This window comes from Amblyraja radiata, chromosome 14 (assembly GCF_010909765.2).
Source record: "Amblyraja radiata isolate CabotCenter1 chromosome 14, sAmbRad1.1.pri, whole genome shotgun sequence".
NCBI classification, from domain to species: domain Eukaryota; kingdom Metazoa; phylum Chordata; class Chondrichthyes; order Rajiformes; family Rajidae; genus Amblyraja; species Amblyraja radiata.
In genome coordinates, this window is record NC_045969.1 from 36,336,321 (window position 1) to 36,395,006 (window position 58,686).

The 58,686-nt window shown below is 43.9% G+C and overlaps 3 protein-coding genes across 3 annotated transcripts; 1 reads left to right on the forward strand and 2 right to left on the reverse strand.

Annotated features, from left to right (window-relative positions):
* Positions 1 to 12,878: 12,878 nt before the first annotated feature.
* On the reverse strand, positions 12,879 to 20,050 carry LOC116980683. Its single transcript, XM_033033138.1, has 2 exons — positions 18,821 to 20,050; positions 12,879 to 14,015 (listed from the first exon to the last, which is right to left on the reverse strand). The coding sequence occupies exon 1, from the start codon at positions 19,644 to 19,646 to the stop codon at positions 18,981 to 18,983; it is 666 nt and encodes a 221-aa protein (XP_032889029.1). The 5' UTR covers positions 19,647 to 20,050; the 3' UTR covers positions 12,879 to 14,015; positions 18,821 to 18,980.
* A 2,415-nt stretch (positions 20,051 to 22,465) lies between these two features.
* arl13b (ADP ribosylation factor like GTPase 13B) lies at positions 22,466 to 49,863 on the reverse strand. Its single transcript, XM_033033139.1, has 11 exons — positions 49,601 to 49,863; positions 45,995 to 46,097; positions 41,553 to 41,623; positions 39,557 to 39,806; positions 34,243 to 34,348; positions 31,913 to 32,115; positions 30,221 to 30,323; positions 28,116 to 28,341; positions 26,642 to 27,958; positions 24,902 to 24,967; positions 22,466 to 23,863 (listed from the first exon to the last, which is right to left on the reverse strand). Exons 2-9 carry the CDS (start codon positions 46,051 to 46,053, stop codon positions 27,849 to 27,851), a joined length of 1,128 nt encoding a protein of 375 aa, XP_032889030.1. The 5' UTR covers positions 46,054 to 46,097; positions 49,601 to 49,863; the 3' UTR covers positions 22,466 to 23,863; positions 24,902 to 24,967; positions 26,642 to 27,848.
* On the forward strand, positions 36,061 to 38,363 carry stx19 (syntaxin 19). Its single transcript, XM_033033140.1, has 2 exons — positions 36,061 to 36,173; positions 37,158 to 38,363. Exon 2 carries the CDS (start codon positions 37,252 to 37,254, stop codon positions 38,134 to 38,136), a length of 885 nt encoding a protein of 294 aa, XP_032889031.1. The 5' UTR covers positions 36,061 to 36,173; positions 37,158 to 37,251; the 3' UTR covers positions 38,137 to 38,363.
* Positions 49,864 to 58,686: the final 8,823 nt, after the last annotated feature.

Here is a 58,686-nt window from a genome sequence, read left to right on the forward strand (position 1 = left end):
ATCATATACCTGTTGCTATGACAATAAATCTTGAACATCTACCTGTGGTATCCATAGATAGAAATAGCTTTAACAGCAAAACTGGACTGGTCTCACAAAGGAAGACCTCCTAGCCTATTATGTCCATACAGATACATCCTTAAGCAATATTCATCTACCTAAGGATGCAATAATGTGTAGTAATGTTAATTGTAAGGATATGAAGCATAGGAGAGATATCTGCTCCATGTATAGTAAGTGCTCTATATGTAGGCAGTAAGCCCTACTGCAAGCATAAAAATAAGACACATAACATCAGGCCTGGCTGGAATCAGTATGTAACTGAGTATCATGCTGAAGCCCGTGAAGCCACTAAATCATGGGCTATGGCAGATAGACCCAGACAGGGGCCTGAATTGAGTACAATAAGCTCACTAATGCAAGGTATAAGTATGCTATTCACTTCATCTGTAAAAATGAGCAAGCTATGAGGGCTGATTCCATGGCTAAGAAGCTGCTAAGTAACAATGCTACTGATTTTTGGAAAGAAGTGAGAGCTCTTAACAGTTGCAAAACATCTCTACCATGCACTGTAGATGGAATCTCCGGAACAGCTTACATCGCGGAGTTATGGCGACAACATTATAGTACTTTATTCAACTGTCCAAGGTGTATAGGTGTATAGGGTGGACAATATTGAGAGTAATTACTCAATGGTGATTATGTCATATGAGGTGTATCATGCCATGAACAAGTTGTCCAACAACAAAGCAAGTGGCTTGGATCATATTTCTGCTGAACATCTTAAGTATGCGAGTACGAGGATAGCTCTTCTCCTTGCTATTTGTTTTACTGGCTTTATGATTCATGGCTTGTTACCAGACTCAATGTTGTCTGTTCTGTTAGTGCCAGTCATTAAGGACAAAGCTGGTAAAGTAGGCAGCCTAAATAATTACAGGCCCATAGCTTTAGCCAGCATATTGTCAAAAGCCTTAGAAAGAGTTTTGCTGGATAGAGTAAATGATTTTGTTAACTCCACAGATAACCAGTTTGGTTTTAAAGCTAAACATGGCACTGACATGCATATATGCCCTAAAGGAGATTGTAAACAAATATAGAGGTAAAACTCTTCAATCCTTATGTACTTTATTGATGTTTCCAAAGCCTTTGACTGTATTAATCATAGAAAGCTGTTTGTTAAAATGAGTCAAAGAGGGGTGCCTAAATACATTGTGAGAATTCTGGCTTACTGGCCACCTGACTATGCAAATAAAATGGGGCAATAGGGTCTCAGCACCATTTGGGGTTAGCAATGGTGTTAGACAAGGGGGGATTTTGTCCCCAGTCCTTTTTAATCTTTATTATGATGATCTGTCCAAGCAATTGAAAGCCTGTAATACTGGGTGCATAATTGGTAATATTTTAGTGAACCATATTATGTATGCAGATGATCTTGTGGTCTTTAGTCCATCTAGTGCTGGTCTACAGCAGCTCCTTATGGTGTTATGTGTATGGTGTGGAACATGATATTGAATATAATGCTGGCAAGAGTGCTGTTATGATCTGTAGAACCAAAGAGGATAAATGTCCAAAATGTCCTGATTTTAAATTGTCTGACAATAATCTTAGTGTTTGTAATAAGGTAAAATATCTAGGGCATTTTATTACAGAACAAATGTCAGATGATGAGGATATTTACAGGCAACGACATATGCGGTATGTACAGGCAAATATTCTCTTGCGTAAGTTTGGTGCGTGTACAGATGTGGTGAAGATGTCGCTGTTTAGAGCATATTGCACACCACTCTATACTGTGCACCTGTGGTCGAACTATGGAAAGACAAGTTTGCAGAGACTAAAGGTGTCATATAATGATGCCATGAGAACATTGCTAAGGAAACCTACATGGTGTAGTGCTAGTAACATGTTTGCAGCTACAGGAGTCAGTACTTTAGAAGCTATCCTGAGAAATCATATGTATAAATTCATCTGCAGGATAAATGACTAAAAATGTAATTATCGTGGCATTGTCAAGCATAAGGTTTAGCACTACACGCTGCAAATCCCAGTTGTGGAGTCACTGGTATCGTTGTCTCGTTGTAGGACATTAATCTTTGTTTTATTCAGGTATTGTTTTTTTTTTTAATATATAATTTATGATGCTTTTATAAGTGATATACGAGGATTTTATATGTACTTTATAATGTTTTTAATATGCAATGTATTTTTATGTAATGTTGTCCCTTGTCTGGACCGTGAGCGAAATAAAGTTTATTATTATTATTATTAATGAACATAATTATGCACAGACTGCTGGAGTAACTTCAGCGGGGCAGGGAGCATCTGTGGACTAATTGCACTGCAGGTGGGGGGAGAGAAACCTGGAAGCGAGGTGTGGGTGGGACAAAACCTGGCAAGTGATAGGTGGAGAAAGAAGGATCTGCAGATTGTAGTTGGCAACAAAAGACACAAAGCGCTCAGTGGGTCAGGTGGCATCTCTGGAAGAAATGGATGAGGCAGAGACAGAGAGATTGAGGGTAGGGCATAGAATTTTTGCAAGAGACAGGATGGGACGAGTAGTCCAGAAAACTGTTCACATCTTTTCTACCCATATCTCACCCTTTTTGTCTTTTCATCAGCTAGAGGGGGCAGCACAGGTGGTATAGCCAGTGGAGCTGCTGCCTCACAGCGCGAGAGACCTGGGGTTGATCCTGACCGTGACTGGGCTGCTATTTACATGGAGTTTGCACATTCTCCCTGTGACCACCTGGGTTTCCTCTGGGTGCTGTTTCCTTCCAAGGTGTGCGGGATTGTAGGTTATTAGGGCTCTGTAAAATTGCCGCCAAGATGCCCCAGCTAAGCTACTCCCACCTGCTTGCATTTAGTCCACATCCCTCCAAACCTTTGCTATGCAAATACATGTCCAAATGTGCTATAAATATTGTTATAGTACCTGCCTCGACTACCTCCTCTGGCTGCTCTGAGAGAAAAAATTGCCCTTCTGGTTCCTATTAAATCATTCATTCACCTTAAACCTATGTCCACTGGTTCTCAATTCCTTTCCTGTGCATTCACCCTGTAAATTCCCCTCAACTATCATATTCCTGTTTTTGTGGGTTTACTGTGCAGTTGCACTTCAAAGGTACTTTCTTGGTCCAATCATGCTTTGGTACATTCTGAGGTCATGAATATCAGGGTTGCCAACATTGGATGAGAGTTAGGAGTGAGAAATTTCAAAAGACCAAGCCCGAGGAAGCGTAGCGACCGAAGGGGGGTACAGAGCTTTTGCATTTTTCAGCTTGAAATTGTGCAATCTGATGCATACTGTAGCGAGTCTTTTAATGTACACTCGAATGCAATGTATATGCTTTAAATTGGATTAGCTATAAGGTTAGGCTAAATTACATTCCTAATTACATTCCACAGTAGAGCCAGGCTCTGATCAACAGGTGCAGTACATGAATGATCTTAGTGTATTCATGTATGGAAATCAGATTATAATCAAGCACTTGCCCATGTTGACCAACCTGGGTCTCACTGCACACCTGGTACTACTCCTGACCCTGACTACATTCTCTCATTCCTGACCCTGAATCCAGCCTTGCACCTGGCCCCTTTTTCTACCCTGATCATAGCTGCTTGCCAGCTTAGGTTGAACACTCCCATTGTCCCAGCTTTGACTGCACAGGTTTAAAAATTGCTCATGCACAGATCGAACTACTCTGCCAGTTAGAGCCGCGTGGATTAGTCTTTTCTCCTGTCACTCCGCGGGACGATCTGCCCCTTCCTGCGCCATCGCCTCTTTAATGGAGCTGAGGGAGGCTCTGGATGGCCTGCAGATGCTTCCATTCGGTCTTTACTGGAGGTGAGGGAGGCTCTGGATGTCCGGCGGAGGTCTCCAACCAGACACAATTTTCGGAGGGACCGGAAGCGGCTCAACCCGGCCCAGCGCGGAGTCAGAGATGTTGCCAAACAGAAAACAGAGACTCCGATCCCGGCGGAAAGTCCAGCGACCGGCACCCGCTGCGAGTCCTCCAGCCCCTTCCCCTCTGGTCCCCCTCGCTGGCTCCTGCCCCCCCTCCCTCGTGATACACCCCTCTTACCCACAACCCCGTCTTTTCTCCGAGCTCTCTCCCTACACTCCCCCCCCCCCCACCCACGGGAAATGAGCCGTGCCTGCACAGTTAGGGGCTATTGGTGCGTGATGGAATTTTGCGTTGGGGAACTGGTTGCATTGGGGGAACTGGTTAGTGGTGGAATATTGCGTTGGGGAATGGGTGGCATTGGGGGACCAGGCCTCCCATGTGACTGGGACCCAACGTGTCCCATTTAGTCTAGTACATAACTAAAACTGATCTTGTGCTCTTCCGGTTTGTGCAGTTTCTCTATTTGCCCCAAAACTGTATGCGATAGCGCTACGATTTTTTGACAGGTTACTCACCGTTCTCCTGTGCTGCGGGTGCAACAAGTTTTGTTCCGATCGGTGGTATATTGTAAAAGTTATCGAGGTTTAAAAATCTTAAAAAACGCACATGCAGATTCCTTCAGTCTGCGCCACACAGATAGGTGTTTTTCGTTTCAGTCAATGCCACGGCCGGGATGGTGACGCCCCTTCCTGCCCCACCGTTGGCGGCCTGTCCCGCCTCACTCATAAACTCCTCTCTCCCTTCCTCACAGTAACTTGTCTATCATCTCCCCCATCACAGGCGGAGGGTGGGGTTTCAGTGGAGGCCCTGGTCCAGTCTCTCCCTCATCACTCACCCCTCTCTCCTGCCTGCCCTCCGAGTTAATGGCGGTCCCGTCTATCCGTCCCCCTGGGCCCGTCTCCTCTGCCGCCGCCGTTGCGGTAATTCACCCTCACGGCATTCTTGGAGATCTTCTCCACCAGCTCATCGAAACTCGTGGTTCCCCTGCCACGGCCCGGCGGCAACAGCGAACAGGCAGTTAGGTGGGTGGGCAGGGTGGGGATGAGCAGGGTTGGGACGGGCATAGCGGTAGCAGCAGGCGGTCGGACAGGACGGGGCCGGGCTGAGCCGGTGTGGGCAGAGGGAGGGAGGGAGAGTCAGGTTGCAGGGTGGCTGAGCAGTTTACGCAGAATTTTAGTAACTCACACATACACACAATGCAAACTGGTCCAGTCGTCAAGTCAACGGGATCGAAACCACAGCTAACATTGAATGACCTGTGGAGGAAGGAACTGCAGATGCTGCTTTTTTATGGATGGAGGGAGGGAGTGACTGAGGGTAGGGGAAAGGAGAGGGAGGGAGAGGTGAGGGAGGGATTGGTGGAGGGGGGGAGGAGAGGGGAAAGAAGAGGGAGGGTGAAGAGCGGTAGGGAGTGCTGGGGAATGAGGGGAAGTGAGCCGTGCCTGCGCAGTAGGGGGCTATGCGTGTGTGGTGGAATATTGTGTTGGGGAGACGGGTTGTATTGGGGGAACAGGTGAGTGGTGGAATTTTGCTTTGGGGAACAGGTTGCATTGGGGGACCCGACGGGTCCACCTTAGTCCAGTATATATATTTATATTGTGAATAACAATCTGATGAAGAATTAACCCCCACAGGAACAACATTTTCCTTGGAAGAATTTTGCAGGATAAATCTCAACAGTTTGCATTCACATCAGAAGGAAAACTCCCTTAAAACAAATTTGAAGTGATGCATCACTATGATTCATGTCAATCAGGAGGCAGGAAATATAACAGGAATTACAAGATCTTGAATGAAGATAGCTGCAACGATTTTTTAAGGCTCTATGTCTAATGAACAGAATGATTCACACCATTAACTGCTGCTACAAGCAATGATGAGCCTTGCAGAGCTAAAGCTGACACTCTAGTTATCAGCAAAATTGATCGCCCCATGTGTTATAGCATGAAACAGGCCTAGAATTTGGAATGGGTTTACAGTGGCTTGCAAAAGTATTCATACCCCTTGAACTTTTCCACATTTTGTCATGTTACAACCACAAACGTAAATGTATTTTATTGGGATTTTATGTGATAGACCAACACAAAGTGGCGCATAATTGTTAAGTGGAAGGAAAATGATACATGGTTTTCAAATTTTTTTACAAATAAAAAACTGAAAAGTGTGGCGTGCAAAAGTATTCAGCCCCCTTTACTCTGATACCCCTAAATAAAATCCAGTGCAACCAATTGCCTTCAGAAGTCACCTAATTAGTAAATAGAGTCCACTTGTGTGTAAACTAATCTCAGTATAAATACAGCTGTTCTGTGAAGGCCTCAGAGGTTTGTTAGAGAACATTAGTGAACAAACAGCATCATGAAGCCCAAGGAACACACCAGACAGGTCAGGAATAAAGTTGTGGAGAAGTTTAAAGCAGGGTTAGGTTATAAAAAAATATCCCAAGCTTTGAACATCTCACGGAGCACTGTTCAATCCATCATTCGAAAATGGAAAGAGTATGGCACAACTGCAAACCTACCAAGACATGGCCGTCCACCTAAACTGACAGGCCGGGCAAGGAGAACATTGATCAGAGAAGCAGCCAAGAAGCCCATGGTAACTCTGGAGGAGCTGCAGAGATCCACAGCTCAGGTGGGAGAATCTGTCCACAGGACAACTATTAGTTGTGCACTCCACAAATCGGGCCTTTATGGAAGAGTGGCAAGAAGAAAGCCATTGTTGAAAAAAAGCCATAAGAAGTCCCGTTTGCAGTTTGCCACAAGCCATGTGGGGGACACAGCAAACATGTGGAGGAAGGTGCTCTGGTCAGATGAGACCAAAATTGAATTTTTTGGCCTAAATGCAAAACGCTATGTGTGGCGGAAAACTAACACTGCACATCACCCTGAACACACCATCCCCACTGTGAAACATGGTGGTGGCAGCATCATGCTGTGGGGATGCTTTTCTTCAGCAGGACAGGGAAGCTGGTCAGAGTTGATGGGAAGATGGATGGAGCCAAATACAGGGCAATCTTGGAAGAAAACCTGTTAGAGTCTGCAAAAGACTTGAGACTGGGGCGGAGGTTCACCTTCCAGCAGGACAACGACCCTAAACATACAGCCAGAGCTACAATGGAATGGTTTAGATCAAAGCATATTCATGTGTTAGAATGGCCCAGTCAAAGTCCAGACCTAAATCCAATTGAGAATCTCTGGCAAGACTTGAAAATTGCTGTTCACAGACGCTCTCCATCCAATCTGACTGAGCTTGAGCTATTTTGCAAAGAAGAATGGGCAAAAATTTCAGTCTCTAGATGTGCAAAGCTGGTAGAGACATACCCCAAACGACTTGCAGCTGTAATTGCAGCGAAAGGTGGTTCTACAAAGTATTGACTCAGGGGGGCTGAATACTTTTGCACGCCACTTTTCAGTTTTTTATTTGTAAAAAAATTTGAAAACCATGTATCATTTTCCTTCCACTTCACAATTATGCGCCATTTTGTGTTGGTCTATCACATAAAATCCCAATAAAATACATTTACGTTTGTGGTTGTAACGTGACAAAATGTGGAAAAGTTCAAGGGGTATGAAAACTTTTGCAAGCCACTGTAATTCACCTGATAGAAATGCTCAATCTGGGTTCTCTAAATCATGCTCAATTTTAAATTTATCACCAAACTTATTACTCGAGAGAAGAAGGGGCCAGATCCAGTCTTCCAGTGCAGACGAGGGCCTTGACCTAAAATTGTTCACTGTCCCCATTTCCTTCCCGTTCCGCAAAAAATAGCAGCTCTCTTTTGCTAATTACAGAGAAAACACTATCCCATATTTTTAAGAGTAATTCTTTTAATGCAAACAAAAAAAATCAAAATATTTTGTTATCAAATCCTGAAGTTTAATAATGTTTAAAAATATAAGGCATCAGTTTCTGGGTAAACATATCTTGCAGCATATGAAATATTGCTACAGAATTGACTTTGGGGAAGCTAATAAACTTGTTAGCAAGTTAGTATATACTTAGTCATACAGCAGCAAAACAGGATTGTCAGTCCAACTCGTCCATGCCGACCAAATGCCCCATCTAAGCTCGTTCCATTTGTCCTTATTTGGTCCACATCACTCTACCCCTTATCCACATATCTGTCCAATGTTGCTTTAAAAAAAAAATGCTGTTATTGTACCTGCCTCAACTACCTCATCTGAGCGTTCCATATACCCACCACTCACCAAGTTAAAAAGTTGCTCCTGTTTCCCATTAAATCCTTCTCATCTCACCTTAAACTCCTAGCTGCCTTGCCCGTCACTCTAACTGGAACATGTATGCTTTGAACTCTGTCACTTTTAAAACCATCCCACTTTCTGGACATCCTTATCCTACTCCAATCAACTTTAGCAAGTTCATTTCTCATCTATCACAGTTGGCCTTGCCCCAGATCAGAATTTTAACTGGTGCCACCCCTCCCCGTCCTCATCCATAACTATTTCAAAGCTGATAGTTTTATTGTGGTTAAAGGCTCGCCCACAAATTTCCTAAGAGTAGGTCAAGCTTTGCCCTCTCCCTTATATGGCCCTTTACATACTGCCTAAGGAAACTTTCCTTCAAGACATTTGATAAATTCCAGCTCATTCAGCCTTGTCCAGAAAGTGGGATGGCTTTGTCTGTCCCAGTCAACAATAGAAAAATTAACAACTCCTTCTATCTATAGCTGCCTACAATCTCCCAGCATATTTATTCTAAAGTGAGAATACCTGTCATTGAGGGAAATGGCTCCAATGATTCCTGCACTCCCTTTCCTGGTTGTAACCCAATCGACATTCTGCTCCTATCCCAAGATTGACCGCCTCATTGTAACTCCCATCTATGACCTATTCAGTCTCCTGGATGATCCAGAGGTCACCCGGGTGCTGCTGCAGTTCCATAACACAATCTGGACGTGGCTGCAGATGGAAGCACTTCTTACAGGTGTAGTCCTCAAGGACACTGGAAGTCTCGCTGACTTTCCACATCCTGTAGAAGAAACATACTGCTACTGCCCTAACTGCCATCTTCACTGCACCAGACCAGGGTAGATTTATGAAAGAAAAAAAGACTGTACCTTATCCTGCTGTGCCCATTTATGCCAAAGCCTGTTGAGGCAAAGCCTATCACTTACCATCCACATAGCTTCACCCCACACGGTCGCTCCACTAGTGTCTGCCTTCCTTTTTATACACTGTAAGTTATTGGGGCAAATCCTCCAAAATTATGGAAGAACTCGGATAAGGACATGGACATTTTAAAAAGACAGATTTGCTGGATGCAACGGAAAAACGCCCAATCCACAAAGAAAGAATCAGTTTCAAGTTTCAAATCTGCCTGGGCTGTGGACTTGGGCATCACACAACTATGCGAATGGTGTGGGCAGGAAAGGCTGAGACGGAGATAACGAGATTATTTTGGATACACAAAGGAAGGAACCGAGCCTCAGCAGACGGTGGTAAACAGGCCAGCAGCAAGCACAATCACCATCGTGGATGACCCATCCATCGGGACAATGGGAGCCCATCCAGGCGATGGGATAACGATCAGGCTGAGGGATCATGACATCAGCAAACCCCTTATCATCGGAAGCCTATTGTTCATGCCAGATCGAAACTGGGAATCATCAAAAGAACCCTTTTATCCAGAGGACCACCTGGGGGGTTTCAAAGGAAACTCAGGTATAAAAGCCGGAGTCAAGCCAGAACTCGCTCTCTTTCTGCTCTGCTGGACGGCTCATGAGCCTGCATCGACCTAGTTGTGAGTATCCCGGTGACCTGGTGAAGTTCCCGAAATAGGAGGTTGAGAGGAGAAAGGGAAAGGGGGAGTATACTTGCAAGTAAAATTGTGTAAAGTAAGTTTTACGACGTGCCCGATAGTTTTCCGTCCATAGTCTTAGTTTAAAGCATAAGTTCAGCCACGTATTGTGTAGTGTTGGTGAGATTCGATTTCTCATTGTTTAATAAAGCCTGTAAATTTTAGACTTGCTTTGAGTCCATCTTGGTTTCTGTTTTCTCTCATCAGCACACTCTGGTCAATTCAACCTTTTATCATATCCCACCATAATTCCGAGGTCTAGAACCTAGGGGAATACCTTTTGTTGTATTCTCTCTCTTGGAAACCGCTTGAGTGGAGTGGTGGCCGTTTGACCCTCCGACAAGGGAGATAATAACTCGGGCAGTTGGGCCCGAAGTGGAGTAAAGGGAAACAAAACCCCTACAACACCCATTTGGAGCCATCACTCCAGGATGCTAGCCACTTTCAGCAGCAGAGCTGAATCTGCCCTTATGTAGTTGCTGACATTGAGTCCTGTTATTCTGTTCCCGTTTTCAGTTGCTCACTGAATTGAATACTGATTAAATAACTAGATAAATATATAGCAATAAAAAAAAGTATTCAAAATATTTGAAACAATTATCTTTAATAAAGTTTGCAATTAAAGTACAGTACATGATAATAAATATTTAATTTGTAATAATTATTTTTTTGAACGATTGGACCATAAAGATTTCATTTTACAAGAACTGATGGAAACCAATGAGTGCACTTTTCTTTAAAATAAGTACATTATAAATAATTTGGCAGTCCCGTATCAAAATCATTGACAAAGATTATATTCTCATTGTTTGAGATAAGAAAAATTCAAATCTGTATTCATATAAATGCTACAATATAAATATCTAATGTTATAAATCTGACAATTATTAAAAATGAATAAATTAATTGCATTCTGCATCAGGAGGTCATAGATTTTGCCTGACATGAAGAGATTTGTCTAGTTCTGGGCTGTGACAAATATTTGGGTTTAGCAGGTGGTAAAAGCACAAGATGCAAGAGTGCAAGTTATCATTTGAAAACTATCCATGATATATGCATGTGCGAATATTGGAAAATTTGGTTTAAGCTGCAATTGTTCATTCTCGCCGATTTAGTTTTAAAAATGGCAAAAATGAATTGAGGTTTATAGATAAAGTTCCTAATTAGCACAACACTGGATAGTGGCTGGCATTCATACTCTAAATACAAAAAACAAAACTTCAGGTGAACCAAGATGGATTATTGGTGGAGGAAAATTCTTAATGATTTGGATACATTTACTTTACAGTTTAGGGAAACAATAACATCTAAAAAAAAGCCTTTCCATTTATGAGGTAGAAACACACTTACTGCATTTAATTAAAGATTTTACCTACTATTTATTAAGATTTTTTGGTCTGGAGATGTAAGACTGCAGATGGCGGAATTTTGAGCTGGAGGAACTATGGAGGAACTGGTCGCATTTTGAGTCGACACTAATCTGGAGAAGGTAAATGGCATAACTAAACCAAGACAGAGTGCATTGGAGATGGGACATGTAGATGTTCTGCCTTATACCACAGCAAAGAAGGTAGGATCTATAGGTAGAGCTCCGTAAATGGAAACAAAGGGAAAGGGAGAAATGTGTGCACACCCAAGTGGGCAAGTGTTACCCAAAAAGATCATATACCTAAGCGAAAGACAAGGTGCTGTCTCACCTTATTACGTGTGGCCCCCACTCCAGTATAGAAGTCAGCTTTGGACAGGAGGGCAAATGTGGGAATGAGGGGGGGGCTACAAAGGCCAGCAACCGGAAGACCCAACAAACCCTGACAAATCGAGCACAGGTGTTCAGCGAAACAGCCACCCAATCCACACTGGCTCTCACCGATGCAGCAGGCTATATTGGAAAACTGCATGTAGCAGACTAGGAAGGAGAAAGAGAATGCAACCCTGTCTCACTTAGAAAGACTGCTGGCATCGCTAGATGGGAGGCACAGGAGGAGGTAGGGAGACGGGTGCCACATCTCCTGCGTTTGCAAGGGAAAAGTACCTGGGAGGAGATTGTTTGAGTGGAGTTATCACCTCTTGAAATCTTACCTCTATGCTTCCAATTGTATAGTTCCCCAGCCCTGTACTGCCCATTTCTATTTCCTTTCCAAAATCCACAACAGGAGTGCCGGCAGTTCTAATTGCTTCTGTCCGTTCCCACCTCACAGAACACATCTCCAAATACCTCAATTGCATCTCTTTCTGCAACCACAGCCCTCGAGTCCTGGCAACACCTTCATAAATCTTCTGCACTCTTTCCAAATCAGTACTCTGTACTCCAAATGTACTCCTAAAGACATTTGATAAATTACAGCTCATTCAGCCTTGTCCAGAAAGTGGGATGGCTTTGTCTGTCCCAGTCAACACTAGAAAAATTAACAACCCCTCCTATCTATAGCTGCCTACAATCTTCCAGCATATTTATTCGAAAGGGAAAATACCTGTCATTGAGGGAAATGGCCCCAGGGATTCCTGCAATCCCTTTCCTGGTTGTCACCCATCGAGAACCTGCTGTAATTTTTGATAACTAGCTTCACTGCCTACAATACTACTTACTTCAGTGTCATTTGAAAGCTTACAATTCATGCCGTACATTCTCAACTATGTACAAAAGCATGATTACTAAGTTTGCAAATAATACATCTCCTGTGGTTAGAGGAAAGTATCTGGGGGAAGGGCTGGTTTGGGTGGGAAGCAAAGTGTGAACCAAGGAATTGTAGAGGGAGTGGTCTCTGCAGGAAGAGGAAAAGGGTTGGGATGAGAAGATGTGACTGGTAGAGGCATGGCGGAAGTTTCGGAAAATGATGTGCTGGATGTGGAGGGGTGATACGCAAGGACCATCTCTTGCGGTTGCAGGGGGAAATACCTGGGAGGGGATAGTTTGGGTGGGAAGGGATGAGGGGACCAAAGCGTTGTGGAGGGAGCAGTCGCTGTGAATAAGGATGGGAAGGGGCGACTGGTAGTGGTGATGTAGGTGGCTGAAATGACAGATGTGGAGGCAGGTAGTATGAAGGTAAGGAGCAGGGTAACTTTATCCTTGTTCATTTGGGGAGAGGGGGAGTGAGAGAAGAACTACTTAACACGGGAGATACAGGTGAAGGATCAATATGCAGGGGACAGCAGGGGAAAACCATGTTTGTTAAAGAAAGAGGATGTCCTCGAGTGGAAAGCCTCATCTTGAGAGCAGATGCTAGAGATGGTGAAATTGAGCATAGGGGATGGCGTCTTTGTTAGGGGCAGGGTGGGATGATGTAAAGTTGGTGGGAGTCAGTGTGTTTGTAGTTGATGTCTGTCGATTATCTGTCCCCTAATGGATACTGAGAGATCAAGAAAGGGGAGAGCGATGTCAGAAGTATTACAAATGAATTTGAGGACAGTGTGGAAGTTACTGATAAAGTTAATGAAATCAGCAAGTTATGTATGGTTGCAGGAGGCAGTCCTGATACAGTGGAGAAAGAGTGGAACCATTGTGCTAGTGTATGCTTGGAATAAGGTCTGTTTGATTATAACCAATAAAAATAAATGCATTGCTGGGGCCAAGGCGCTGCCCATGGTTACACCTTTAACTTGAAGAAAGTAAAAGTCGAGCCATCCCAACTATCAAACCCCTCGGCACGGGAATGGTCGAGTCCAGAAGCGGCCATTTGCTAGAGGGATAAAAGGCAAGGGTTTGGGTGACATCTTCCTCTTGCGGACTTCTCTGATGACAAGAAGAATACTATTAAATGTACCTCCCGAAGCACCTGGCTCCTCGCCTTCTTTTCAGGACTTTCGCCCCACATTGGTGAACCCTGACGCTCCATTATCATCATGATGGAGACAACCGCCCGTCCATCCACCTCAAAGGCTTATCCGGCCCTATCTCTCGACGCGGTCTCGGTGAAGTTACCCACCTTCTGGACCACCCGGCCGCACATCTGGTTTCAGCAGGCGGAGGCCCAATTCCAGCTGCGGGGCATTACAGCAGATGACACCCGCTACTACTACCTGGTGGGGGCCCTCGACCAGGACACGGCCGGAGAGGTCACACAGTTCCTGGCAGCCCCCCCAGCCACAGCGAAATACCTCAGCCTTAAGGAGCTCCTGCTCCAGATTTATGGGCTCAGCCGGATGGAGAGTGCTGCCAGGCTCCTTCATATGGAGAGCCTAGGCGACCGGCGGTTATCAAGCCTCCTGAACGAGGTGGCCACGCTCCTGGACGGGCACACGCCATGTTTGATGTTTGAATACTCCTACCTGCTGCCGGCCTACATCCGCTTACAACTCACCGAAGCCTCCTTCACCGACATAAGGGCCCTCGGTAGACGCTCCGACGCGCTGTGGATGGCTCGCCCGGATGACGTCAATGCGCTGGCCATCGGCAGGCGCGCACTGATGACGTCATTCCGGCAGCTCCCGATTTCCTCCGGTGGGGCGTGGGAGCTGTGGAAGGAGTGACAGCGGCATCCCAGAGGCCTGTAAGATCGCCCCCGCAGCCGTGGCGGGTACTGCACCTGCAGTCCAGCACCAGCAAGCACCAAGCGCCACCAGCAGGAGGCGCTGGTGCTATTACCACCAGCGCTGGGGTGCAGTAGCCGTGCACGTTCCCGAGAAACGCTGGGGCCGGCTGCCAATAGTCCCCGTGGCAGCTGGTCTGATTCAGCGCCTCTTCGCCTGGGATCGGCGCTCTGGGAGCCGCTTCCTCGTCGATACCGGGGCAGAGCTGAGCGTCCTGCCCCCTTCGCTGGCAGACAGTCGTTCCGGCAAGCGGGGGCCCGTCCTCACCGCGTCGAATGGCAGCCCCATCCGCACGTATGGGGTTCGCATGGTACCGATCGTGTTCGGCTCCTGCCATTTCTCGTGGCAGTTCACTATCGCTGATGTCTCCCAGCCGTTGCTCGGTGCCGACTTTCTCCGCATTTCCCTCCTGGTGGACGTCAGGCATCAGCGCTTGGTCCACGCCGCCACGATGGAGCCGATCATGCTGCAATTGGATGAGCCGGTGGGACGCCCCCTGTCGTCCGTGGATTCCCGATTTGCCCGGGTCTTGGCCGTGTTCCCGGACATCCTGACCCCACAGATTCGGTCATCGACCCCCAGTCACGGGGTCGTTCAATTCATACAGACTAGCGGACCAACTCTCCACACACGAGTACACCGACTGCCGCCGGATAAGCTACGTCTGGCACGGCATGAGTTCTTGGGGATCGTCCGCCCTTCAAACAGCCCATGGGCGTCCCCATTCCACATGGTCCCTAAGGCAAGTGGGGGCTGGCGACCTTGCAGGGATTGTCGGAGGCTGAATGCCGCAACAACCGCAGACCGATACCCCGTACCCCACATCCAGGACTTCAACGCCCATTTGGCCAGGGTTACTTATTCTCCAAAGTGGATCTGGTACGAGGTTATTACCAGATCCCGGTCCACCCGGAGGATGTACCCCAGACGGCAATCATCACGCCGTTCGGGCTGTACGAGTTCGTGCGGATGCCGTTCGGCCTTAAGAACGCAGGCATTCCAACGGTTGATGGACGGGGTGTGTCACAGCCTCGAGTTTGTTTTTGTCTACCTCAACCAACGACATCCTGGTGGCCAGCCGCTCGCGGCAGGAGCACTGTGCCCACCTCCGGCAGCTCTGTCAGCAGCTCAGTGGGCATGGCTTGGCGGTCAACCTCGGCAAGTGCCGTTTTGGGGTAATCGACATCTTTGGCCACCGCGTGACTTCGCAAGGCATTTGTGTGGCAAATGGTGGCATTTTTTCATCGTTTTGTGCCATCCGCGGCCCACATCATGCGGCCGCTGTATCAACTCTGGCGGGTTGGCGTAAGGACGCCGAGTGGACCAACGAGGCGGTGGCAGCATTTGACGGTGCGAAGGAGGCTCTTGCTCGGGCCGTACTGCTGGTGCACCCACGGGAAGATGCCCCGACTGGCCTTACGGTGGACGCCTCGGAGTCCGCGGTTGGTGCCATGCTGGAACAACTGACGGCGTGGGTTGGCGGCCCCCGGCCATCTTCAGCCGGCACCTCAACCGCGCCCCGACGAAGAACAGCGCTTTCGATCGCGAGCTCCTGGCTCTGTACCTGGCAGTGCGCCACTTCCGTTACTTCCTGGAGGGCCGCCCGTTCACTGCCTACACAGACCACAAGCCGCTCACATTCGCCCTGGCGGAGGTTTCCGACCCCTGGTATGCACGAAAGCAGTGGCAGTTGGCGTACATCTCAGAATACACCACCTCCATCCGCTATATCGAGGGGAAAGACAACCGGGTGGCCGACGCATTGTCCCTCCCCGCCATCTACGCCGTGTTTGAGGTGGCGCCCGGGATTGACTATTCTGCCCTGGCGGAGGCGCAGCTCACGGAACGTGAGATGCCCGCCTACCGGACTGCCATCTCCGGCCTTTGCCTCGACGATGTCCCTCTCGGTCCTGGAGGGGCAACGATCCTGTGCGATGTGTCGTCCGGTCAGCCACGTCCCATCGTCCCTGCTGCCTGCGCCGGACGGTTTTCAACGTTATCCACGGGCTGGCTCACCCATTCATCCGGGCGACGACGGCACTACTGGCCCCTCAGTTCATGTGGCACTGTCTGCGCAAGCAGATTGGCCACTGGGCTCGCATCTGCATTCCGTGCCAGACGGCGAAGATCAAGCTCCATGTCCGGGCGCCCCTCCAGGAGTCGGCCTACCTCACCGGCGTTTCGACCATCTCCACGTGGACATTGTGGGGTCTCTCCCGCCGTCCCGGAGCATTACCCACCTCCTCACGATGGTGGACCACTTCACGCGGTGGCCGGAGGCCATACCACTGACCGACACGTCAACGGCTAAGTTCGCTTGTGCATTGTCCGTGCACTGGATTGCTCGCTTAGGGGTGCCGGTGCACATCTCTTCGGACCGGAGGCCACAGTTCACCTCCGAGCTGTGGTCGGCCATGGCTCACTTGTTGGGTGTGCTGCTGCACCACACCACGACCCATCACCCGCAAGCTAATGGCCTGGTGGAGAGGTTCCACCGGCAGCTCAAAAGGCCCGACTCTCCGGACCGGATGGACGAGCTGCCGTGGGTCTTGCTGGGCATCCAGACTGCTCCTAAGGAGGACTTGGCCTCATGCTCAGCGGAGCTCGTTTACGGGTCGCCACTCACGGTGCCCGGGGAGTTTGTGCCGTCGGCGCCAGGGCAGCAGGGAACGCCCTCATCCACTCTGAAGCGCCTTCGCGAGCGAGTTGGCAGGCTCGCGCCCGTCCCGACATCCAACCTTGGGACATTTCGCCCGCACGTGCCACCAGCCCTCCGGGACTGCCCCTACATTTTCCTGCGCTGTGATGCCCAACGGACGCCACTCCAGAGGCTGTATGAGGGCCCGTTCCGGGTGCTGGAGCATGGACAGACGACCTTTGTGTTGGACATGGGGGGCCGGCCGGAGGCCATGTCGATTGACCGGTTGAAGCCGGCACATCTGGACATTGACCAGCCGGTGCTGGTTGCCCAACCTCAGAAGCGAGGGCCCCCCTTCACGGCTTCCTCCGCCTGTCCCTCCACCAGTCCCTCGGTCGGCTGACTTCCGTACGCGGTCTGGCCGGGTTGTATGCCCGCCGGTAGGTTTCGTGCCTCCGGTTCTGGGGGGGGGGGGGGGGTCCTGTGGCGGCTCCCAAGGGTCGGGTCATCCCAACTATCAAACCCCTCGGCACGGGAATGGTTGAGACCAGAGGCGGCCCTTAGCTAGAGGGATAAAAGGCAAAGGTTTGGGTGCCATCTTCCTCTTGCGGACTTCTCTGATGACAAGAAGAATACTATTAAAGGCGCCTCTCGAAGCACCTGGCTCCTTGCCTTCATTTCGGGACTTTCGTCCCACATTGGTGAACCCCGACGCTCCATTATCGTCATGATGGAGACAACCGCCCGTCCTTCCACCCCAAAGGCCGACCCGGCCCCGTCTCTCGACGCGTTCTCGGTGAAATTACCCACCTTCTGGACCGCCCGGCCACACATCTGGTTTCAGCAGGCGGAGGCCCAATTCCAGCTGCGGGGCATTACAGCAGATGACACGCGCTACTACTACTAGGGTGGGGGCCCTCGACCAGGACACGGCCAGAGAGGTCACACAGTTCCTCACAGACCCCCCCGGCCACCAAGAAATACCTCAGCCTTAAGGAGCTCCTGCTCCTGATTTATGGGCTCAGCCGGATGGAGCGTGCTGCCAGGCTCCTTCATATGGAGGGCCTAGGCGACCGGCAGCCATCAAGCCTCATGAACGAGGTGGCCGCGCTCCTGGACGGGCACACGCCGTGTCTGATGTTTGAATACTCCTACCTGCATCTGCTGCCAGCCTACATCCGCTTACAACTCACAGACCCTCCTTCGCCGACAACAGGGCCCTCGTTAGGTGCTCTGACGTGCTGTCGAAGGCGCACCCGGATGACGTCAATGCGCTGGCCATCGGCAGACGCGTACTGATGACGTCACTCCGGCAGCTCCCGATTTCCTCCGGTGGGGCGTGGAAGGAGTGACAGCGACATCCCGGAGGCCTGTAAGATCGCCCCCCATGGCCGTGGCGGGTACTGCACCTGCAGTCCAGCACCAGCAATCTCCAAGTGCCATCAGCAGGAGGCGCTGGTGCTTTTACCACCAGCGCTGGGGTGCTGCAGCACGGCAATGCCGTCAGCCGTGCACGTTCCCGGGAAATGCCGGGGCCGGCTGCCAATAGTCCCCGCGGCGGTCGGCCAGATTCACCGCCTCTTCACCTGGGATCGGCGCTCTGGGAGCCGCTTCCTCGTCGATATCGGGGCAGAGCTGAGCGTCCTGCCCCCTTCGCTGACAGACATTCGTTCCGGTATGCGGGGGCCTGTCCTCACCGCGGCGAATGGCAGCCCCATCCGCACGTATGGGGTTCACATGGTACCAATCGTGTTCGGCTCCTGCCATTTCTCGTGGCGGTTCCCTATCACCGACGTCTCCCAGCCGTTGCTCCGTGCCGACTTCCTCCACGATGGAGCCGATCACGCTGCGATTGGATGAGTCGGTGGGATGCCCCGTCGTCCGTGGATTCCTGCTTTGCTCGGGTCTTGGCCTTGTTCCTGGACATCCTGACCCCACAGTTTCTGTCATCGACCCTCAGTCATGGGGTCGTTCATTTCATACAATCTACCGGACCACCTCTCCACGCACGAGCACGCCGACTGCCGCCGGATAAGCTATGTCTGGCACGGCAGGAGTTCCGCACGATGGAGTCCTTGGGGATCGTCCGCCCTTCAAACAGCCCATGGGCGTCTCCTCTCCACATGGTCCCAAAGGGAAGCGGGGGCTGGCGACCTTGCGGGGATTATCGGCAGCTGAATGCTGCAACAACCGCAGACAGATACCCCGTACCCCACATCCAGGACTTCAACGCCCATTTGGCCGGGGCTACTATATGCTCCAAAGCGGATCTGGTACGAGGTTATAACCAGATCCCGGTCCACCTGGAGGATGTACCCAAGACGGCAATCATCTCGCCGTTCGGGCTGTACGAGTTCGTGCGGATGCCATTCGGCCTTAAGAACGCTGCGCAGGCATTCCAACGGTTGATGGACAGGGTGTGACACGGCCTCGAGTTTGTTTCTGTGTACCTCAACGACATCCTGGTGGCCAGCCGCTCGCGGCAGGAGCATTGTGCCCACCTCCGGCAGCTCTGTCAGCGGCTCAGTGAGCATGGCTTGGCTGTCAACCTCGGCAAGTACCGTTTTGGGGTAACCGACATCGACTTCCTCGGCCACCGCGTGACTTCGCAAGGCACGGTTCCCCTGCCGGACAGGGTCGACGCCATCTTTAGGTTTCCCCGTCCATACATTGTGCGCGGCCTGCAGGAGTTTGTCGGGATGGTGGAATTTTATCATCGTTTTGTGCCATCCACGGCCCACATCATGCGGCCGCTGCATCAACAACTTCTGGCGGGTTGGCGTATGGTCGTCGAGTGGACTAACATTTGACGGCGTGAAGGAGGCCCTTGCTCGGGCCGTACTGCTGGTGCACCCGCAGGAAGATGTCCCGACTGCCCTTACGGTGGACGCCTCGGAGTCAGCGGTTGGTGCTGTGCTGGAACAACTGACGGACAGTGGTTGGCGGCCCCTGGCCTTCTTCAGCCGGCACCTCAACCGCACCCCGACGAAGCACAGCACTTTCAATCACGAGCTCCTGGCTCTGTACCTGGCAGTGCGCCACTTCCGTTACTTCCTGGAAGTTACTTCCTGGTTTACCGCCTACACAGACCACAAACCGCTCACATTCGCCCTGGCGGTTTCCAACCCCTGGTCCACACGACAGCAGCGGCAGTTGGCGTACATCTCAGAATACACCACCTCCATCTGCTACATCGAGGGGAAAGATAACCAGGTGGCCGACGCATTGTCCCGCCCCGCCATCTACGCCGTGTTTGAGGTGGCGCCCGGGATTGACTATTCAGCCCTGGCGGAGGCGCAGCTCACGGAATGCGAGATGCCCGCCTGCCATCTCCGGCCTTTGCTTCAACGATGTCCCTCTCGTTCCTGGAGGGGCAACGATCCTGTGCAATGGGTGTCCGGTCAGCCACGCCCCATCGTCCCTGCCGCCTGACGGTTTTTGACGTTATCCACGGGCTGGCTCACCCATCCATCCGGGCGACGACAGCACTACTGGCCACTTAGTGCATGTGGCACGGTCTGCGCAAGCAGGTTGGCCACTGGGCTTGCACCTGCATTCCGTGCCAGACGGCGAAGATCCAGCGCCATGTCCGGGCGCCCCTCCAGGAGTCGGCCTACCTCACCGGCGTTTCAACCATCTACACGTTGACATTGTGGGGCCACCCCCGCCGTCCCGGGGCATTACCCACCTCCTCACGATGGTGGACCGCTTCACGCGGTGGCGGGAAGCCATACCACTGGCCGACACGTCAACGGCTACGTGCGCTCGTACGTTATCCATGCACTGGATTGCTCGCTTTGGGGTGCCGGTGCACATCTCCTCGGACCGGAGGCCACAGTTCACCTCCGAGCTGTGGTCAGCCATGGCTCACTTGTTGGGTGTGCGGCTGCACCACATCATGACCTATCACCCGCAAGCTAAAGGCCTGGTGGAGAGGTTCCACCGGCAGCTCAAGGCAGCGCTGAAGGCACGACTCTCCGGCCCGGACTGGATGGACGAGCTGCCGTGGGTCTTGCTGGGCATCCAGACTGCTCCTAAGGAGGACTTGGCCTCATGCTCAGCGGAGCTCTTTTACGGGTCGCCACTCACGGTGCCCGGGGAGTTCATGCTGTCGGCGCCGGGGCAGCAGGGAACGCCCTCATCCACTCTGAAGCGCCTTCACGAGCGAGTTGGCAGGCACGCTCCCGTCCCGACGTCCCGCAATGGGACATTTTGCCCGCATGTGCTATCAGCCCTCCGGGACTGCCCCTACGTTTTCCTGTGCTGTGATGCCCAAAGGACGCCACTCCAGAGGCCGTATGAGGGCCCGTTCCGGGTGTTGGAGCATCGACAGACGACCTTTGTGTTGGACATGGGTGCCGGCCGGAGGCGAAGTCGATTGACCGGTTGAAGCCGGCACATCTGGACATTGACCAGCCGGTGCTGGTTGCCCAACCTCCGCCGCGAGCGACCCCCTTCACGGCTCACTCCGCCTGTCACTCCACCTGTCCTTCCGCCTATCCTTCCGCCTATCCCTCCGCCAGCCCCTCGGTCGGGTGACTTGCGTACGCGGTCTGAGAGGGTCGTACGCCCGCCGGTGCATTTCGTGCCTCCGGTTCGGGGGGGGAGGGTTCATGTGGTGGCTCTCAAGGGTCGGGCCTCACAAAGGAGTCAAAAGGAAAGATGTTGAGAGTGAGGACAAGTTCCACCAGGTGGAAGAGAGTGCTAACAGAGGGGAACTGAATGGGTCTCTGGAGGAGGAAGCAGAGTGCTCCAAGACCTTCCTGGTGGGAAATAGAATTGTAAAGGAACTGAAGGTCCATGGTAAAGATGAGGGAATGGGGGCCTAGGAATTGAAAGTTATTGATGTGTTGAAGAGTGTGAGACGTATTTCAGATGTTGGCGAGAAGGGAGGGGGCAGGGAAGAGGGGGGATTATGGGAAGGAGATAGAAAGGAGCAGTATAGGGCAGAGGAACTACAAGGTTGGAATATGTGCAGGGGATATTGTCTGAGGCGATGACACCCAAATCACCTGGTGCAACACCCCTCCGTATACCCCTCACTCACATCCATCCAAGGACCCCAGGATGCCCTTCCAGTTGAGGAAGGGCCTCACTCACACGTCCTCCTACCCCATCCACCACAGCCAGCCTAATATCAGCAAGAACAAGCGCAGATCAGGCGATTGATCAGGCCGTGGAGGCCAGTTCTCTGGACACTTTCTAGAGAGAGCTAGATAGCAGAGTCAGGGGATATGGGGCGAAGGCAGGAACGGGGTACTGATTCGGATGATCAGCCATGATCACATTGCGGCTCGAAGAGCCTACTCCTGCACCTATTTATCTGCCAAACATTTGCACTCAGTCGACCAAGGCCTGTCAGAAGTCTCGGCTGCTACTCCCCCTCTTCCTTTATTGACCCTCAAATCTTAGGCCAGCTTCATCAACCATAGAGAGTGAGGCCACACTCAAAACTGGAAGAACACCTTATGTTCCACTTGGGTGTTTTACAATCCAACAGCATGAACAGCATTTAGCTAAATATGGATGCACACATTTCCGAATGAAAGGGACAAAGTTTAAGATGCTTGGGCCAATTTTTTTTTACAAATGTTGTTTGGGACAGAGACTGTTCCTCCAGCACATCATTTTGACAAATGTGTAATGATTTTTTCAAACAAGAAAATAAAATAACAATGGAATATTATGGACAGTTTAATTATGAAAATAAACCCTGAATATGACATACCATTAATGACTACTGACATACCCAAATTATAAAGGTGTCCACTGCAAAAACAGATTAATCATATCTGAAAGTCGGTGTTACATCCATATTAATTCTTACTTCAACTTAATCAATATAGCTGATTGAAGGGGTTGATAATCTTTAAAGACAAGTGTTACCACAATAAATAAAAAAATGAGACAAATTTTGCAGTTACAGTAATCCAAAACTGGGATAACTGTGGCAGTGTTATCAAAAATCAAAAACTGGGGTAAATGCTGCAATGTTACCGCGGTCATAAACTGTGATAACTTTTGCAGCAGTTGAGAGGTTTTTCGGAGGCAGTTCAAGTTTAAGGGACTGAATAGATTATACAAATGATTTAACCAAATGTTGTTTAAAACAATACTTTAGGAGTCCGCCTGAAAAATAGGTTTATCATCTCAGAAAGTCAAAGCTGCATGCTTATTAATTATTTTAACTTTAATCAACATTACTGTGATACATTTTCAAATTGACGGGGAAGAGTCTTTGAAGACAAGGGTTACAGCAATCAACAACTGAGATTAGTTGCGTGTTATAGGGGCAGTTCAACAGTTTAAGGGAATTATGCAAATTATTTATATTTTATTTTTTAAACTTTGTGCTTTAGGTAGTAAATAATTGTTGCTTTTTTTTTAAATTTAAAGTAGCCAGTAGAGATAAATTTAAGACTACTTGAGCATCTTGCCTAACCAAATCGACACAGTTATAGTTCAAAACAAAATTAATCTGACTACATTGTATTTTCTGTAAAGATTTGTCAAAAGGCATTTTGCTCAAATGACTTCAAAACGCTTTGTTCTATATAAAAAAATTAATGTTACTAATGTTTCAGTGGGTGTCCTTAAACTCAAATGATATAAAGTGTTCTAGGCACATGTAGAAGGTATCATCACGTCTGTGTATCCATAGTGTATCATCACATCTGTTCCATTCACCAAGATTGTAAAATATGCCAGATACCTAATATATCTGTACACAATGCTGTTTCGATACAATGACGTCCAATGCAGAATACAGAAGTTTGTATTTTGGGGCACTAGTCAATTCTTGTCCAAATTGATGGTAGATCTAAAAAGTCTTATCCAATTTGATTTTTTCTTATCAATTCTATGTGCATTTATCTAAAATTATTCTTATCACATCCATACAGTTAGATGGTAACCCAGGTATCAGAGGTTAATTTCGAGCTTGATTGCAACGGTGGCAATGGCGGATTGCAATGTTCTGCAAAATAGGATAAATGAGAAATATACCAAGTTAAAAGTAGAATAATAACATTGTCTGATCAGCACCAAAAGTACGAACTAATTGTACAAATCTAAATTCTTCTGAAGACAAGCCATTGAGTTTTTCCAATCAACTTACATCTTAGTGCAGGGTATAACTATTTTGCAAAATATCTTTTGTATATTTAGCTCTAATGGCATTTACCATATTGTATTATTCTAGGCATTATTTGGACTCTAATTCCATTTCTTAATATGATATTAATTTAATTAACATTAGATAATAATATATATTTTTTTACAGTTCAGACAATGAATGGCTTTCCATTAAAAAAAACATAACTGCCCCATGAGAACAGTCACACTGTTTCACCCTTGGGATACCAAGTGTAACAGCTCTGCAAACCGGTTGCCTAATCTGTGATTGGGTTTCCATGCAGAGAAGGGAGGCACAGTGGCAAAGATAGTAAAGTTGCTGCCCAACAACGCCAGGGACCCAGGTTCGATCCTTGACTCCGCTCAGTATAATGAAACCTACCCGATCTCCCAATTGCTAAACACTCTCCCCCTCCCATTCCCATACTGACCTTTCTGTCCTGGGCCTCCTCCACTGTCAGAGTGAGGCCCAGCACAAATTGGAGGAACAGCACCACATATTTCGCTTGGGCAGCTTACTCCCCAGCGGTATATTGACTTCAAATAACCCTTGCTTTCCCTCTCTCTCTCTCCACCCCTCCCCCATACAAATTATCTGACCAGTCTGACTATCCCCCTATTTAATTTTATCTCTGCATACTTCATTGTCACCTTCTCCTAGCTAACAATGATCTATTCTCCATTTTCCGTGATGTCTTGTTTTCACACCTTACCCTTCCTTTTCTCTGTGTCTCACTCTCCCCGGACTCTCAGTCTGAAGAATAATTGCTTTAAGATATTTATGCTGTAAGCTTTACGTGAAAGCTGAAGCTACAAAAATTAAATAGCATTCAAACAAAGGACACACAAACAACACCAATCAGTGGGAATTTATTTTTACCAAGTTCAGATTCATAGCAAACTTCAAGTCTTGGAGCTCTGAGAATTTTGGAAGTAACTCGTCTACCTAAATGAAGACAGACAAAATAACCATTAAACATGCAAGTCTGGCTTAAGAGATCATTGCTACAATTTTGATGGTAAACCTCAATAAAGTGAGATTTTAAAAAAAAAATGCTATGTCCATGAACAAAAATAATCCATGCAATCACTCCATGTATTTTAAATTGAGAAACTAATGTTTAGTTTAAATGGCTATGTGCAGTATTTCAAAGCAAAAGAGCGAAGTGATCCAGAATCTTTTATAGTTTCATTTAGGAAAAGACTGAAGTTGCAAGATCACTTTAACAGATAAATTGTCCATTTGGTAGTGGTTTCCTAGCAATGACTGAAACTGGATTCAAGAAATCTTCGACAGAAGATCACCCCTTATAGAAATACTGATCCTTAATTTCTAACTGGAATTCTCAATGTAACGGTAATCTATACACCAAGCATCAACACATATATCCCTACTCATTTTACTATTCTTGTATTAAACATTTCCAGCCACATAGGATCAAAACTTGTACATACTTCCAAATAAATAATTTTAACAGATAGAATATGAGCCAATTTTGTTTTTAATGTGGAAGCTAATGTGGAAGCAGTTGAATTACAAGGAGATAACGTATAACGGTTATAAAAAAGGGGAAGTGCAGATCTTAACTTAGAACCTTTTAAATAGTGGTACACCATTTATTTTACTGAAATATCTATTTTATCTTTAGCAACTGCAGAACTCAATCTGAAGATTCATTATAATTTATTATATTAAAAGAATGGATAGGAAAGATTTATAGGGTTATGGGCCAACACAGGCATGCAGTTATTCCATTTATCATGTATCTGTACACCACAGGCAGTTTTTGCTTGTAATCATGTATTTCTGCTCACTGGATAGCATGCAACAAAAAGGCTTTTCACTGTACCTTGTACACATGACAATAAAGTAAACCAAGGACTAGTGTAGATATGGGGCATCTTGGGTCAAAAGCCTGTTTCCCTGCTGTATGACCCTAATATTATATTGTATATTTTATCTTCAGTAGCTGGAAAACTCAAACTGAAGATTAACTATAATTATATTAAAATACAACCTTTATCGTAAATCTATTATACATGTTGCACTTAAATATTAATATTATACCCTGCACTTTCAGCAAATTAACAGATTAAGACTCTTTTTTTCAAGTTTTACATTTATCAAAGAAATGTTTATCCATGGTTCAAGCGTATAGGGATAATTCATTTATTGTTTGTTATTACTGAGTTACAGGAACTAGGCACCTAGAAGGTTAGAATCGAAGCTTGGTATAGAACTTAAACACTTAGTTCCATGAATAGATGCCATTGATAAGGCTGCTTCTTTGATTTTCCAGCTGACTTCAAAGGCACAAATATTTTAATTAATTTAATTCAATTAAAGTTCAGACTGTCCCTTTGCTGTAGCTCATGGAATTCCTTGCATATCTATTTCAAAATATACTGAGCAACTATTATCCACCTCCAATAAATTTAGCATGCATTGATAATTGTATAATAAGAGGGTATAGAGAAAGAAAGGTGAATATGAAGGGATAATATAAATAAATGATACTGGTGCCCATTCTAATCTAAATAATTTTCACCATTTTACAAAAAGCAAGTGAAAATACAATTTAAAATCCCAACAGTGCCGGTGATCCAGCTGGGGTCTTACCTCCCGTGCACTTGGAGGCGCTCCGGGTGTTCCAAGGTCAGCTGCCTGGGAGGCGCCATTGGGCATGGAGGCTGAGATGTGGTGGTCGTGTGAGGCGAGGGATGGCGTGTTCGCGGGTCGACGTGTTCCGGATCGATGTGTCGGCAAGAGTGGGCCGCTGGAGGCCTGGGCTCAATTAGATCAGGTGCCGCTCCAAATGGCCATGCGTGTGGATCAGATGCAGCCTGCATTGGCACGGAGCGGCGGAGCAACGGTGGAGGGCATCGACACATCGCTTGGTCAGGCTGACCCCTGCAACTCCAACCCACTGCCACCGCCTGGACAATGAGCCTTTATGGCCAAGTTAAGACTCTCACATGTTTAATAACTCCGAACTTGAAGGGCACAAGATGTCGCTGGAAACATGGCAACTCTCTGTAATGCCTCACTGTGATCTACTAACCTCACACTATTGTACTTAAGTATGATTGTGCCCCACTTACAACAAGATTGTTACTGAACTGTATGCAAAAAATCAATCTCACTCTACCTAGGTACATGAGACAATAAATTACCATTGAATCATTAAATGTGAGAAACATAGAAAAGTGGCTTTCAAAATGATGCTTCTCAATATTAAAGCTCTCGAGCTTTCATTTGGACAGTAGAATGCTACATTCCTTCTTTACCCCTACCCCAGCACAAATTTGCTTCTTAAAATAAAAAGCTCCGCTAAGCTACAGTTATATATAAATCTTTGCAAACACATAAATCACTCGTATTCAAATTCTTCCTATTGTATCGGTAGAGAATGTATTCATGACGTACACTTTCCAGTATAGATCATTAAATAGGATTTTGAAATCGGAATGAATTTTCCCCCTCCCTATCTTATCACCCTTATTAATTGGTCCAAAGACACAAAGCAACTGCAGTTCTTCATGGTCTGCATAAATTTGAACCACCCAACATTACTCGATAGATACAAACAGAAGTCAGGTTAATGTTGTTTTTTTTTTTTTGTTTGTTTTTTTAAAAAGAGGGGGGTTGGGAAAGGAAGAGGTAAAGCTGGATTGACCAGTCTTATTAATACATAAAACTATAATTTTATTCACCAATTGCAAGGTATTATCTCATTTACTCTGAGCACACTATTCAAATCCATTTGTTCTTTTTGATGACTACTTAATTGCTGTTTCCTTATGGATATGTCGGAGCAAAAGGATTTTTAATTACCATGCACAACGCGTGAAATTGATTCGTCAGGTTCATCATTTACTTTGACTGGTTCTACCTTATTCCTTCTCCTCAAGTGCTTCTTCTTGAATTTTTTGAGCCCTGTTATTGTTGAAAATACAGACTTTTAAATGTACAACAAAATATGAACATTTTGAATTAACATTTTTTAAACATTGCATGACCCACATTTCAACTGTCACTGCAAAGGGATTCTATACAGTATTCATACTTTAAGCAATTCACTTTGTTTACTTACCACGTAATTTTAATTTCTGTTGATTCTTATCTCCTCGTAACACATCAGTTAATTGTTCTTCATCTTCTGACACATCTGATTTCATCTGCTGAAGGTTTTGTAAGCCATCCCCAGTATGTATTTCAATGGCCTTGGGCAATTCCTTTTCTGCTTCATTGTCTGATACATAATCTTCAGCAGACTTTACTTTTTGCTTCCTTTTTTGCTTCGCTATCTTCCCTTCATTCTGACATCAAGAACAATAAAGACAATTATTTTAATGCCCAAAAACCCAACAAAAATAAGTGAATGGCTGGCATGAGGAATTAAAGGGAGTGTTAAAAAGCTCATAAGTTGTCAGAAATAGTTTTTGACCTGAAGAATGGGAGCATTTAGGAGAACCAAGAAATTGATAAAGAATTGCCATTTGGAATACAAGACAAGTTGTGCAAAATCATGAGGGGAATAGAGTGGATGAATACAGTCTTTTACCCAGAGTAGGAGAAATCATAAATTTAAGGTGAGAGAGGCAATATTCGAGGAACCAGAGGGTCAACTTTTTCCACACACAGGGTGGTGCGTGTATAGGAGCTGCCAGAGGAGATAGTTAAAACAGGTACTATAGCAGCATTTAAAAACACACTTGGACAGGCACATGTGGATAGGAAAGATTTGAAGAGATATGGGCTAAATGTGAGCAAATGGGACAAGAATAAATCTCGGATGGCATGGATAAGGTGGGCAAAAGGCCCGTTTCCATACTACTGCATGCCTCGAATGGTGTGAACATAAAATGGGCTGTAGGAGGAAAATGCTAAAAAAAAATGGCAGGTGTGGGCCCCTAACAGGCAGAGACCGGAGAATTAAAGATGGAGAATGGCAGATAACTTAATTAATTCCTTTAAGTTTGTCTTAATGAAATAATACAGGTATACAAGAGAACAAAAAGCCAGTGAGAATGAGAAATGGAAGGAACGGAGTACTAATCAATAAAAATGAAAAAGAGTAGTCGGCAGACTCCAGAACCAGGGGCCACAGTCTTAGAATAAAGGGGAGGTCATTTAAGACTGAGGTGAGAAAAAACGTTTTCACCCAGAGAGTTGTGAATTTATGGAATTCCATGCCACAGAGGGCAGTGGAGGCTAAGTCACTGGATGGATTTAAGAGAGAGTTAGATAGATCTCTAGAGGCTAGTGGAGTCAAGGGATATGGGGAGAAGGCAGGCACGGGTTATTGATAGGGGATGATCAGCCATGATCACAATGAATGGCGGTGCTGGCTCGAAGGGCTGAATGGCCTTCTCCTGCACCTATTTTCTATGTTTACTATAATCCTTTACTCAAGAGATATAATGCTGAGGCTCTATAAGGAGATGCAATGCTGGGGTTCTATAAGGCGCTGGTCAACCCACATTTGGAGTAGTGTGAGCAAATATGGGCCCCATATCTGAGAAAGGATGTACTGGCTCTGAAGAGGGTCCAGAGGAGGTTTACAGGAATAAATCAGGAATGAGTGGGTAAGCACAGGATAAGCATTTGACAGCACTGGGCCTCTACCCGCTGGAGTTTAGATGGTTGAGGGGGGATTACATTGAAATTTACAGAATAATGAAAGGCATAGATAGAATGAATGTAGAAAGGATGTTTCCCCTGCTGGGAGAGTCTAGGACCAGAGGTAATAGCCTCAGAATTAAAGGGCGCTCTTTTAGAAAGACGAGGTAGAAGTGAGGAGGAACTTCTTTAGTCTTTTATTTAAAGACTAAATGGTATTTAATCTGTGGAACTCATTGCCAGAGAGGGTTGTGGAGGCCAAGTCAGTTGATATTTTTAAGGCAGAGATAAACAAATTCTTGATTTGAACGGGTGTCAAGGATTATGGGGAGATGGCAGGAAAGTGGGATTAGGAGGCGGAGATCATCCATGTTTGAATGGTAGTGGACTCGATGGGCCGAATGGTCCAATTCTACTCCTATAACTTGTGAACTTTACCTGCGTTATATTATAGAAATCATTAGTTCAGAATTCATTACATTTACATTAACTGAAAGCTTCACCTTAGAAATTGATATGAATGTTATTCCAATGGCATGATGTTAAAACAGTTTGTGCATATATATCACTACCCACCAAGTTAATGACTTTGGATATGGGTTGAAAGGGGTTTTTGCTTTGATCGGGTTCATCACTATCTTCCTGATTTGCAGGTTGTCCCAGATATTCTTCCTTTTCTCTACAAAGACAAAAATATACATATTTTTAATACTTTTTTAAAAAACATTTTAAATAATTAATTCCTAGTCAATATTTATGCTGGCAATACTTATGCTAGCATACTTGTAACAACCCAAACTCTTGCTCCAGGATTATTGGTGCAATGGTACCAAGTACTAGTGCTCACACACGGTCAAAATGGTGCCTTATATAATGACAACGTCATGTATGAGAAGAATGAGGATTGACTAAAAAAAAAATCTGAAGGGATGTGTAAATGTGACCCTGATTTGTTTTTGAACAATTCAATGCTTACACTAATAAATGTTGTTAGTTTATCTTTAAATATTACTCAAGGCATACATATAATTTCCGCATACTACTGGAACCTATCTGTATTTTTTTTTTAAACACATGTAAAGGTTAAATTTTAACTTCTTAACACTCTTGGAGCAAAGGAGGGTACTGTCAGTGACACCTAAAATATGCTACAGAGTGATTAGCAGAGTGGCTTTTAAGGCAACCACAACAAAACAATTTCCCCTCCCCAATCTTCTGTCAAATCAGATTGAATGGGTATAGTGACAACACGCACAGCTCAGTTTCAACTCCAATATCAAAAGCCTATTGCACACTTGATATTGGAGGGATTCTACATTAGACTACACAAAACAATAGAGGCAGAATGTGGACTACAGATGAAACAAGACTGGTCCAGGATTTGCTGACCTCTCATCGGATGACATCCTAGGTACTCTAAAGGCCTTTAGGGATATCACGTTCTTTACTGGTGTGAGAAAGCTTAGTCATGACATAAAGCATCATTCAAACGGATGAATCATGCATAACATAAAACCAAGGACTCGTGGAGCAGTTGGGAATGGTAGCGGGAAGACAGCAGAGGACCCAGGAAACTATAGCAATCCTCATCCAGGCAAATTAAAATTTTCATCCTGATTTGTGGTTTGCAGTGGCACCAAGTTCTGAAATTCTGACCATAATTTCTCTTGCATCCGCCTTAATTAGTCTTTGTGATGAAGAATCTAATTTTCTTTGATAATTCTACCGTGCAACAGCTTAGAATGTTTTACAATGTTAATGGCACTATACAAATACAATCTATTAGATTTGAAAGCATGTGAATATTACATTATTTTATCTTTACAATCCAGGTTGCATCCAGATAAGGAATTATTTCAAAATATTTTTCCTCAAAAACCGGGGGAGATGGTCGAAATTAAAATCTAGGGGCAGGGGAACAATTTCTTCAAAGCCATAATGTTGAAGGGAAGGGAAGCACAGTGATGCAGCTGGTGAAGCTGCTGTCTCACAGCGCCCGAGACACTAGTTCGACCCTGACCTCGGGTTCTGTCTTCTGTCTGGTTGATCGCCACCACGTCCCAAAGTGTGAGTTTGTAGGTTAATTGGCCCCTACAAATTGTCCCTGGTGTGTAAGGAGTGGATGCGAAGGTGGAATAACATTGAAATGCACAAAAAGCTGTTTGATAGTCGGCATGCCAATGGGGCCCATCTGTATACAATCAATTAATTAGAAATTATTATTATTATTTTTTTTTTTTAAACAGGCGTGTGACTTATGTCTTTTACCTCTCATCGCGTATTTTTTGTACTCTCACTGCACGTTCTCGTCTCTCGGCTTCTTCCGATACAGTCCGCTCACTTACGTCTTTTGTAACCCGTTCTACTAGGCTATCATAGTTCTTTACTATGTTGTTCAAAAGCCAAGAAAGACCTCTCCTAACACCTTCGTCCATACGTATTTGGTCTCCCACAATGGCACAACATTGTTCCTATTGGTATAAAATAAGGGAAGAAAAAGATGCTCTTTGGGGAAATTGCTACTTCACTTCAAAGACAATGCATATAACGGCCGGACCTCTTGTTTGCATTAAAAACAGACAAAATCAGAAATGGTAGCAAATTAATTGAAGAACTTGATCTTTCAGCACCAGAATAGCTCAGTTGGGAGAGCGTTAGACTGAAGATCTAAAAGGTGCCTGGTTCACTCAAAGGGTTACGCAGTTCCCGCGGCAGCGTCGATCCTCCCTATGGGTGCTGTCTGTATGTATGTTTGTATGTTCTCCCCGTGACCTGCATGGGTTTGCTCTGGGTGCTCCGGTTTCCTCCCACACTCCAAAGGCATATAGGTTTGTGGGCTAATTGGCATGATAAAATTGTAAATTGTGCCTAGTGTGTGTAGGATAGTGTTAGTGCACTGGGTGTAGGATAGTGGTTGGCGCATACTGGGTCCGAAGGGTCTATTTCTGGGTCTCTAAACTAAACTAAAATCATCTGTACACTAAGTTGAATAACTCACATTGTTTATGACGACCATAGACATAGTCGTCACAGTGTTTTAAATTGCCTTCACTATTTTGAAGGACTCAGTGTGGGTATAATGATCTGAACGAATTACTAGGATTCTATGATTTTCTTTTTACACCACTTTTTACAAATGTTTGGATATACTGTTGTTTAAAATTGATGGTGGGGTGGAATCAATAAGAGTACAAACTTTTCCCATTACTTCAACACTCATTGTGTGGAATGTCATCCCGAAGTATGATATCAATGAAATTTTGAATTTGGAAAACAAATGATTAAAATATGCAATCAGGATTGAGGATGGGTTGCTTAGCCACACAGTTGGATATAGCATTCGATATAGTGCAAAAAAAAGCCCCAGGAAATGTGCCAGCCAGAAGGTCAATTGAGGATTGAGTAGAATATAGAAGGTCAGGGTTTTGGCTCTACTCTTGAGTTACTGCAGTAAAAATATTCAGTGGAAGGGAGAGAGCTGGGAAGTGAAAACATGATCTAGCAATGATTAAAATAAGGACAGGGTTTATTAGAAAAGAGGAAGGATGATGAGCATTGAGGACTATAACTCAGAGGGAATGTTGAATTCTGGAGTCGCAAAGGGACGTGTTGACAGAGGGGGGGGGGGGGGGGGGGAATGGGTTAAAGGGTTGGGGTTAGCCAAGTTAACCAATGTGCTGATTAGTAACCAGAAATGGATACTATGCATTTACTGTTAGATGGCATAGCAATAGCAAAGATGTTTGCAAACAGGCGGACTGAAAACTGACAAGAATATCAGCAGGTCTATTAATGCCGTAATTCAGAAAAGCAACAGATGTGGAAGATTAATGGGCAAATATATTTTACAAAGTAAAAGGGGAAAACAACCAATAATATATTTTCTCTTAAAATGAAGTGGTGTTCATTCAACCTTCAAGAAATTCTGCAGAGTGTACCTTAATATCAGCCAGTTGCACATCTTGATTTTACAGCTCATCAGAAAGGATAATTTTTTTTGTTGCATAAATCAACTACTTAATTTACTCAACATACATAGCAATGTGCATTGGATGGAAGTACCTTAGCTAATAAGTTGATGACCACCATTACCACATTATTGTTGATGTATATGATACCATTATCCACAATGTTAAATGATATAGTGAACAGCTATACAAAAATAAATTCCAAAGTTGTTCTGGTGTACTGTCAGTGTTGGTTGCTTTCTATCCTTCAAAAGTACTGCCTTCCTCTGAATGCAAGGTACCAATTTTTGCAAAGAAAAGCAAGAATGGGAACAAACATTAACTATAAAGATTTAAATATAGCAGCAGTAGCAATCATGGTCTCAGACAAACTGCCAAGTACAAGAACAGTTTGAGAGCAGGATCTATGTTTGTAAACTAGTAAACAGAAGATAAATAAGTAATGGTAAACATATAAAAAATATTCATTAGACTAACAATATCATATTCTCTCTGTGGTATCTTAGTCTAGGAGAGATGTCAAGACGATAGAGGGAACAGGAGCGATTCACTGTAATTTCACAAAGGCTTTAATAATGTAGAGGAAAGAAAGATGCTTTTAAATTGAAGTAATTGAAGATAGTTACTTACAATATGGGTGTAGCATTTATTCTTATTGACCACTTTATTCAATGAAAGGTATTCGATGATCTCACCATCCCCTAAAGCTTCTTTACAATCTTGTTTGTTTGCCAGTCTAAAGTAAATAAATTAATGATATTTCACATCAACTATTTATGAAAAGTAATCACATAATTGGTGAAATATTAGTCAGTTATTAAATGGGACACATTTTACGTTGAGCATTGACAAATGAACTTCCTAAAATGCCTTTGTGTGAACTTTATTTTCTCACATTTCTTTAGAAAATATACATTATTAAAGGAATTAGACTGTCATCCATTCATCAGAGGATATCCCAGCATCTTTATCTTATCTGTTATATAATTTAATTCCTTTGCCTTATGTTTGAGCATACTAATCAATTCTACGACTTATATCTTTATGATTAAACATAATTTTGTTTAAAAAAAGGCAATTCAGAATTTGATTTACAAAATAAGGATGCTAGTTTAATTTTCCTTACTTTAGAGTTACTATGATCCCCGTATTTAAATATTCATGACTATAACTTATAGAAGAAACGGTTGCATTTACTATATTACAAAAACAGATGTTTAAATAATACTGATTCAAAACAAAGATTAATGTATTTATAATGATGAAATCTATCTATAAAATGACATCATTTCTTTCAACCTTGAAACTAGTACCTTAATACAAATAATGAATTGGTTCTCAAATGTCCTTACCAGAACCAGTTCAATGAAATGGCTAATCAAGGGGAATATAACATGGCAGATTAGTCTTCAATATTTTAGTTTTAAAACCATTGCATTAATTTAATGTATTTATTGGTCAATTCGTACCTTCCCACCCAAACCACCCCCTCCCCTGGTACTTTCCCTTGCAACCGCAGGAAATGCTACACTTGTCGCTTTACCTCCCCCCTCAACTCCATCCAAGGACCCAAGCAGTCTTTCTAGGTGAGGCAGAGGTTCACCTGCACCTCCTCCAACCTCATATATTGCATCCACTGCTCCAGATGTCAACATCGGTGAGACCAAGCGCAGGCTTGGCGAACGCTTCGCCTAACACCTCCGCTCAGTTCGCAATAACCAACCTGATCTCCCGATGGCTCAGTACTTTAACTCCCCCTCCCATTCCGAATCCGACCTTTCTGTCTTGCGCCTCCTCCATGGCCAGCGTGAGTCCCACTGCAAATTGGAGGAGCAGCACCTCATATTTCGCTTTGGTAGTTTACACCCCAGCGGTATGAACATTGACTTCTCCAATTTCAGGTAGTCCTTGCTTTCTCCCTCCTTCCCCTCCCCTTCCCAGCCTACTGTTTCCGCCTCTTCCTTTCTTTTTTCTGCCCCCCCGACATCAGTCTGAAAGGTCTCGACCCAAAACGTCGCCTATTCCGTCGCTCCATAGATGCTGCCTCACCCGCTGAGTTTTTCCAGCATTTTTGTCTACCTTACATTATCCATAATGATTGTTTTCTAATTTTAATCATTTGAAATCTATAATCAATTAATTTACATGGCACTGCTTCTTTCTGCAATATTTATTGAATTGTTTCAAAAAGCTTTAGGCGACAGGGTAGCTGACAAGGAGTATATTCCTCTGCAGAAAAAGACAAATTCATTTCCCAGTAGACAGAACTAGATTCCCAGACCAAAAACAAATTCCCAATTTTGACGTCATTAGGAAGGTCAAGTTGTTTGATTTATTTTGGAAGCTTGTCAAGTTATCTACTCTGAGAAACTAGTTGGGTTTTTTTTAAACGTTGGAGTATTACTGAATAAAAGCCAGAGATTGTGAACTGCAGCTTTCTATGAGACTTGAAGCACACCATCATAGCTGCGGCTCATACAAACAACATTTTTACAGCTATGCAGCTAGAGTTCCAGCTAAGATTTTAAACAGTGTTACTAACACTATCCAGATCACACGAGGTATGGTATAAACAATATTAATGGTATTTTATGGACTATATCAGTGGCAGAATATGCTTATGGTGAATAATGAAAGACAGTCTGATTGATTTTGGACAACTGTTGCACTGAGAGCTAAAGATCATAACTGTTAAACATTGCATTATGAATTACTTTGTAAATTTAAAGCATTTAATATTCTTTATTCTGTGACAATATTAGCAGGACCAGGATTTTTATTTAGCCGAGACCCTTGGCACACTTTGAATTTTTTTGCTTTGATTCTCGTGCATAGCTGATTTCCCCTCAGAGTGCCAATAGTAGAACAGCTCAGATTGAGAGAATACTTTGGTAACAGATATGGTGAAATTATGAACTGGAACAAAATGTGAATGGTGGAAAGTAAAAGTGATAATATTCAGCTATAGGGATTTTAAAGGAGCCAAACAATACTGGGAAATATTATTGAAAATAAATATACACAGAATACCTAGTAGGTATGTATCTTTTGGAAAAGCATTTTAAATGTAAATAAATGGCAAGAGAGGGTTTGCTCTTAAATATAAAAGATACGAGAAAAAGTCCGTGCCAGATACAACAAAAAATTTACCAATTGCATTCTTAATTATTTTCATTAAAAAGTCTATAGTAGTGTCTGACAGAATTATTGCAACAATTTTTTTGATTAATCAATTAAGAGAAACAAAAATCTATAATTCTGTCATCTTTCCCCCAGTTAATCTTTACTTTAAGCAGGAGTCTTTTGCAAAAGGTTTATGTTGGCCCCTTTCCCACTTCCTCCCTCATCTGTACACGGGCAAGTTCACCAGTTAATGCAAGTTGACGAGGAAAGTTTTACTCACAGAAATTTGAAAATTAATATTACAGGAACAATTTCAAATTAGTTACACTTCTGAAGGAAAAAAATGCATTATAAGGAAGTTGCAATGGAAATATTCAAATGGTTTACATTTTAACTTAAGAATGTTTCTTCTTTTCGCACAGAATTAAAAGTATTTGTAATGATTCAAAGTCCATAAATCTGTAGAGAAAGCAGTGGAGGAGCAAAACCTTTTGGCAATAAACCAAAGGAGCCAAAATGAGGGACCGCCTTCAAGAGCTTAGACAACGGGCAAAAGAGAGTGAACTTACAACAGACAATGAAAGTGAAAAACTCGAGCAAACAAGGGGCAATGTGGCTTTTAAACACCAGGTCATCATTTTTGAAAATGAACCAGTTATACTTGATTTCTTAGCCTACACACATGGAATTAAAGATGAAATTAATGAATTAACAAATTATATAAAGAAAGTGAGTGAACAAAGCACTGCCTCCGTGCTTTTCACACGACGATTCAGTATTATAAAAAAGGACAGTTCCAACCTCAATAAATGCCTCAAAGTCCGGGCTGCATCCATCCATAAACAGTTAGATTCATTATCAAATGATGCAAAACAGTCCATGGCAGAGTTTGGAGAAGATGCAGTTATTTCAAGAGTTAAGAGAGCACAATATTCTTTCATGTTTACGCAATATCAGATGGCCATGTTCAAAATCAACACTGTTCTAATTAACAAGCAGGAAAGTTGCAAGAAATTCATGCAACGTCAGTTTGAAATCATTGGAAAGGAAGTATCAGAAGAGGAGCTAAACATCATGGTGGAACACAACAAGTGGGGCATTTTCAATGAAAACTACCTCAGTGACCTCAAAATTACTAAACGACGCATGTCTACAATTGAACTCCGCCATAAAGAGCTGATCAGCCTCGAGAACCAGATCAAAGAGCTGCAAGATATGTTTGTGCAGATTTCACTTATGGTGCAAGAGCAAGGAGACCTCGTCAACAACATTGTAAGAACAACAATGAACACAAAAGAATATATTGTGAAGAGCAAGGATAAAATCACCCAAGCAGCAAAATACAGACAGCAAAGCCAATGCAGACAATGCTGTTGTTGGTGTTTCACTTGTTGCCTGTAGCTTTATTTAATGCCGTGGTGATTTCTCTTCCTTCTTCAACTAGAAAACAAAGGCCCTGTGATTTGCTGGAAGTGGAAGCTGATGATACTACAGCAAGAGCAAATTCAGTGAAGAGTGCAACCATTTTCCCATCTCATCAAAAAATTTGCTTAAAGAAAAGAATAAAACAGAAGAGGAGAATTAAGTAAAAGTGAACGGAAACAGAAATAGTGGATGGAAAGAAAGGATTAAGGGGAAAATTGCCCAGGAAGGCAGACAAAAGGCAATATTTTCTTTTAATTTAATGATTAACTATGTGCTAGATAGAATGAGATTGAATAGTTTAAATTATTCCTTATTCTGTATCAGAGATGTTTAAAGCTCATCACATTAACCATTAAAAAGGTAACTAGAATGCTAATTTCAGTTAAATAGTATATTGTAGTCAAATTCAGCAAGTTGTTAAAGATAATAAAGGTATATTGAGAAAAGCTGAGAGGCAGAGTCACAAGGAACTGCAGATGCTACAATCCTGATCAAAATGCAAGTGTTTGAGGACTCAGCGAGCCAGGTAGAATCTGTGGAAGAAATGGACAGGCGACATTTTGGGTCGGTCCCTACTTCAGAACTCCTTTTCTGAAGAAGGGTCCTGACCCAAAACGCTGCCTTGTCCATTTCTTCCACAGATGCTGGGAAGAGAAGGGAAAATAAGCAATTAAAAACAAGCCATTCTAGCTGAAGAGAAGATTTGAGAAATACACCTGCACCCACTGTTCCACATTTCTACAAGAGTCCTGACCTTGTATGGACTTAACAAAATGCATCACTTCACACTTGCCAGAGTTATATTCTAGTATGCGTCATTCTTTCCTCCATGCCAAAATATACCTGTACTCACTGATATAATTGGTAAAAGTCTGGAATTAGTAGATATTTCACCATAACAATAATCAAGAAATTAATTAGGAAAAGTGTTAATACAAGTTTTGCTTTAAAAGATGTGCATCAACATAATAACAGAAAGTTGATAAAGAACTGCAGATGCTGGTTTATACCAGATAGACAAAGTGCTGGCGTAACTCAGCAGGTCAGGCAGCATCTCTGGAGAAAAAGAATAGTTGACGTTACGGGTCAGGACCCGTCTTCAAACTCTAGTCATTTTTTTCTCCAGATGTGCCGCATAAGTTATGCCAGTACTTTGGGACTATCTTTAATAACGGTAAGGTTCACTTTTCCTGTGGAGAAAATCCACTTTAGCTCGAATTTTAAATCTGACATTAAATTCAATACATTAATCATAATACTCCAAGATTAAGATCTTACAAGTGAACAGAAAATCTTGGATTTTCTTGAATCCTGGAGTTCACAAAAGCAGAATATATTAGCCAGATGTTTAAGCTGCTGGATAATCAGCTACCTACTAACCAGACAAGATACTTACACTAGGATGGGCTTGCCAGCAATCCTAGGATCATTTACTACTTCAGCCACAACCTTTTTAACTTCTGCCATTCTCCGAATGTCACTGGAATCCACAACAAAAATAATTCCAAAGGCGTCTGCATAATAGCTCTTCCAAATCTTTCTGATGTTTTTCCCACCTCCCACGTCAAAGATGGTGATGTCGTATTTGCCCTTCATTACATCAGCTCTTGAAAAACCAATTGTAGGTTCTGTATCTGTTGGTGATTCTGCAAAAAAAAAAAAAAATAAAAAAAATGCAATCAAAATACTAGATGCCCAAAATTTAAAAACAAAACATAAAAAGCAAGAAATATTTAAGAACAGGCAGTACACCTGTGGGGATGGAAACATAGTTAATGCTTCTGATTACCTCCCACAACCCAAAGGAGAGTAGGTTGGTAAATTACCTGGTCACTATATATTGCTCCAGGTGTGCAGTGAATGGTAGAATCTGGGGGGGGGGGGGGGGGGGGGTCTCGCAGTACATTTCTCTGTACTGCGAGACATGCTGAGGTTATCCCAACTCTAAATCGTCCATTCACCATTATATTTCATAAATTAGCAGCTTATTGCTATTTTTTTGTTTGATAAGCACCCACATTAAAAACCTTGGTATGTTTAGGCTACATTAAAAGCCCTGTACAAAAGAACTAGAAAATGCTGTTGATGCAACTAGTTTTAAGAAAGAATAGGATGAGAAAAGGGAGCAAAGAACAAAATTGAATGTGTACAAGAGTGAAAGGCAGGAGGAATGAAGTTATAATGGAATGATAATTGGTCAAGCAGAGTCCACATGAGTTATAAATAACCAAAAGCAAATGTCTCAAAAACAAAAGGGATAGAATATTTCTGATCTGAATAATTGTGCTCAAATGATCAGTCTAAACGGATACGAAGTAAGAGTCATTGGGTATAGATAGACACAAAAAGCTGGAGTAACTAGTTCCCCAAGCTTCCATCAAGCCATGTTAGAGGGGGGTCGAAGGACAAGACCATGAAGTGCAAAATTAAAAGATCGGGTTTAGTCTTTTTATAGACGGGAATGTTGTGCCCCATAATCCAATGAATTTAGTCTTCCCCATATAGGGATGACCACAGCGTCTGGTCCCCTAAACTGTGCAAAGAAGTACAATAAAGCTAAAGGATGATTATTAGATTTTATAAATTCATTATTGCCTCCTCCTCTAAAAACTAGCAAAAAAAAGCTGCAGAACTTTAAATTGAGACAATCATATCATAAGGCAATCTATCCAGTTGCACTTACTCTTAATGTCCACCTAATACAAAATCAAAAATCAGTGACTTCTATAATGTGAATCCATTTCGCTGTCAACTCTGGCTTAAACCTACACTTTGTATCTTCCTCTTTGCTATGGTATTGCAGTGCAAATGGATAGTTTTGATGTATAATATATCTGATCTGTTTGGATCATATGCAAAGCTTTTTGTTATATCTGTCACAACAATAAACCTAATAAACGAAAACACCACATCTGTTGCTTGTGGGGGGGTATTGGCAGATGCTTCTGCAAGGATGAATGAAAAAGAGACCTAATTTTGAGATAGGCACAAATGCTGGAGTAACGCAGATTTTGGGTCGAGACCCTTCTTCAGGCTGAAAGTCACGGGAAAGGAAGATGAGATATAGACGATGACGTAGAGTGAGAGATAAATGGGACAAATGAGTGCAAGATATGCAAAAAAAAGTTGAAAAAAGTAAAATGCAGGAGAGGCCTGTTTTTATGTTCAATTGTCATGACTTGTTTTGGTTCTAATACGCAGAATTTAATTTTCATCATTTATTTGCTTAATTATATTATCACTCTAGCTGTCTTGTTCCGAGTATTTGTTCAAATTCTGAGTATTTGAAGCAAAACGAGGTATTTTAGACAAAACTTGAGTCAACTTAGTGTTTTACTATCTACAACAGAAGTAGAGATTTATAATTCACTGTACTTTCAGAAATTCCTTACCTCCCAAAATCCCTTTTAGAGTTGCTGTTTTTCCGGAATTATCCAAACCCAACAGCACGAGAGTCATTTTCCTGTGAAATGAACACATTGCATTAATTACGCACAATTTTTCCATTCATTCAACAATAAGCGTGAACCAAATGTTAGTGCAGAGCACGGAACATGGTGAAACCTTATAAATCATTTATAAATTGTTTACCAATAAAATCATTTTTCAGAATTACTTTCTCACCACTACAGTAACACTGTTGCATGGTTCCAACAGAGCACAAAATATGTGTGCCGTTTGGCACATCACAAGGAGCAAACCATTTGGCAAACTGAGAGGCCAAAATATCATACTGAGTGTTCAATATTTGTTAAGGGTCTGTGAATAAATGAAGAATTAATTTTCGGCATCATCAGAAACAAATGTGGAAATCAGCCAGGAACAATAAAAAACATTCCCTGGAGATATAAGATAAATACAGATCAGAACCTACAAAAGGAGCAGATGCGACTTTACGGGTTTGGCTGGAACGAAAGTGTAGGATAAGAGACTGTAAAAAAAGATTTTTTGTGGATGTAATGATTTAGTTTAGAGATCTAATGTGGAAACATGCCCTTCGCCCCACCGAGTCTGCTCCAAACAACGATTACCCGTCCAACTGGGTCCATCGGGTGGCGCTGCGAGCCAGCAGCTTTCCGTCCTTTCGACTTTTTTTTGTTTTTAGTATGTCTATAAGTGTGTTTTAGTGTGGGAGGGGTCAGGGTGGGGAATAAGGGGGAAACTGTTTTTTTTTTAGTCACTTACCTAGATGGAGTGAGACTTTTCTCCTAGTCGCATTTTCGCCCACCTTCGGGGCCTAACAGCTTGGATTGGTGGGGCCTCTCCCGGAGTCAGGCCCAGAACTTCAGCAGCGGGCGCAGTGCGGACTATTCATCAATGAGCCGGGCATTCCCTTGCCGGGGATCGCCAGAAGAAGAGCTCCGATCGCTGGCCTGCGGACTACAACATCCTGAAGCCGCGGTCTGCGGAGCTTCTAGCTGCGGGCGCGGCGTGGACTTTCCATCGTGGAGTCTGGGATCCCTTGCCGGTAATCGCCTGAGAAGAGCTCCGACCGCCAGCCTGCGGCCTATAACATCGTGAAGCTGCGGTCTCCGGTAGCAGCAGAGTGTCCATCCGCCCTGACGTCAGAGTTTCGAGCATCCCGACGAGAGGGTCTGTACATCGGGCCGTCCGTAGCGGCGACTGCGGAGGGTTCATGGCCCCGACCACGGATGAACAAAGGAGGAGGACTGATTATTGTCTTCCACCACAGTGGAGAATGTTGATTCCACAGTGGTGGATGTTCATGTTATATTCTATTGTGCATTGTGCTCTTTTTGATTGTGTGGCTGCATGGTAATTCAAATTCCACTGTACCTTAATTGGGCAATAATGGGAATTTGAACTTGAACTGCGGATTTATCAACATTCTTTCTTTTAAAGTCTTTTTATTAGTTTTTTCAAAAACAAACAAAACACAAAAATGATATTGATACATAGGGATCAGGATTACATTAATAACAGGTATAACCTAAATACGAGTCCAGTGTCAAAATACAAATTGAATATAGACCTCCCGGTCTCTATGTAAATATAGTTAAGTGTTTAAAAGAGAACTTATATATAAAAAAACAAAAAGATAAATAGAAAAAAAAGGAAAAAACAAACCCCGCCCCAAACTAGAAAAAAAAAAGCAAAACATAATCTGGGCTGCAAAGAATTTCAACAATTTAAGTCCCTGTTTGTCATCAAGTCTGTTCCACCATATAAAGGTTAAAGAATTATTATTTAATTCAGTTGGAGAGGGGACAATTTATCTTATGTGAAAATGTTGAATACATTTTCCCCAAGTCCTATCAAATTTAACCAAGGGTTCAACAATGTCACTCCTAATTTTTTCTAAATTTAAACATGATATCGTTTCAAAGTACCAATGGAGTGTGGTCAGAGGATTAGAGTCTTTCCATTTACATAAAATAGATCTTCAGGCAATTAATGTGGTAAAAGCAATCAGCCGATGGGCGTTCCGTCAATTCCAACACCTGCCACATGTTGAACGAACTAAATAAAATTCAGGAAACTATTAAACTACCAATCCTCAAAAAGTCAAAAGGCAGATGGAACTGGCAAGATGAATTATTCTGCAGAAGTAATTTGCCAGTGATCCACCCACCTGACTGATATTTAACATGACATATTTCACAGAGACATGATAATCAAAATACCCCAAACGATATTTTTGCTTTGTGGAATTCCCTGCAGTGGAGTGCAGTGGAGGCCAAATCACTGGATGGATTTAAGAGAGGGTTAGATAGAGCTCTAGAGGCTAGTGGAATCAAGGGATATGGGGAGAAGGCAGGCACGGGTTATTGATTGGGGACGATCAGCCAATGATCACAATGAATGGCAGTGCTGGCTCGAAGGGCCAAATGGCCTCCTCCTGCACCTATTTTCTATGTTTCTATGCTTTGTAAAATATCTTTCCAGGGAAAGTATTTACTATGTAGAAGTCCAGTTATTATTAATATATTTGGTGAACTGTTGGGATTGAACTTCAGCAATGGATCACAAATCCTGAATATCAGCTGAGCCAACCAAAAGATATTGGGCTGAAGCTTATATTTAATTATAAACAAATATTAAAGGCAGTTGCAAATTGGACTGAAATTCCCCAACACTGCAAGGGGGAACAAAATCAACCAAAACAGGTCTAAATGGGAGATCCCCAATAAACTGAACCCAAATTCCTATCCTGGAAATAAAATATAAAATATGTTTTCTTTACTTTGTTTTTGCAATTTTATTTCTATTTTTAATTAACATTTGAAATAATTCAAATAAGTTTTAAAGAACTTCGATAACCAGACAAATGTAAACATTCTTACTGACTTGACTGTATGGAAAACCGATGGGAGTTTTGCTTTCTGAAAGGCTGTTAGAACCATGCCAAGGCTGGGTCTCAGCTGTACACTGGACGAGACCAAATTGGCAATAATGTATTACTATATACTTCAGGGGCAAGGCAACACAAGACAATTGGAGCTTACATCTATACCAGATTAAAGATTGGTTGGAGGGAAGGAAGGAAGGGAGGAAAGGAGGAAGATAAACTGTGGCATTCGGAAAATGTTTCTCACTGCACTGAAAAATTTAACAGTAAATTCAGTTATTCAATGCAAAAAAAATTAAGGGTTACAAAAATAACAAAGACAATAGAACACACATTATTATTTATTGTAACCATTCGCAATACTTTTGAAAAAATATCTAGGCTGCCAGATGCTAATATCATTAGCTAAGAGATAAATAAATACTTTTCTTCATTAATATCCACTTGCTTTAAGCACAGACATTTAAGTAATGTTAATAGATTAAGCTTAAGCAAATGCACATGGATATTACATAAATTAACACATTGAAAATATTGAAGTACACAAATGGATTATTAAACATTTAACATTAGAACCGGTTGAATTATTTTGATTTGACTGTACTATTTATGTTGCTGGCTTACATATAAGATAGGGATCATTGTTATACAAAGTTTTGAAAACCAGTCCGTGCCTTTGAGGGAAGTTAGTATTGAAAACATCCTCTCTTTTATTACATTTAAATTGTCATGCACAGGGAATTTTCAAACCTAGTAAAAATTCAGATATTTTCTTTTCATCCAGTCAAACCCCTGTCCCGTCTCCATCAATGGTGTGGATGTGCAGTTTACCAGGGAGTACAAATACCTTGGAGTGTACCTGGACAGTAAACTGGACTGGTCCTGGAGCGCTGAGGCCCTGTACAAGAAGGGACAGAGCCGTCTGTACTTTTTGAGAAGGCTCCGCTCCTTCAAAACCTGCATTAAGATGCTGCAGATGTTCTACCAATTGGTGGTACCAGTGCCATCTTCTTCGCTGTCGTGTGCTGGGGTAGCAGGTCGAAGGCTGCAGACGCTAATAGGATTAACAACCTCATCAGGAAGGCTGGCTCTGTCCTGGGGATGGAGTTGGATTCATGGGAAGTGGTCTTGGAGGGGAGCATCCTCCTCAAACTGTGGAGCATCCTGGACAATTCAGCTCACCCCCTGCATGACACACACACTGGTCAACCTGAGGAGTTCCTTCAGCAACAGACTGGTTCCACCAAGATGCAGGACAGAACGCCACAGGAGATCCTTCTTCCCTGTGGCTATCAAACTGTACAACTCCTCCCTTTTCTGTCGTGGGGTAGACAGATTGACTCAACTCCCCTCACCCCTCCCTGCACATCCCCAATCATTTCCACTCATCACTTTAATTTCATGTCTCACGTATTTTATGTGTTTATGACTGATGGCAGATCAATTTCCCTCCTGGGATAAACAAAGTTCTATCATATAATGGATAAATTCATTGCTAACAGGAATCGTACATTTAAATCATACCTGACAGGTTCTCGTTGACGTTTCACCCAATTGCAGCAATTGAGCATGAGTCTAAACATGTCCGCCTATTGGCTACACATCCACCAAACAAAGAGATAATTCTCTGCAACAAAATGAAGAAAGCTTATATCAACCAGCGTTCACTAGAAAATAGTGGAGAGTCCACTGATGCTTGATGATTGCTACAAAATGTTCAGCAGATCACCGTTTTGTTTCAGATTTTTAGCACCTGTTTTTTTTTTTTTTAACATATCCATTTATTGGCAGATCTCTGTACTAATTATCTAAGTTATAACCAAACACTTCTGGTCCGTATTATTCACATACAGGCATTAGAACTCTGTAGTTATGTGCAGTAATCAGAAAATGCAATTGCTATCAAAGCCAAGAACAAAATGTATTAAATTAAATTAGAGCTGGATATGACATTTCTCGTCCCCGTCCGCCCCCTCTTTCTTCCTCGTGCCTCACCTGGAATACACGCCCACAATTCCATCCCACCCCTCCCCCTTATCCATATTCCTTCTTCTGGCCACATTTCATGCCTCTGAGATTTTACAATTTTAGTGTACAATTTTAGATTAAAAGCTCCATAGTTTTTCCAACAGAAGTTTAATGTTCACTTTCCATCTCAATCGTGTTCTCCACCCTGACTTTCTAGAATAACTCTAATTCGATATCAAAAAGAATTATACTGCTCAGAAGCCTGATAGCAGAGGAGAAATAAGCTATTCCATAGTCTTGTGGTGTGCACATTCAAGCTTCTGAATCATTTTATCCACTGAGAGCATATAGGAGGGAATGTCCAGGATGGGACAAGCCTTTGCTTATGTTGGCAGCTTTTCCGATACATTGTGACATGTTAATGATGTCAATGGTGGAGAGTATGATCTGTCTGATGGACTAGACTACATGGTCATAAAATGGGGATGGGATCAAAACCCAGCGTGTTGGAAAATGTTATGATAAATATAGCCTAAATTGAGCAAACCTCCACAGCCCAGTGCTTCAGAAAAAGACAATCTTATTAATGGAAATTGATTAAAAGCTAACATTCATTTCGATAAGGGAGTATTTTGGAATTCTATTAATGAAAATGAGAATTAAATGAGGTTAAATCATTCTTATCCATAATGTTTTGAAGTATAGAGTGCGATTACACAAGATCTTACTCTAGACTTAGAAATTGTATTACAAAGAAAACTATCCGCACATCATGTGGACCGTGGTGCTCCGCAGTCACCAGTGCTGGGACGCCCATTTGCGATTATAAACAAAAATGTAGATGGATTGGTTAGTCGGTTTGCAAATGGCACAAAATTTGGAGTTGCAAACAGTAAAGACTTGTGCTCTACGATATAGTTATATTTAACTTTCCTACCCATGTCTGAAATGGATTTAATTAGTCAGAGCAAAAAGTTTGCTGTATACTGGAAATTTGAAATCAAAACAGAAAATGCTGGGAACACTCAGCAGACTATTTTTGTGGCTGTTTACAATACTTGGTTTTAATGGTACTTTTTAGATTTTTATCTTGTGTTGGCAACTGTGTCAAGATTAATCAATTGAATGTAAAACAAACATGAACCCTACATGAATTCAATTAGAAAATTATATTGTACATCTCAAATGTTTATGTGTTTGTGAATTCAGTAAAGATTAATTTCCATTACCTGAATGGCCATACTGCAGATACTGGTTGTACAATAAAGTGCACTGCCTGGAGTTAATATTTTGCATTTTTATTGCTGGTATCCCTTTATAACATGTTTTTCATTATTTGTATTAATATCATATTTTCTCACGTAATCCTCGACCAAACATCTTTCTATTGACAGCAATTTTGGTTACTATACATTCAGAGCCTACATACTGGAATACAGAGCAAGTCAAATAGTTTGTGTGAGAAAAAATACATATCAAGGCAATGATCTGTCTAAAACCTGGAAAGTTATGGGGAAAGTGTCCACAACAGGAAACATTGTTGACAATCAAAACAAGTTGAAGGTTTCAATGTGGAAGGAAGCTATTTGTGAATTTGTGTAGGTTGTGTAAGGGCCATCACATTCTCTTATCAAGAGTGTTTGATTGTCATGTCCTGAAACGGAACAATGAAATTCCCACTTTCAGCAGTAAACCTAGTACTCTGCAAACATCATAATGAACTAAAAAAAGTTCAATATATAAAAACAAACAATAATAGTGCAAAGACAATAACAATGGCCAAAGTCTGTGTAGTTCAGATCTCAGTTGGAGGAGGTAGTGGTGTTTAATAGCATGATGGCATTACCGGAACACAGCATTTTACACACAGGCACACCATCCCACCTAATCATGCATTCATAGAAGACTGCATAAATTCCGTATGTCAACAAACACTCTCTTGAACTTCCACAGGGTACAGTAGAGCATATTGACTGGTTGCATCATGGCATGGTTCGGCAACTTGAACGTAGGAACGAAGAAGATTGAAAAAAAGTGGTGAATGCTGCCCAGTCCATCATAGTTAGTGACCACCCCACCATCGAAGGGATCTATAAGAGTCGCTGCCTCAAAAAGGCAGCCAGCATCATCAGAGAGCCACGCCACCCTTGTCAAGTATTACCTCACTCCTGATATCAGGAAGAAAGTAAAGGAGCCTGAAAACTGTATCGTCCAGGTTCAGGAACAACTTCCTCCCTACAACTATTAAACACTATAACCTCCAAATAATACAGATTTGGGGCATTATTTTTGACTTTGCACTATTATTATTTATTTGTCTGCCTGTGTGCGTGTGCATGGAAATACTGAACACTGGGCTTTTTTTTGTTATTTATTATAATAATATTATTAAAACCCAATCACAATGTCTGGTCGCATCAATTGTCCGCCGTCACAAAGCTAGAGCCAGGGAAACGAAATAAAACAAGAAGCACGTTAGCAACCGAGTGTGTTCGGGGTCGGGACGCTGCTGCCCAGCAGCCCTGCACTGTTACGTTACAAAACAAAACACAGAAACACAACCGAGAGCAGTACACAGAGCCGGCCCTTCGGCCCGCTGTGCCTATGCCCAAGATAAACTCATTTCTACTTGCACACCATCCATATCCAGGTGCCCACCAGCCCAGTTAAGGTCAGCAGCTTGCTCGACTCGTTGAAGTAACTGGACTCAAACAAAATCAAAACGTCGCCCAAAGCAATAGGGGGAAAAATGAAAATAGTAACAAAATTTAAAGTGAGACAGAAGGGGTGAACTTCGCCCAAAAAATAAGAATAATAACAAAAAAAGTGATGCAGAAGGGGTGTTTTCTGTGAGTAAAAGACGGACGTCCCGCCCTCAAGCGGGCGAGATATCCGCGGGTGAATCCTTGTCCCTCCAAGTAAAAACCTCGGATTATTCGTGTCTTTAACCGGGAAAAATAAACCGAAGGGCCCGTCGTCTAAGAAAGACATCGCGGCGTCGGTCCGGCTCGGCCACCAGACGGCGGAGAAAATATGAGGCAGGGGAGGTTGAAAGACACTCGAGGCCCAGGCTCGGGCCTGCTTCCCTTGTGGAGTAAGAGGTCCATAGATTCTTGCCATTCCCCTCAACACCGGTTGGCTGGCAGCCAGCGACCAACCTACCTCCGGTCACGACGACGGCCGCCGCTCTCTGCAGTTGGAGGCCGCTCGTTATTTATGTAGTCGCCGGTAACCAGGGCGCCGGTTGCCACGGAGAGGGGGGTTCTTTCGATCCACCGTCACCCTGGTGACGGGCCACGCGTTGTCCGGTGGCTTTGTGACGGCACCTACTCCTCCCCCTTCCCCTCCATCCAGCGGCTCTCGCTCCGTCCCGGGGTCAATGTTCCGTTCCCCGGCAGCAAAAGCGCCGCTGGTGTGAACCCAGAAACTCCCACTTCATTTGGTCTTTGCATTGTGCTGCTGACATGCCGAATAGATGGAGTTTACATTTTTAGGCGGTCCCACGTTTTAAAATGATGCGCGTAAAGCAAGATGCAAATCTAGGCAGTATGCATTGCAAGTTTATGGAGTAACGAAGATACACTAACATGAAGAAGTAATTTCATACCTTGAGCTTCCCTCTCCCCTGACTTTCAATCTGAAGAAGTCTCGACCCAAAAGTCAAATAAATTAAAATTTACTTTTTTAGCCAATCCCATGTTTAAACGTTAAACAAGATGCAAATCCAGGTACTTTTGCATTTCAAGTTTATGGAGTAACGAGATTTCCGAATTCATTATGATGGTGACAAAGAAATTGAACTAAAGATAGACACAAAATGTTGGAGAAACTCAGCGGGTCAGGCAGCGTCTCCGGGGAGAAAGAGTGGGTGATGTTTCGTGTCGGGACTTCTTCAGATTGAAAGTTAGCGGAGAGGTAAACTGGAGGTATCTGTCAGTTCTATCTTCGTTACTCCATAAACTCTGGAGACGCTGCCTAAGCCGCTGATTTACTCCAGCACTATGTGTCTATCTGGTATAAACCAGCATCTGCAGTTCCTTTTTATCACATTACATTACAAGAATTTGAACTAACATTGTTAAGCTACCCCACGCTCAAACTGATGATGCACGTAAATCTGGATGCAAATCCAGGCACATGCACTGCGGGTTTATAGAATAACGGGATTTCATAAAGCCTGGTAGGTCAAGACTATCATTTTTAACATCCCTCAAATCGTGGTGGGTTGCTATTCTTCTGCCTTCCGCTCTTTTGCACGTGCCACGGGAGACTGGAGATATGGACCACATATATTTCATCTGATTAGTTTATGAACTAATCTTTCTTTCTATTCATCCGCAAGTCGATATCTGAGGCATCCCAGAGCCTTCTTACCCAAATAATTCAATATCAAATCATGCTGAAAAACACACACGCAGCAATGTTAAATAGTAATCATTAATAAATAGTTCCTTACAGCCATTAGGCTATTAAACACTACAACCTCCAAACTACACAAGCTCTGAACTACATAAACTTGGGGGCATTGGTTTTGTCTCTGCACTATTATTGTTTGAGTGAACTTTTTTTCTTTTTTATTATATTGTTTACAGAGTACTATATTTCCATAGACTGTTGTGCTGCTGCAGGTAAGGATTTCAATGTTCTGTCTGGGACACATGAGAATAAAACACTTGACTCTTGAATAATTTCCACAACATTTTGCACAGGGAACCTGTAGTGCCCACAGATTACAGGTGCCCCGAAGGATATATGTGCCACTGTTTCAAGGGACGCTGTTTGTACCATTTGAAGGGCACACTGGCACATGCAAAGGAGCGAAAGAAAGACGAACAACAGCCTATCATATTGAAGGGATGCTAAAACTGATATTTGAGACATCTTAGGGTTCCAGAATCTCGTTCTCTCTAAACATGTAATGCATAATGCATGCTAACCTCTATTGATGTTAGTGGCAGCCACAATAATTTTTTAAAAATCAGAGTAGTTAGAACATAGAACTGTAAGCACAGGAACAGGACCTTTGACCCATGCCGAACGTGATGCCAAGACCAACTTTTATCTGCCTGCACATAATCCATATGCCTCCTTTCCCTGCATATCTACATGCCTGTCCAAAAGTCTCTTAAATGCCACTATCGTATCTACCACAAGGCTCAGCAGCATGTTCCAGGCACTTACCATCCTCTGTGTAAATACCCCATGGAAGGAATCTATAGGCGGTGCTGCCTCAAAATGGCAGCCAATATCATCAATGACCCACACCACCCTGTCCACCATTTCACTACTATTATCAGGAAGGAGATACTTAAGCCTGAGAATGTTACCTTCAGGTTCAAGAACAGCCTTTCCCCAGCAACTACCATCAAGGTCTTGAACACTACACAACATTAACCCTATCTTGGCAACTAAATACTATGGACTGTGTCTTTCATTGTGCTATGGAGTTCGATTTTGCACTCATCCCAGTATTATGAACTTATTGTTTATTGATTAATATACAATTATCTGTGTGTTATTGTGTTAAAGGGCTTGCTAGGCTGCAACAAATAAGAATTTCATTGTTCCGTTGCCGGTACATATGACAATGAAACACTCTAGAATCTTGCATCCTCAGCAGCAAGTTTGATGAGAGAAACAGTGTTAATATGATACTTTAAGTGTCCCAATTGGTAAATACATTGCCACTCCTTTAGAAATAGGGTACTATACATGAGAAACCTATAACAGAAAATACAAAGAGGTTTGAAGTTGGCCTCAAAAGATTTTTAAGATGGATGAAAATTAGTATTTAAAATAAATAAGTGAATACCCATGTCCTCAAACAATGCGTATTGGGTGCCTTTAAGTGAACTAGCAAAGAGCGTTTGAGGCTCTTTTTTTGCGAGTATAACATACACTTCATATTGTTGAGGTGATAATGATGGAAAATGGAACAAGTGTTGCCCTATTGGCTTATAGTTTCAAAGACAGGCAGTTCACACGTTGAGCAGAGGTTAATGGGCAAGTTAAAACAGAATGGTGGTGGGTATATGAAAGAGGGTATAGCTGCCAGAGGAGGTAGTTGTGATTAATACTATCATAATTGTTATGAGACATTTGGACACTTACATTTGGAAAGGATACGTTTAGAGGGATATGTGCCAAACGTGGGCAAGTGGGACTAGTGTAGATGGGGCATGTTGCTCGGCGTGGGCAAGTCGGGCCGAAGGGCCTGTTTCCACGCTGTATGAGTCTATGACTTGATATGACTCTATGACTAATGTTTTTTTCCTAAGATTGTGTATTTGAATCACATCTTAAATATAAAACAAGACCGAACTATTGTTGTCACCTGTAATTAAAATAGACCACTGTCTATTCCACAGAGACATAGTGTCACTGAAAGTCCAGACAGAAGAAATTGCACACTATTTATAAGTCCTTGTTGCAAACAGAAGCTTAAAAGTATTGTAGAAACAAAGAACTGCGAATGCTGGCTTACAAAATAAGACACAAAGTGCTGGAGAAACTCAACAAGTCAGGCAGTATCTGACATAAATGTCTTTTGTCCTTTGTCCTTTGAGAACATGGATATGACCCAAAATCATATGTCCAGACCCAAAACATCACACGAGTCCTATCCATGTTCCCCAGAGATGCTGCGTGACGGAAGCTTGCATCCTTTTCAGGACGGACGATGACAGCGATGTCAACATTTGAAACATGGAAGATGGACACGAATGAAGAAGACCCACTGAGTTACTCCAGCATTTTGTATCCAGCTTAAAATATTCACTGTTGCTCTGACATGCATTACATATGGCCACATCAAAGAGAATATACCAAGTATTAAAAACATATCGAAGCTCAGTCTGAAGAAGGGTCCTGACCCGAAAGAAAATAACTGCAAAGCTGGAAATCCAGAACAGGTACAGAAAATATAGGAAGCACTCAGCAAGTCAGGCGGTATCTATAGAGAGAGAGAGATAAATCTCAATGATCTTTTGTCAGCACCATCAACACACATATGTTAAAGAAGAGTTGTGACCATCAACTTGTCCCTATTAAATGGCACAGCTGTTAGAGCTGCTGCCTCACATCTGCATGAGATCCTGACCTCAGATGCTGTCTGTGTGGAGTTTGCACGTTCTTCCTGTGACTGTGTGGATTTCCTCCAGGTCCTCCGGTTTCCTCCCACATCCCAAACCCAAAAGGTTTGTATGTGTAAATTGTCCTTAGTCTGTTGGGAGTGGATGAGACAGTGGGATAACAGAACTATTGTGAACAGGTGACCATGGTCGGCTTGGATTTGGTGGACTGAAGGGCCAGTTTCCATGCTGTATCTCGAAACTGAAGTAAACTTAGTTGGAATTTTTAAGTTACTGAATTTGATGTAACCCATATGTATTTGTACAAAACTTTTGACAAGGTTCCACAAACTTGATGTAATTTCTCCTGCCTCAGCCTTTAAGAGAATAGATTAACTTTTGCTAATCTTTTCCTTTTTACATATTCAATGGAGCTCTTACAGCAGGTTATTATGCACGGAAGAAGGGTTTTAACCCAAAGTGCCCTCTGTCAACCCACCCGAGATGCTGCCTGACCCACCAAGCTCCCACATACTTTGTGTTTTGGACAGATTCCAGCATCTGCAATTTCATGTTGTCTCTGGTATTATGTTTCTTGCCAGCCATCTCTCACATTGTACTTTGTCTTTCCTTATGAATGTCTTGTGTATGTGTCAGAGAGGCATACAGCACGGAAATAGCCCCATCGGCCCAACTTGCCCACGCTGATCAAGCTGCCCCATCTACACTAGTCCCATGTGTGGGCCCGTACCCCTCTAAACCTTTCCAGTTCATGTAATGACGTAATTGTCCAAATGTCTTTTAAATATTGCTACAGAATCTGCCTCAATTACCTCCTCTGGCAGCTCATTCCATATGCACCTCAAAAAGTTGTGCCTCAGTTTCCTATTTCCCCTCTCACCTTAAACCTATATCCATTGGTTCTTAATTTCCACTCCTCTGGGTAAAATAATTTGTTCATCTATTCTATATATTCCCCGCATGATCTTATACAACTCTATAGTTTACTTTAGTTTTAGTTTAGTTTATTATTGTCATGGGTAACGAGGTACAGTGAAAAGCTGTTGTTTCCAGTCAAAGAAAAGGCTATACACAATTACAATTAAGCTATCTACAGTGTACAGAATAAATGGAATATTATTTAGTGCTAGATAAAGTGCAATAAAATCCAATTAAATATAGTTCAAAGGTCTCCAAAGAGGTAGAATGAGGTTGGGACCACACTCTAGCTGGTGAGAGGACAGTTCACTTGCCTGATAACAGCTAAGAAGAAATTGTTCCTGAATCTGGAGGTATGTTTTTTCAAACTTCTGTACGTCTTGGCTGATTGGGAGAGGGGGGAAAAGGGAGTGACCAGAGTGAGACAGGTCTTTGTTTATGCTGGGAGCCTTGCCGGGGCAGCGTGAATTGTAGATGGAGTCATTGCAAGAGAGGTTGGTTTGTGTGATGGTCAGGGCTCCATCCACAACTCTCTGTAATTTCTTGCTGTCTTGGATGGAGCTGTTCACAAATTATGCTGTGATGTATCCTGATAAAATGCTTTCTATGGTACATCTTGTAGACATTGGTGAGGGTTGTTGGGGACATGTCAAACTTCCTATGCCTTCTAAGGAAGTAGAGGTGTTGGTGTAAGATCACCCCCTCATCCTTCTGTGCTGCTGCTAACTGATGGTCAACCAGAATGCGTAGGTTGTTATGTTGTAGCTCCACAGATGACAACTTCCTACTGCATTTCATCTTGGAGCACTCAGATGATCCATGCTGAGACGGCCTATAGATGGAGGTCATAGAATGTGCTTATGAAGATGCATCAGGCATAGTCCAACCACCACAAGACCTGCATGTGATCTCCACGAGTAGTGTAGTCCTGATCCACCATTGCACATGGCTTCGTATGGAGCCTGAAGCTCATGGTTTGTGGAGGTGGATGTGGTGGCTCAATGCCAAGGTTCATGAATGCAAGTACAGTGTTCCATCACATGGCCGAGGTCACAACCTCCATTTCAGTAAAGTCAAAGGTCCAGCATCAAGGCTCTAATTTTCACTGCAAGGGAGGCACTTTGAACGTGCGGTTCCACCCCAGCAAATTGACTTCCAGCAGGAGTCAAGGGATGTAGAGATCGGCCACAATAGTGCACTGCTCTGCATAAAATGAACATGCTTGAATGGAAAGATTTAATAGGATGCTGTGGGGCAATTTTTTTCTGATCTACCCACAGACATGCATGTCAGCCAGCTGGCCCCCAGACTGCCACCGTTAATAGCAAGGAGGCTCGGACGGAAGCCGAGTATCTAGTTTCAGAACTGCTCTTAGTTTCCTGCACCAAAAATCAAACATCCACCAGCAAAGGAGATGTTCTGCAATGTTAGGCCAGATCAGATAGTGAGAATCAACTATCACACTTTCTGTACTTCTTGCCTGATGGGAGAGGGGAGAAGAGGGATTGTCTGAAGTGAGAGTCGCCCTTGATTATGCTGGTGTCTTTACTGATGCAGCATGAAGTGTAGATGGAGGCAATGGAAGGGTGGTTGGTTCACGCGAGTGTCTGGGCTGCATCCACAATCCTCTGCAATTTCTTGAGGTCTTGGATGAAGCTGTTCCAAAATCACGCTACGTACAGTTTACAGAGTACATTGCTTACATATCTGTTGTGCCCGATCGTGAGGAATGGGCACCGCTGGAGGCCCCACAGAGGTCGGACAAGCGCACGGATCAGACGCACCCTACAGCAGTGGAGAACATTGACAGCATCACCAGGCCAGGCCGACCTCTGCAACACTGAACCTATGCCGCCTCAAGGATAAGAGGTCTATAGCGTCAAGATAAGACTAGATCTTTTTAAGAATGATCAACCTTGAAGAGTACAAGCTGATGCTGGAAACATGGTGGCTTTGAGTAATGTCTCAGTTTTATCTATTATTCTTACGTTACAATTGTTGTACTTACCTGTTCCTGTGCTGCATAGATCTATATTTCATGTCAAAAGAATTTTGTTGAGTATAGATTATTGAAAACCAGGTCAACCAGCTGGGTGATCAATCGAGTCTCCCAGTTGATGGTTAATCGAATGGAGCGATCGCTGTAAAGTCTCCCAAAATGCAATGAAACATAGCATGCATCCAAAGAAGTAGTGCTTTTTTCTCTGGACAGGTAATACTGCAATTATGACAACCATGCACAATGTGACATTGTTAAAGCAGGCACACTTGTCTCACCAGTCCATTAACATCACATTTTGACCCATATGTGCATAGGGAGCAAGTAACATGCCTGCCCGCCTGCCATCTCGCTCAGGGTCCTCGGGTCGACACCTGCCCTGCCCCCCCCCCCTCTCTGACCCCCCCACCCCTCTCTGCCCCCCCTTCTCTCTCTGCCCCCCATCCTCTGCCCCCCCCCCCTCCTCTCTGCCCCCCTCTCTCTCTAGGGAGTGGTGAGAATTGGGACCTATGGTTGAGTGGTGGAGTATTGCGTTCGGGAACCAGCCACTCCCCTTCACGCCACGCGCCGCACCCACCCCTATCCCTCAATTTCTACCCCCTCCCTCTCCACCCCCCTCCCCTTCCCTCTCTACCCCCCTCACCCGCTCCCTCTCTACCCCTCCCCCTCTCCAGCCGCGTCTGCGCAGTTGGGGTTATGCGTGAGTGGATAGGGCAAAGGATGGGGTAAAAGGAGCAAATTAATAATATTAATATAGTATCAAGAGGGGGGCGTTAGTGGGTTAGTGGGCATTATTTCTCAAGGTATTAATCAAAATGTTCAAAAATCTGAAAGCTTAGAAAATAAAACCGCTGGCTTTGGCTGATGACGTCACAATGGCTGCACACTGTGTTGACGCGCTGTGAGTGAAGTCGCCCACCCGCGCCATTCACCAGCCCAGCCCAGCCCGGGGCCATCCGCAGCCTCCCCCCGCTTTCTGCTGCTCTCTCTCCCCCCCTCTCTCTCTCTCCTCCCGCCTCTCTCTCCTCCCCCCCTCTCTCTCTCTCTGCACCCTCTCTCTCTGTCTCTGCCCCCTCTCGCTCTGTCTCTGCCCCCTCTCTCTCTGCCCTCTCCCTCTACTCCCCCTCCCTCTCCAGACGCGCCTGCGAGTTGGGGGCAATGCTTGAGTGGATAATGCGGGAATGGGGTAAAAGGAGCCAATGAATAATATTAATATAATATCAAGGGGTGTGGTTAGTGTATGTGTGACGCTGCAGGCACCCCCCCTCCCACCACAACCGCGCGTTGAGGGGAAGGGACCCAACAGGTCCCCCTTGGTCTAGTCTACATTACTAAATGTCTGATCTTGACCACTTCCTGTTGTTCTGTATATTGATTTTAGAAAGAAATGCTGCCACTTACGGCTGTGATTTTTAGGCCATCTTACTCAGTCCCCCTCCGCTGCGCAGGATTTTTCTCATTGATGAAAAATAAAAGAGTTATTAGTGTTTAAAAAATGTTGAGATTCTCTCTCCTGAAGGCCACGCCCCTTCCGGAGGGATTATAAAACCCAGATGTGTTGAGTGCCTCAGTCAGTCTCTGCAAGATGGGGGAGCGAGAGGGTCACATCTCTCAGTCTGAGTGTTGATTCACATTTTTCTCTCACATCGGTTGTTTCAACAATAATCGACCAGGCACCAGGGTTGCTTTAAACGTACGTTTATTGAGCAGGAGTCTTCACACAGGTTACAACCCGGCAAAGAGTCAAGCTCTTGGCCCTTAATTGCAATGCCTTTTATATGTTAATGCCACTGTTTAGCACCTCCCACATTCCCCGATCAAAGAACCGACACGTACGCAAAATACAGGACAACAGGTATGTACATATAAAGCGATGTTAATTAGAGGAACCACACTAGAGCTCAGACCAGTACATTCCTTAGTCTTCCCGGCGAGGGGGATTGTGTATTCCTCAATCTTGTCAGACGGGGCGGGTGATCCCCTATTCATGACTATGCAGTAACTGCAAGACATTGTGTATTCCCTTCCTGAAACCTGCAGCCTAAGTTCCAGCAAGCCTGGTCAGCAGCCATCTTATGCTCTTTATTTCAGTCGACCAGGCCAACCATTTTACCTTTACAGAACAATCTTACAGCGTTGATTCAGGATTTCCATTCACATGAGCAATGAATAACACTGAACACATGTCTACTAAACTGTGTGTGGTTTTACTGACCCGTTGGTGCCCTTAATGTGGTTTG

Excerpts from the sequence above, each read along its gene's own strand:
- LOC116980683 (XM_033033138.1), bottom strand. The coding sequence starts at position 19,646 with ATGCAGCGGCCGCATGATGTGGGCCGTGGATGGCACAAAACGATGATA.
- stx19 (XM_033033140.1), top strand. The coding sequence starts at position 37,252 with ATGAGGGACCGCCTTCAAGAGCTTAGACAACGGGCAAAAGAGAGTGAA.
- arl13b (XM_033033139.1), bottom strand. The coding sequence starts at position 46,053 with ATGTTTAGACTCATGCTCAATTGCTGCAATTGGGTGAAACGTCAACGA. Across the intron at positions 32,116-34,242 it reads ATAAATGCTACACCCATATT|GAACAATGTTGTGCCATTGT; the intron begins GTAAGTAACTAT and ends TTATACCAATAG. Across the intron at positions 28,342-30,220 it reads TATCCAAAGTCATTAACTTG|AATGAAGGGAAGATAGCGAA; the intron begins GTGGGTAGTGAT and ends TCTTGATGTCAG.